Genomic DNA, 72089 nt, shown 5'->3' with positions numbered 1-72089 from the left:
GGGGGGTGCAAATAAACTTTCCTAGCACCGTTCTGTAAATCTGTAAATCTGACCGCTCCAGAGAGGCTGGCCAACTTCTGCAGACCCGCCGGGTATCCCATAGTGAGAAACCCGAGCCTTTAGAAAATAATGGGTTGGCCCCACGAATCCTAATCAAGATCCACCCATGCTGGTCATTTATTCTTTGCACACCTACGATGAAAGCTCCAGTGATTAACTCGCGCCCGTCTTGGAGGTGCAGCTGGAGAAGCTGGGGACCCCTCCCCCGCCAGGTTGCAGAGAGTGGGGGTACTCCTCAGGCTCCCCATCCTCTCCAGCCACAGGCCGATAAGGAATAAACCGAACAAGAGCAACAGTCTACTGAAGCCTCCTCCGAAAGGTAATCTTGAAAGTGAGAAGCCAATCGGATTGTGTTACAGGAGATTCCCCCAAGGCCAAATATTTGTGTGCCTTCACCTAAAGGCCCCTCTGGGATCTGTGGCATCCCGGCCTGGGCTCCTAAAGAGATGTGATTTTTCTTTTGAATATTCAAAGGTATAATCTGCTGCCTTAAGCTAGTAGGAGGTGTATTTTGAAAGATCAATTTAAGAAACCACTAGTCATTTTGGAGGCTTCCTATTTCTCAAAAAAAGAAGAAGCAGCTTAATAACTTGAAGCAGAGCATCAGAGAGAGCGAGAGAGGGAGGGAACCCTACGTTTCCCTTTTGTTCAACAGGGAAGTTTCAATAACCGTTTTAAGTAATCTACCCTTTGGGGACGAGGTAAAAATTCTGTCAAGCTTCCAAACATGATTTAACCAGGAATGCCCCAAACCAGGAAGTCCTTTGTGCCTGGGGCCTCCTCCTTCTTAGAAGTTTAAAGGGCTTTCTCCTTATTATAAAGCTGATTCCTTGGGGGGCGGGGAGGGGGGGGGGGTGTTTGTTTTTGCACATTAATTTTATTTGCATGGTTTTGGTTTTTTTTTCTTTTTAGATTACACAAGCAGTGTCAGAATGCTGCAATATATACGATTGAAAATAGAAAGTTGCCCAGCTCTGACACGTGTACCTTCCTCCGCCCCAGCCTGCTTCTCCTCTACTTCCTGTGTTAATGGTGAGTGTATTTTTCCTATTCTTTTTCTCTTTTTTTGACACAAATACAAATTTCTATATTTTGGGCACGCACCCACACAGATACGTGCCTCTTTTTTTTTTTTTTTTTTTTTTTAAGAAAACCATATGGTCTTCACCTGTCTACAACTGTGTTTTAATCAACATCAGCCTTTGTGAACCTACAGGGCCCATCTCACACCTCCCAGCCTTTCTTAAAGACACTCTCGCTCGCTTAGAACCACGTTAATGTTTCCACTGCCTTCTAGAGGCAACTTCACATCTTCTCAAGGAACCTTTCAAGCACGCGAGAGGAGGCTCACTTCCTCTCTTGACTGAAGGAAATAATGCTTTCACGCTTTGGAAACAGCATTACTGTACCCCATTGCCCTATTCCAGTCTGAGTACCCAACAGACAAATTATACTTTTCCTGTTCACCATGGCTTTCAGTTCTCAGGACTAGAGCAGCCCCCTGAGCCAGAGAGAGAAAACAGTCATAATTTTTACAAGGTGCTGTGCCCTGATGGAGGCAGAGGTTTAACCCAATGACAAACGGCTCAGCTCAACCCTGCCTGGCTGGAAAAGCATCTGTTTTCTTTCCCCTGCCTGGTTACTAGTGGGTTTTGTCACCCGATTCAGAAAGATGAGATTGCTGAGAACAACAGGCGGCCACAAGGCTCCAGGAAATATAATAGTTAGTGTACAGCTCCTTTCTGTGTTCTGTGTGTGTGTGTGTGTGTGTGTGTGTGTGCATGCATGCATGTTTTGCACGCACATTTACAGCAGCAATGCTTGGCCTACCCAGGAGAGGCAGGAATCTCCCTGGCAGCAGGTAAACCAGCCCAGGGGTTGGAACCAGGCCCGGTCGCCTTCATTGACTCCTGGATTCATCCAGCCAACAAGCACCAGCCCCCTCCTTTAAAATAGGCTCTGAGCACCCCAGGGCTCCCCAGGGCTCCCCAGGGCTCCGATTCCTGGATTCAAAACCTAGCCCTGCCATGCACTAGCCTTGCTACCCAGTCTCTGTCTTCTGCTGTAAAATAAGAACAAGTACACATCCAAATCTCTCCTCTGAATCTTTAGAGCCGAATAGGTTTTGGAATTCAGAATTTTCAGATTTTAAAAATGTGATGCGGTGCTTATGCCGTGTGACACAGAATCTCCAGCGGGGCCCAGGGCAGCGCCCCCATAATCGGCCTCATCAGTGTGTCTGCAGAGAAGCACACGAAGGTTGAATTAGTGAGCTAAATATAGCCAATCAATAGCCTCTTGCCATTCAAATCACATTTTGTAGCCAAATGAGTCAGGTCAGATCATTTTGCTGCCAAATTTATTTTTTAAAAGTATGGCTTTTGGAATCTCAGGCTTGTAGAGCCTTCATAGTATCTACCTTATGGAGAGGTAAGGACAATTACATGGGACACTACGTGTAAAACATACTTAATAAAAAAAACAAAAAAACAAAAAAATATACTTAATAACTGCTCAGTAAGCATCTGCTGGGTGCCCGCGACGGCCAGACTCTGCACTGGCGCAGCGGACCCATAACCACAAGGTTAGCACATGTGTTCTGAAAAGGGTAAATATCTTCATTTTGTGGACTATCCAATCTCTATCATCACTAAACTCTGCTGTTGTAGAGCAGAAGCAGCCATGGACGGTACCTTAAAGAATGAACGTGTCTGTGTTCCAATAAAACTTTATTTACAAAAAGAGACATGAGGGGCCAAATTTGGCCCACACGCTATAGTTTATGAGCCTCAGGTCAGGACAGACAGGACTCTAGCTCTTCCCGGTGTTTGCATTTGAGTGCAGAAGACGGTCAACGAAGCCAATAATAAAATACATGTCCAATCTGATCATGACAGATATGAAAAGGAAATAAAAGGAAATAGAATGTGCGCTGAGCGAGATCTGCTGCCAATCCATGTGGACCTTAAGGTCTGAGAGGTGTTGGTCTGGTCCACCCCTTTCTTCCACAGGACAGGGCTTGCCACAGCTCACCGTCAGTGAGGACTACTTTAGTCTTTATAACCCTTCCAAGGGGTGGGTCTTATGGTCCCCATTTCACAGATAAGGAGACTGAGGCTCCAAGGTCACTGATTTCATATCACCAATTTTGCACATTCTGGAATAAAGCTTTAGACTTGAGCTTTCAGAATCCCAAGCCTGCACTCTTAACCACAAATTTTTTCTTGCTTTGCAAGAAAAAACAGCAATTAGTCTCCCTCCAGTAAGATCTCCAGGAAAGGAGGCATGACATTGCTTGAAGCCAAAAGTTCCTAAAAATTTTGATCTCAGGACCCTTGAACACACTTCAGAATTACTGATGAGGGGGCACCTGGGTGGCTCAGTTGGTTGGGCATGGGCTCAGGTCTTGATCCCCAGCATCCTGGGATCAAGCCCGCATTGGGCTCCCTGTTCAGCAGGGAATCTGCTTCTCCTTCTGTGCCTCCTCCTCCTCCTGCTCATGCCTTCTCTCTCAAATAGATATATAAAATCTTTTTTTAAAAATTACTTTACAAAAAACAACAACAAAAAACAAAATCACTGATGAGAAGTGCCTGCCTGGTTCAGTCAATGGAGCATTCCACTCTTGATCTCGGGGTCATGAGTTTTAGCCCCACACTGGGTGCGGAGCCTACTTAAAAAAAAAAAAAGAAGTTAAAGAACATTTTTTTTACTGATGACCCCAAAGAGCTTTTATTCATAAGAATTCGACCTATCGGGGCACCTGGGTGGCTCAGGGGTTGAATGTCTGCCTTTGGCCCAGAGTGTGATCCCGGGGTCCTGGGATCAAATCACACATTGGACTCCCTGTGGGGAGCCTGCTTCTCCCTCTGCCTATGTCTCTGCCTTTCTCTGTGTGTCTCTTATGAATAACTAAATAAAATCTTTAAATAAATAAATAAATAAATAAATAAATAAATATTAGGCCTATCGATATTGGCCTGCTCAAAATGAAATCTGAGAAATGTTTGAAATATTAATTTTTAATTAGTTTAAACATAACAGTAACAAACCTCTTACATATTAACATCAATAACATTTTTGTGAAAAATAACTATCCCCCTCAATTTAGTGAGTAGATTGGCTTTGGTTTTACATTTTTACAATTGCCATTAGCATTCAGCTTCTTGCAAGACAGTTTTTGGGTAGTTGAACTTCATACATCCTACAGTGCCTGGAAAACACACTTTAACTTGTGAAGAATGAGGTGAAAAGAGCAAAGAGCATTTTGCCTCTTGGGCCAGGCGTGATGCAGGGTGGGTTCCTCCTGTGGGTTCTGTCTCTCCTGAGGGAGAGACTGTCCCCCACCTGTCTCAGCTGGTGGCTCCCGGCAATCCTTGGCTTGTGGCTTCATCACTTCGATCTGTCTCTGTCTTCACACAGCCCTTCCCCCCTTGTTTCTTTGCACTCGAATTTCCTTCTTCCCATGAGGATAACGGTCATTGAGGTAGAACCAACACCACCACCCACCCCTCGAGTCCGGTATCATCTCATCTTAACTTGATTACAACTGCAAAAAAACCTTTCTCTGGGGCAGCCAGGAATGACATCCAGAGTCACACTGAGATAGTCTTGTGAAAAACAGCACCAATGCCACCTCAGGGACTCTAGACCAGAGACCAGCAAAATGTGGCCATGGACAAACCCTGCTGCCCCACCTGTTAGTCTAAGGGGCCATGAGCTTTGAATGGTTTTACATTTTGAAATGGTTATATAAGTATCTGCATCATCGGCTTGATATTGCCTCTGGCCTGGCAAAGCCTAAAATATCTATCTGGCCCTTGAAAAAAAAAAGGAGGGGGTGCCAGACCATGGTGTAAACCCTGCTGTCTACACTGGACCCAGCACCAGCACTGGTTGTAGATGTTGGGTTCTGCTATTAGAACCACAATCAAGGCCACCAATGATAACAGAATACCAGCATCACAAGTCACAAAAGTGGACTCCACGTAGCCCATCCTTCTGTGCATCAGTGAGGTTCCAAGCAAAAGTCTGGGGCAGCTGCCTCTGATGGGCTAGTCTGAGGCCATGTGTCCACACTTTATCTACAAGGGGCACTGGAATCAATTTTCTGCATTTTCCACCTCTGCAGTGAAAGGCTATTTACCAAAATATCAAAGAAGAGTAAGTCCCCAGATTTAGGGAGGTTCAGATGGTGGATGAATTATAAAAAGGATAAACACACTATACCTGATGAGGACACATCATCTCAGAACTTTCTCTCCTGGACAGAAAATCAAGACATCTGATCACTAGCTTGTGCTTCAACTCAGTCTACACTAGCCAAAGACCACGGTTAAAGAGTTTTCCAATGTTCTCATCTAAATGTAAAACTTGAACCTCTGATGGATGTTCTTAACTTCCTAGAGAAACCTGAGATCAAAGATTCACCCAAACTTCTGGAATATTACATGAGTGTGGGTGACACGTCCTGTGGCTACTGTTCTCACAGGCTCCGCCTCTGTGTTTGGGAAAAGTACTTCAGCTCTGGATCTTATCTGAAAAATCAGAATTAGGATCACAGCCGATAATTCACTGAGAGCTCACTACGCATGGATGCAAGGCTGTTTCACACGCCTGGCTTCCTGATCTGCCACAATCACCATTACTCCCATTTTATAGATGAGGTGACTTCTTTACCTCCAGAGAGTGTAATCAGCAGCACCAGAGTCTACCCAAGGGCACACCTGCAGAGCATCAGGTGCACACAGATGAGATTTGCATCCAGGTTCCCTGACAGCTGAGCCTGGGATGGGTTTCCAACTCCATCTGGGCTCCATTGTCCTTATCTGGTCCTCTTCCTTGTTGAGCTAGAAACTCACAGAAGCACGGGAAGCCATAGGGCTGACAGCTCACAAAACCAAAAGATTTTAAATATATCAACTCTGTCTGCCATAAGCCTTGTAGCCGACACAGGTGGTTACCTCTCATTACACAGACTCTACTTGAAAATTTTTCAATATAATCAGTGTGAGAAGCTGTCTGCGTCGTCAGGTTGGTGAAAACTCAGCAGGAGTGAGGTTAGCTCACTGGCAATCAAGAATGCATCGCTTGGGGATAGCTAGCAAACACCAGGGCCGAAAGGACCACACTCCGGCAATGGCTGTGATGGATACTTCTTGCAATTCAGAAATGGGGGTTTTATTGGTGAAACCAGTGACTGATGGTAATTAGCATGGTGATGTTAGAGATGGGTTCGCAGTGGTGAGATAAAAGGTATTCAAGACGTGGGAGTTGACTAGAATGCATTATAGGATACAACAATCCATCCTTGACCTATACCCTTCCCCACTTCCTCCCTGACTGGTCCTGTGTCCAGCCACTCATGAGGAGGATTTTTGACCACATTATGCCAACCAGACAGCACAGAATCCAGAATCCTGCTTTTGGAAAATTGTTATACTTGCTGTGAGTGAACTTTTCATCCAGGGTGTGACCCTGAAAGAATGGAATGCTAAGTAAGACTTTATCAAGCTTCGAGCATAGGTTGTATAAACGTTTTTGTGCCTGCTTTGCTAATGAATGTTTGGTGGTTAAGAGTAGCAAAATTTGGACAGACTAGATTTTATGATAACTTGTAGCTTAGGCTGTGGGGAAATGTTCACATCTGCCAGAAGGAACCTAAGAATTGTTCCATGTCAAATTGGTTTAGATCACAACAGTTTACCCGGTACCCAATAGCCATGCCATTGTCTGCCTTCCTGCGAGAATCCGTACTGGTTCAGCTTTTAGTCAGCAACATATCCAGAGAAGATGGGCCCAGGACCAGGAGATGAACCATGAGTAGTCTGAACCAGGTGTCAGAAAACTATGGCCCACAAGTTAAATCTGGTCCACCACTCAGTTTCATAAATAGTTTTATTGGGACACAGCCCCACCCACTTATTTTTGTGTTTTCTGTGGCTTCTTTCAAGTCACTGCAATAGCAGAATTGAGTAGTTGCCACAGAAACTGCATGGCCCACAAAACCTAAAATATTTACTCTCTGGTCCTTTATAGAAAATGTCGGTCAATCTCTGGTATAGAATGATGCTAGTCCAAGTATGTCTATGGAACAGAAGCACCAGCATCACCCGAGAGCTCATTGGAAATGCAGAGTCTCACGCACCACCCAGGCCCAGCCTGGAATCAGATTATTTAGGGAGTAAAACTTCCCATCAAGGAGGAAAGTCATGACTGGCTTAGACCAACTATCCTCCATCCCTTGGAGCTGGGTGCTCTGCTGACCAAACTAAACGCAGGTTCTGTTAGTAGGGAAGAAGAAAATATAACCCATTTGCCCACTAGGGTTCATTCTTCTTTGGTTACAGAATTTTGACATAGATAAACCGATCCCCAAACGCCAAAAGTTTGTGTTATACTATCAAGGGTCATGGAACCGGGGACGTCACTGGAGGTAGGCAAACTTAATTTGATGCACACGCCTTAGGCAAATCCTTTGACCTCCCTGAACGTTGGATTTCTTAAATGTCAAATACGGACAGTGGTTTCAGACACAAGGGTTGTATCATGCGGGATCAATGCGGCCGCAAGTAATGGCATCGCCTGCAAAAAGAGACAAACTATAGTCCAACAAACACGAAATCTGGAGGGAAGGAGTTACAACACTGCATGGGGGGCTCCAACGGTGTCATCAACGATTTAGCCTCTTTCCCAGTTTCTTCTCTGCCATCTTCCATTGACTTACACTCCTTCCCTTGGTGGTTTCAAGATGCCACCTCAGCGCCAATCATCCTATTCTGATTCAGAGATGGCAAGAAAGGAAGTGGCTGCCTTCCTGCACACCTCTTTTGATGGGGGGAAGGATGGGGGAAGGATGTCTTTCTCCGAGGTACGTACCACCCTCCTCCAGCAGAATGCTGCTTATATCCCATTGGCCAAAACTGGTTTGTATAGTCACCTGTAGACGATCACAGATAAAGATAGGATTACCGTGATTGGCTTAGACCAGCAGGGGTCGGCAAACTTTATCAGTAAAGAGCCAGACAGTAAATATTTTAGACTTTGCACACCATATAATGTCTCTCACTAACTACTCAACTCTACTATAATGGTGTGGAAGCAGCCACAGACAATGCATGGACTAACCGGGTCTGGCCGTGTTCCAATAAGGCCTTATTTACAACAATAGGCAACGGGTGGGATTTGGCCTGCAAGCCATAGTTTGCCAATCCCTGTTCTATAGTTTTAGAACTATAGTTCTATAGTTTTAATGACTATAGTCATTAAAAGTGCAGCAGCTAGAGTCACGCCGATTCAAGCCCTGGCTTGGCCACTTTCCAGCCCTGTAACTGCAAACAGGTAGCTTAACCTGTGTTCCAGTTTGTTTATCTTGTAAAATTGAAAATGCCTAGACCGACAGGAAACAGAGAATCCATCCTAAGATATCGTAGGCATTCTTCCTGATAGGGCAGCTCCAGAATTGGTTAATTCAATTGCTGTAGTCCCAAATCCTTTGTATCTTCTTGTTCTGCCCACCTCAGTGTATGACTTTGAACTTCAGACTTGCCTCTCATCGCCACAAAACGTCTGCCACGGCACCAGGAGGCATATATTCATCTAAAGAAAATCTAAAAATTGAACATTCCTTCCCTTGTTTACCTTTTCAAGAGCAAGGATAACCTTCCCAGAGACATGCCCTGGGCTGGCTTACTTCACCTCTCATTGGTTAGCATCAGGTGACGTGCCAATTCCTTAACCTGTTATTAGCAACAGAAATAAAATTTCTTAACTGCCTAGACTACCTTAACCACAACAGCTGGGGGTGAAGTCCGGGCGATGACAATTTTTAAAAGCTCCAAAGATAATCTGACCTTATGGCCAGGGTTAAGAACCACTCATAACGACCAATCAAAACTCCATCCCTCCGGACCGTTGAGGTTCCAACTTTCCCTGAAGCACACAGCAGTCAAAAATAAATAAATAAATAAATAAATAAATAAATAAATAAATACGCATGTTTGTACATGTAAGTTGAGTTTTATCTGCAAAGAAAATAAGTAGCGATTACTCTTAGGTAGGCAACAGCCAGGATCTACTAAACTAATGATCTCACTTTTTTTCTTACATAATTTTGAGGAAAAAATATATAGCGTTTTGCATATATATTTTTTTTAATTAACCTCTACCCACAAGGAAGGGCTCAAACTCACGACTCTGAGAATGAGAGTTGCACTCCCTGTGGACTGAGCCAATCAGGCACCCCTCTTGCATCTTTTTAAGTGGGTATCTTAAATTTTTATTACAATTCAAGTGAATTCATTTTCTCTTAGTAGGAAAATAATAAACATTGTGTAGGGGAAAAAAATGTAGAGTGACTGTAATTGGAATCCCTAACTCATTATATGATTTGATAAAAATAACTTTTAACTGATGTATTGAGTAGCACACACTTAATATGAAAGGAAACTATAGAATATTTTTACCCTGAGGTATTCAGGTGTATTTATCCCCGGTGTCTGCTGAAATAATTGATGCTTCTAGAAAACATTCCAGTTACATTTCTAAGAATCAACAATGGTATTACACATCTGTGGTTGTTCCGAATGCTCCTTAGAAAGAAACACATGTCAGATAAAGTAATACAGGATGCCCCACAATGAGGCGCCTTGACTAATCATTAAAGGATAGTTTCTTTAATCTCTTTGTTACCTTGTTCCACCCTCTACCCACCAGCTCCCATGCTACAGAAAGTTGCTCGTGGAGCTCAGACTTCTCTGTAATGTAGGAAGAGGGTGCATATGAACTTAGGCAGCAGTATTCCCAGCAGCTTTGGGAATAAGTAAATGTAAGTATAAATATGTAAATTCTAGAAATCAATTCTGTTAAAACCATCCGTGCAGCATCCTCCAGTTTTAAGACCATTCTGCAATATTTCATTGGTTGTTTTGTGGATTAAATGAGATAACACAGTGCCATATACCATGTGCTCAGGAATCGGTAACCATTATTATTATTATTTGCAGTCTTACTGCAAATAACGAAGGAGCACCCCCCTTCCCTGTCTGAGGAGGGGAAGGAGATAAGGGTGTTAGACTTAGAACTGAGGGTAAATTCTCGGCTCACCTGTACCTTGAAAGCATTTAAGAAAATAAAAAAGAAAGAAAGAGAAGAAAGAAAGAAAGAAAGAAAGAAAGAAAGAAAGAAAGAAAGAAAGAAGAAAGAAAGAAAGAAAGAAAGAAAGAAAGAAAGAAAGAAAGAAAGAAAGAAAGAAAAAAGAAAGAAAAAGAAAGAAAGAAAGAAAGAAAGAAAGAAAGAAAGAAAGAAAGAAAGAAAGAAAGAAAGAAAGAAAGAAAGAAAGAAAGAAAAGCATTTAAGACCTTCCAGCTTAGACAGGTCGTAATAACTGCTCAATCAGTGAGAATCGGAAAGAATCAATGTAAACTTCTCAATATACAAAATTTCTTCCCATCTCAAGGAACATGCCTCTGCTCTTTCTCTGCCTGGAACTTTCTTCCTGAGTCTAGATCTTCACCTTATGGCATTTACCCATCATTCATATTGCTACGCCCAACTTGAACACTTCCCATTCCGTCTGTCCTGTTTCATTCTCTACCTAGCACTCCTCATCCTCTGAAAATATCCTGGACTGGACTTAGATATCTGACTTGTTCCCTGCCGAATTCTCAGAAGCGAGTACAGGGCCTGACATGTGGTAGACCCCAAAGTAGGTTAAGAATTAGTTGAGGGGCGCCTGGGTGGCTCAGGAGGTTAAGCATCTGCCTTTGACTCGGGGCACGTGATCTCAGGGCCCTGGGATCCAGCCCCCTATCAGGTTCCCTGCTCAGCGGGGAGCCTGCTTCTCCCTCTCTCTGCTCCTCCCCCCACCCCCCTGGTGAGCATGCACTCTCACTCTCTCTCAAATAAATAAAATCCTTTAAAAAAAAATTAGTTGAATGCAAAGATGAACAATCAATGACAGACCTCCTCTTCAAGGGGAAAGAGGATGGAATCCGGGGTCAGGACTTTGAGGTCATTTGCATCTCATATCAGCTGGGATACCTTATGCCCCACGACTTCATTGTTCCCCTGGAGAAAATAATAATAACGCCTTCCTTGCAGAGTTATCAGGAGGACTTGGTCCCATGTCGTCAGAACTCTAGGTCCACATAGTGCCTGGCGTGTGGGAGACACAGAAGACACTATCATTTATTTTGTTCACTAACTTCTTTTAAAATCTGGGTTTGTAGCTACACTAACCAACCCTAGAGACCTTTCAAAAGGTCCAAGGCTCCAAAATCTTAGCTTACATGGCACCGTGGATCTATTTCCCAGATCTCTACCTAATTGTTAGTAGGAAAGAAGAGACAATAACTCTTCCTGTTTGTAATGTTCATTCTCCTTTGGTTACAGAATTTTTACATTTATGACCAGAGCTCCACATGCCAAGAGCATGAATATTATTGTCGAATCTGGTAGCCTCCTACTTTAACAACTTACTCTATTTGCGACTTTGAAAATAAGATCTACGGGGGGCAGGGGAGAAATACATGTCTCCTGAAATACTGTCGTCCATTCCCTCATCATTTTGGAAATTACCCTAGAAATTTAGGTTTTTAGATAAGTGTTTATTTACATTTTGTTAAAGCTGATAAGGCAATGAAGGGTTTTTCTGGTCCCTTTTAAATTTAGAATACAGACACTTTCACATTTTGAGATCAGAAAAAAAGAGGGGGGATAAAGGAAGAAAAGTTTGTTTTTAATACTCTGAGGTTCAGTTTTCCAATAACTTACTGCTTCCGCTATTTAGATTCTTTTTCCTGTTCAGCATCACATTAAAAAAAAACTAATAATAAAAGAGTCATTTGGGGAGCAGAAGGAAACATATGGGGTTAAGTGCATAGACTCAGGTAATCTAGAGCAAGGATCTGCGCGTTTCTAGTGTAAAGGAATGGCTAGTAAATATTTTTCGGCTTTGCAGGGCATAGTGTCCCTACCATTGTCGCTCAAGAGCAATCACAGGTGATATATAATCAAATGAGCGTGGCTGTGTTCCAATAAAAGTTTATTTATTTTTTTTTTAAGATTTTATTTATTTATGAGAGACACAGAGAGAGAGAGAGAGGCAGAGACACAGGCAGAGGGAGAAGCAGGCTCGTGGGACTCAATCCTGAGTCTCCAGAATCAGGCCCTGGGCGCTAATCCGCTGAGCCACCCGGGCTGCCCCCAATAAAACTTTATTCACCAAAATAGGCATTGAACCAGATTAAGCCATTGGCCTGTAATTGCCGAGCCTCGAATCTAGAATTATATTCCATCTCTAGCATTTCCTAGTTGGTGATTTGGCCCGTTCTCCATTCATTTGCAAAATGGACATAATAGCTACACCACCCCATTTGGCTTCAAGGATAAAATGGACCAGTGTATAGATGATTCCATGGAAGTATCCCGTAAATGTTCCCTCTTATTCGTGGTAGTATTCTCCTCTTACAGCAAAGAAAGTCACGCAATTTAGAAAGGGCCAGATCCTAACTGCACCCGCAGCCTCTGAAAGAGGTGCCCACTGTCCGGGGAGTTTAACTTTGTCCCCCTTACTAGCTTTTGGCTAAAACTGCCTTTTCCCTCTTTCCTAAGCAAGTCCGTTCAAGGGGAGGGGGGGTCCTGGGAGGAAAAAAAAAAAAGAGGAACAGGAGGACGGAGGTGACCCAAATAGATCGGACTCGTGGGGAAAAAGATAATAAAGATAATTCTGCCCCAAGCTTGTCTCCTTTTTGGTGGATGACTCTCCTCCCCGGCTTACCACCCCATCTCCCCCTCCCCCTCCCCCCGTCTTGTCCTAAGGCTCAGGCTGTCCCGGGGAGCTCCAATCCTGAAGCTGGCTCCTTTGCACACGAGCGGGGCAAAACCAATGCTTATTTACTCCATTAGACCCCATCGTCACAGAGGAAAAGATGTTCTAGGATTTTGTCCCCCCCCCCCTTTTTTTTCCGTGGGACATTCTTCCTACATCTGAGTTACCCACTTAAGTTTTTAGGATTTCTGGCAGCAGGCATTTGGCTTTGTCTCTCATTTCTTTGTGCTGATTGTCAAATGCCCACATATTATTTACACCTCCCTTTCTCTCTGGGGTTTCTAATCCCTCCCTTTCTTATTACTAGCATTTCTTCCTGGACCTCGCCTCCTTTTTTCTAACCAGCAGGAGAGCTCCCCGAGCCTCAAGATAAACAGCAAACAAGATTTTGAATTTCAATGACAAATCGAGCAAGCCCCGCAAATCCCCGGCCCCGCAAAAATTTTAACTCGGGGATGGCAACTTCTTCGGTTTTCCTGCTCTGAACATGGGCAGGCCCGGTTCCTCTTTCATTTTGGTCTTGTTGCATCTCTTCCTGAATTAAATTTTTCAATTAGCTTGCTTGTTACAAGGCATAAGGAGCTGCCCTCCTCTTTACCTCAAATTCCCCTTCTTCCCAGGCGTAACAGAAATTTGCTTTGCAAGACAAAGAACAAAAAGACCTCACGGGCTGAGCAAAAAGATTCGGTTGTATACACGATTTCACCAGGTTTCCAAATGCATAATGAAATCAGACTCCTCCCCCGGGAGGGGAGTTCCCTCTCCAACCTACTGCGCTCACAAAATCCCAACCACTTCTTTCCAAGGACACACTTTGTTCTAAATCCCCAAGGCTTCACCCTAGCGCGCGCACACACACACACACACACACACACTCACACAGAGAACAGGAAGCTGCACCTAAATTGTAAGAGTGAGCCGTGAGCCTTCTCTGAGCCCACGATGAACAGAGGATATGGAGCAGAATTACACAATATATAGCAGGCATTTGTAACCCAGGCATGGGACTCTAACGCAATAATCCTGGCAAGGCTGTCTGGCCCCTGGGTGGGGCTGGGGTTGGGGTGAAGGGGTGCGGGGGGCGGGGGGGTGGGTAGGAAACATGACTTTTTCTTTCTTTCTCACGAGCTTCTCACTCTCAAGCTGGAGGGAAGATTAAAAACTACAGGAGAGGGCACGTGTTCATAATAGATTTTTAATGGGTTATTAATTCTCTGTTTTAAACCCTCATTTAAAAAAAGAAAACAACCCTAATTCAATCACTTCTCCTACGGATGAAGGCAATTTAAGGACAGGTGTGGAGGTAAGCTGCTGCTTTCAGAAAGCAGTGAGTGTGTTTGAGCAAAGAATCACAGGGTGTGCATTAGACTGGAGTATTTATTACATCCCTGTTTGCAGAGGCAAAGACTGAAATCCACCCGAAGTCCATCAGGAGGGGCAAGTAAAAGGCATCGGGGAGCACCATTCGAAGAAATACTATGCCACCATTTAAAAAGCCCATTATTTCTAACAGGAAATGCTCTCCAAAAGATCTAAGAGAAAAATGCAAGGTAAAGACAAAGAAAGGTATATTTGATATACATATATGCTGATCTATGCATAGACTATTTCTGGAATGATACACAGAAAAATTGCTGCTAATGACTGTCTGGGGGGGTGGGAGGAGGAAGATTTACCTTCCCCATAAACCCTCTGATTTGAATCTACCCCCAACCAGAAGCATGTATTATATTTTCCCCAAAATTTATAGCTAATTTTTTAAAAAACTTCAGGTCCCCATAGAAAATTGCCCAATAGATATTTTAAGTGGGAAAAAAAAAGTTGTACAAGTGTCTATAAATAGGGCTCTGGTGGTATATTTAAAACAGAGTTTAGGACACCTGGGTGGGTCACTGGTTGAGCATCTGCCTTTGGCTCGGGGCGTGATCCCAGGGTCCTGGGATTGAGTCCCACATCGGGCTCCCTAGAGGGAGCCTCCTTCTCCCCCTGCCTGTGTCTCTGCCTCTCTCTGTGTGTCTTCATGAATAAATAAAATAAATAAAAATAAAAATAAATAAAAATAAATTCAACATAAATAAAAATAAAACAAAGAGTTTATGTATACATACACACACAACATATATATACTTGCAAATTTATGGAACATGTCTGGAAGGATATGTGTCATACTGTTTGAAGTAGTTATTAGCTCTCTCTAGTAAACTCCTGAGCTAGTGAAGGTGAATAAAAGGAATAAAGGTGAATAAAACTTTTGCCTCTTTTACCTGGATTTTATATTGTTAGCACCTTTTAGAGAGAGATTATGTATTGCTTCTATGTTAAAGCTTTAAAAACTCAAATGAGGGGATCCCTGGGTGGCTCAGCAGTTTAGCGCCTGCCTTTGACCCAGGGCGTGATCCTGGAGTCCCGGGATCGAGTCCCACATTGGGCTCCCGGCATGGAGCCTGCCTCTCCCTCCTCCTGTGTCTCTGCCTCTCTCTCTCTCTATGTCTATCATAAATAAATAAATCTTTAAAAAAAAAAAAACTCAAATGAGGGTTGTCTGGCTGGCTCAGTCAGTAGGGCCTGTGACTCTTGATCTCAGGGTCATGAGTTCAAGTCCCACGTTGGGTGTAGAGCTTACTTTATTTTTTTTTTAAGATTTTATTTATTTATTCATGAGAGACACAGAGTGTGAGAGGCAGAGGGAGAAGCAGGCTCCCTGCAGGGAAGCCTGATGCGGGCAGAACTCGATCCCAGGACCCGGGGAACACGACCTGAATCAAAGGCAGATGCTCAACCGTTGAGCCACCCAGGTGCCCTGCAGACAGAGCTTACTATTAAAAAAAAAAAAAAAAAAAAAAAAAGCTACAATGAGAAAATAAGAGAAGGACATGGGCAAATACTGACCCACATGCAGGAGAAATGTGGGCCACATGTTTCCAGGGAAATGAAACTCCCAAGAAAATGTTCAAGGTAAATTTCTGCCTTTTGCCTCCTTAACAAATAGGATGGTCTAGTTTATTAGATATGCCAGAGGTTCTCCTTCCCCTGCCTGCTCTTGGCTGGGAGTGCTCCAAAGTGCTGGGCGAGGGGGCCCGGGTGGTACCTGTGTTCCAGCGAGCCCACCGGGCCCACCGAGCCCACGGAACCCACCGGGCCCACCGAGCCCACCAGGCCCACCAGGCCCACTGAGCCCCCCCGGGAGACGCAGGAGCCTCTGCCTCCCAGGCCGCGGAAATGCAGCGTCAAGCAAAGCGCCCGGCTCAGAATGAGCAGGACTCCGGCTTGCATTTGCCTTCCTGCCCTGCGCTTCGGAGCCGCACTTGAACGACTGCATTAACCAGAATGAAGTTCCTTGATGACAAAATCCTGACTTCCGCCGCCTGATGTTTTCTGTTCCACGGTCGGGTCAACAGGCTCCTGTGTGAGTCACCTTTGAGAGGCTGCCTCCAATGTGATCCCGGGGAAATGCGCTCTCCCTCCCCAATTAGCTCTCCAAGACCTCTGCACAGCTGCTTCTGCCCTAGGCATGCGCAAGAATGATGCAGGAAGAGACACATCTGAAAGAAGATTGTTTGGAAAGTCTTGATGTGATCCCGGTCCCCAGGCATTTACGCCGCAGTTTACCTCCTGAGAGAAACCTACTCTGCAAGGGAGCATGATCTATTTTCTGGGATTGAGAACACGCACATAGGATCAAACAGCAGCCCTAAGCATTCCTGCAAGGGCACTTGTGGGGGCAAGGAAATGCCAGGCTCCAAGTTTACAAGGCATCCAGTTTCCAGTGTTTCTGGGGCAGCTTTTTCTTGCTTCCACGAAGTTGTGTTTGAAGGGCCCCTGTCCCTCTCCCACAGTCATTTGGAAATTGTCAGCATTTAATCCGGGACCTTATGAGTTCTCTGATTCAGGAGAGAGGGGTGAAGTGTGGAAGCCGAATTGTTGCAAATGAGGAGGGTGACAGGACAAGGTCGGATTGGAAACTGGAGTTGGGGGGGGGCGGGGGGGGGGGTGCCAGACTTCCACATCAGCAGACAGAGTTTCTTCTTATTTCGGATCCCTCGAAATTACAGCAGCTGCGTCTACAGGTATATCCGAGGCATCGTTTAGACTCCTTTCAATTCAGGTGGAATGTGAAAATAAAGGGAGACTTGACTGTCTCTCAAGATTTAAAAAGGATCCACCGGCTATTGTCTGACCTCCTCAGTGTCTGATTGACTAGTAGAAAACGCATCTCCATGGGAACAGATAAATGTCTGCTTTTCATGCCGTGAAATAACCAACTCAGCCCGCGGAGCCTCACCAACCTAGCACTTTATTTGGGCGGCTGTAAGCAGCCTCTCTCTTTTCATGTTCAGCCAAATTATCTGCCAGAATTTCTTTTCAAGTCTAGGGAAAGGAAAAAAAAAGAGAGAGAGAGAGAGAGAGAGCTTCCTCCCCCCTCCCCCTTCTGCATGGAGTTAATTACTGTATTTTCAGCTGGGAGGGTGGGAAAAAAATACACACTGAGCTGAAATCGCACACAAAACAAGACCAGCATGTTGTATCTGCCTGTTGTCTATTTGTTGTTGGAATTTTTTTTTTTTTTTTTTTTTTTTTTTTTAAGGTACGGCTGTCTGCTGCTGTACTTGGGCCATGTCAGGGAGGGCAAGCCTCCGTCCTGGGAGGGAGGCAGAGCTGGGGCTGGCGGTTGTGAACTGTTTGCTTCCGTTTGTGCCAGTCTTGGGCTGTGTGACCTGAGGCAAGTGGGTAGCAGCTCTGATTTCATACTGCGATCTGAGATAGGGAGGTAGGGGGAAGGATAGAGACGCTCAGGTATCTGCCTTCCCTCCCCCCTAGGCCCCCAACATCTGCCGTTTTAACTCCCTGATCACTGCTCCAGCGCTCTGTGCCAGCAAAATTCGAGAACAGCTCTCAGGAGAGCTGGGGCTTTCTCGGGTGATTCCAGACACTTCTGCTTCTGTTCCTGGTTAAAAATACCACCGGAAGCAGCATTTTCTGATGAGATTGCAGCACTTCCAATCGAGTTTCTGAAGCAGAGGGGGAAAAAATAAATGAAAAGGGGAAGAGAAATAGAGATGAAATTACATACACACAGGCACACGTAGAGGTGTTTTTTCAACACACAAGGTCGAAATCCTAGGGTTGGGGCAGTATCTTAGCCTGTTTGATTCTAAAACTGGGCACAAGAATATGTGCGGGTTCCTTATTCTGCTGGAATCCATTCACCGTGCCTATTATTCTCTCCTTCCTCGTTTAAGCCGTTCGTGCCTTTGTCTCTCTCCTCTTCCTCGGCACCTCCACCCACCCACCCAACAAGTCTGAGCAGGAAATGTTTAAAGACCAGTGAACTGCAAACCCACTAGGCATTTTTCAAAAGAATCCAGGTTAAAGATACCTCCAGTCAAGATGTAGCAATCAAGTTTCAATTCCAGCTCTTCCGTGGACGTGATTCCTAAATATCGAAACCCCAGTGGTCTTTATCTGGACCAGCTGCTTCTGATGTCTAGAAGGAATGTGGCACATCAAGTGTGTGAACACTGCCTCTATTGTATCCAAACAGGCTGATTGAAGCCTGGATAATTGGCATGTAACCTTCTCTATTAATAGTGCAGACAGATATGTGAATTAGCTGAATCCCTCCGACATATGCCATGCATTAGCTAAAGGGGCTTACAATTCTCCAAACATCTCGGCTAACTATTACACCAATAATTAGGCTTTAGAACTTGATAACTTTGGGGGGAAATCAATAAATAATGGTGAAGCTCCCTACTGCCTCTGAATGAGAAGTGCCTCTGCAATGTTATTTAATTTGGGGTTCGAGGGTTGAGGGGTGTGGGGTGTGTGTTTGTGTGTGTTACTGATGCTGAGTTTCTGGAGGAGACTGGTAAATTTGGGGAATCTTTGTTTGGCTTCTGTACTCATCGAAGTACTGAATAGCAGCGTACACTTGTCAACGTCCTGTTTAAACATCTTGTAGAGGAATATACCCTGAATGAGGCTATTTAGAACTGCACATTTCTGAATAGATGGTTGGTCTCACATCAGTTCCTGAGACTACGTGGGCTGATCTTTAAGAGCCCCAACTGCAGTCAGATCACCCAGGTTTGAAGCACAGCTCCCCGACATACAAGCCCGTGGCCCCGAGCACTTGCTTATCTTCTCAGTGCCTCAGTTTTCAGATCTGGAAAACGGGGAGCACAAATACTCCTATCCCACTGGGGGCTTTGTAAGGGTTAAATAAGTTGTTGACTCATAAAATATTCAGGGGCGCCTGAGTGGCTCAGTGGTTGAGCGTCTGCCTTCTGCTCAGAGCATGATCCCAGGATCCAGGATCAAATCCCACATCAGGCTCCTTGCAGGGAGCCTGCTTCTCCCTCTGCCTATGTCTCTGCCTCTCTCTCCTTGTGTCTTTCATGAATAAATAAATAAAATCTTTAAAAAAATAAATAATAAAATATTCAAACAATAGAGTATAAGTATTTACTTAACAAAGTATTAATAATGAATAATTATTACATATTGATAAATTAATTATTTATTTATAAATATTCACTAGAAGTGTTTTTCAAACTGTGGGTTGTAACCTATCAGTAGCTGGTAAGAGCAATTCAGTGAATCCCAACTATCACTTTTAGGATAGGATAGGAATAGGATAGGGTAGGATAGGGTAGGATAGGATAGGATAGGATAGGATAGGATAGGATAGGGTATTACATAGAAAGGGTAAGCACCATTTTATCAAACTCTTTGTGGTGTGTAAATAAGTGTGTGTGTGTTTGTGTTGTGTGTAGGTATAGTGGGTCCTAACATAAAAATGTACATACTTCTTCTAGTGGGTCAAGTTTTTTAAAAATGTGAAAAACCTGCAATCAAATAATTCAAAACCTGGAGACAAATGCATCAATAGGAGATTGGTTTAATAAATTAAGTTACATCCATTCAATGGATTATCAAACAGTTGCTCATATGAAACAAAGGTCAGTTTCCATGTGCTGAATTGCACTAGACCCCCAGAAGGAGTATTTTGTAGAAGGCAAAAACATTAAAGAATGTACTAATTTCAACCCTTTCTATATAAATATAAAGGGCTTTGCTGGGTGTGTGTTTGACTACCTGGAACCTCAGCCTGCTGACCGTTCGGCTCCTGTACTGAGTGGGAGCTGGTCTTCCTGGAGGGTGGCCTGCCTGGTGATAGGTGATAGGACTACCATCCGTCCAGGTGAGCGAGCCAGAAGCCTTAGGACCACCGCTGACATGTCTCTCTCACTCACATTAAAGGATTCACAATCCATTCGTGTGGCTTCATCTTTAACCCTCAACCCCTTTCCAAGCTACTGTCATCTCTCCCCCGGGGAAACCACATCAAACTCCTCCTAACTAGTCTCCCTGTTGCCTCCCTATCCCTCTCAACTACCTAACTAGTCTCACTGCCACCTCTTAACTAGTAGCCTTCAGTCACCTAACTAGTCTTCCTGCATGCATTCTTGCCTCTGTTCCCCCCATCTTCCCAGTGGGGCCAGATAAACATGACCAGCCCCCATGCCTCCCAGTAGCCCTTGGGACAAAGACCAAAATCCTACAATAGCTTTTCCATTGGTTTCCTACGGATGCTATAGCAAAGCACGAAAACTTGGGTGGCTCCAGGGCACCTGGGTGGCTCTGTCGGTTTAGAGGCCGACTCTTGCTTTCAGCTCAGGTCGTGATCTCAGGGTCATGAGATTGGGCCCCTGGCCCTGCTGACTGAGCCAGCTTTGCACCTTTTAGAGAGAGATTATGTATTGCTTCTATGTTAAAGCTTTAAAAACTCAAATGTTTTTTTAACATAAAAATGACATACTTCTTCTAGTGGGTCCGAAAAGCCACTTTATATTTATATAGAAAAGGTTGGGGATCCCTGGGTGGCGCAGCGGTTTGGCGCCTGCCTTTGGCCCAGGGCACGATCCTGGAGACCCCGGATCGAATCCCACATCAGGCTCCCGGTGCATGGAGCCTGCTTCTCCCTCTGCCTATGTCTCTGCCTCTCTCTCTCTCTGTGACTATCATAAATAAATAAAAATTAAAAAAAAAAAAAAAAAAAAAAAAGAAAAGGTTGAAAGTCTCTCCCTCTACCCCTCCCTCCACTCCCACACACTCTTTCTCAGATAAACAATAAATACATTTTAAAGAAAAACTTAGTTGATTCAGACACAAAGAGATAAGAAAAGTTGAGGCCCAGTGCCTCACTCAAGGTGACCCAGACAACCAGACAACCCAGAAGATGGGAGGGGGTCCCGGCTTGATCTTGGGGTCATGAGTTCAAGCACCACATTGGGCATAGAGATTGCTTAAAACTTAAAAAAAAAAAAAAAACATGATAAATAAATAAACCCAAGAAGGGGTAGATGCATGAGTCTCAGATGAGGCTCTGGGGCTCAGAGTCTCACTGTGGCTTCTTATCTGGGTGTGGCCTTCATGGACTCATTTAACCTCTTTGAAAGTGTCCTTGGCTCCCTCAGGAGAATAGCAGAACCTCCCTTAAGCTGGCGTTGCTGAAAGCATGAAAGGAAATACCGCAGGCCAAGTCTGCACAGGCCAGCAAGCATCCATAGGCCCCGGTGATGGGCTTACGGTAGTGGCAGCCACAGGTCATTTGCAAATGCTTTCTTTGGCCTGGAGTGTTTTTATAAACGAGGGAAATTTCTTCTTTTAAACTGTGTATTTTAGCCTCCACCAATCCATGAGAAGGTCTGGCCACCCTAGGGTCATCTCTGCAAGTGGCGCAAGCCGACAAGAGCCGAGGAGCACCTGTCACTCTAGCGCTCTCTCTTGGGCACCGCGGGCACCTCCCCTCTCCCCTGCCCAGGACTGGGTCCCATTTCACTCAGACCGTGCCCTTGTTGGCAACGGAGTTTGCAGGTCAGGATCGGAGCAAACATCAGAGACTTTCCTGAAATAGGGCAGGTATCTAAGGGAGGACTTCGAAGGCGTGAATGTGGTTCAGAGAAAGAAAGAAGAAACAGAATACTTGGGAGCTAGCAAAATCATTAGGGTCCTGTAGCGGGCCCCCCAGCCTGGGAGACTGTGGACCTGAAGAAAGGAGCTGTGGGAGAAAGCCCCCTGATTAGGGCTGTGACCTTCGGGTGGAAGGAGCAGACCCCCTAGGGCGGCTGGGAGTTAGGGAAATAAATACCCCCACCCGTGTCCTCCTGCCAGTCTCCCACAGGTGCCTCCCACTGGCCAAACCCAAGTGGAAACCAGAGCAAGGGAGTCTAGGTAGAGTCTAGAAAGGGCAGCCATAGAGCGGGGAGGACAAGGTTGAAGAGGAGATCGAAAGGGGAAAAATGACCAATATTTAATATACCACTGATTTTAAAATTCTTCCTCTTACCATTTTTCGCTATGAATAACAGATTGTATTAAAAACCACCCTCTTCATTACTCATATTTTCAATCCCAGTTCCTCTATATTTTTAGAGCCTTTCCACCCAGCCATGTAGAACCGGACCCCTTGTTTCTCCCAACCATGTCCCATTCACATGTCTAGCATCCACCTAAAGCTTTTTTTTTTTTTTTAATATTTGTTTTGCAGGTTGCTGTTGCTCACTGAAGACAGGAACTGTCTTATTCATCTTGGAACTCCCAGAACCTAGCACTCTTGTCAGACATATAATAACTACTAAAAACCCGGAGATGGTGGGTGGATTTCCATGTATTGTTCTCGTAATGGAGGGGAGGCCCGAAAAGTGAGTGGTAGAGAATAAATGTCATCACTCACTGTTCCCAACTACATCCTCTTTCAAAGAAGCCAGTGGTCATTCCCCAGATCAACAAATTAATAACAGTAGCGGTAACAATAATATTAGACCAGTATTTGGGGGGCACTTATTACACGCCACTCTATACGTGCATGTGTATGCATTCATCTATTGTCTTTCAGTAATACTCTAAGTCATATAGTATTACGCCTATCTTGCAGAAAAGGAAACTGAGGGATAGAGAGAGTAATTATCCAAGGTCTGTACTGGAGTCAGGATTGGCCACCAGAAAAAAAAAAAAGGATTGGCCACCAGATCTGATGGATTCAGAGTCTTCAGCCATAAACCCTGCCTCTTCTTGGTTAACATAGCCTTAACTTACTATTACTTCTAATATTTCTAGGCTGAACTATATGTTATCCTTTTTTTTAAGATTTTATTTATTTATTCATGAGATACACACAGAGAGAGGCAGAGACATAGGCAGAGGGAGAAGCAGGCTCCCTGCAGGGACCCCAATGCAAGGCTCCATCCCAGGACCCTGGGATCATGACCTGAGCCAAAGGCAGATGCTCAACAACTGAGCCACCCAGGTGCCCCTAAAGATTTTGTTTAAAGGTTTATTTATTTTTATTAGAGAGAAAGAGAAAGACTGAGCAGAGGGAGAGGCAGATGGAGAGAGAGAGAGAGAATTTCAAGCAGACTTCCTGCTGAGCATGGACCCAGATGCAGGGCTGGATCTCACAATCCCGAGATCATGACCTGAGCTGAAACCAAGAGTCAGATGCATAACAGATGAAGCCACCCAGAAGCCCCTATATACCTGTTATCCTTATCAACATGTATCAGATGTTTGGTTATGCAGCAAGTAGAGACCTGACTTATCCAGTGGCTTAAGCTTATAAGGGTTGTTTCCTCTATAAAACCAGAAGTCCAGAGGTCATTTACTTCTGGCTTTGGTTCACTGGCTCAAGGATATAAAGGGATGAGGTTTCTGGGGTGCCTGGCTGGCTCAGTAGATACAGCATGCAGCTCTTGATCTCCAGGCCATAAGTTCGAGCCCCACATGAGGTATAGAGATTGCTTAAACTTTAAAAAAAAAAAAAGATGAGGCTTCTGACATGTTCTTGGACTTGCCCTCTTAGTCACAAAGTGACCACTTGAGTTCCAGCAATCGTTCCCATATTCCACGCAGGCAAAAAGAGAAAAACAGAAGGCAAAATATCACCTGCCCACTAGAAGAGGCCTCTTGACAGAGCACTCCCAGACATCTCATCTATGTTTTCTGCTTTCACTTCAAGAATCACCTTTATTGGAGGCACCTGGGAGGCTTAGCCAGTTAAGCTAAGTGTCTGACTTTAGCTCAGACTATGATCCCAGGATCTTGGGATTGAGCCCCACATGGACGGGCTCCGTGCTCAGCAGAATCTTCTCCCTCTCCCCCTTCCTCTCCCCCTGCTTGTGCTCTCTCTCTCAAATAAATAAAATACATATTTTTTAATTACCTTTATTGGCAAGAGTGATGAGGATATATAGATACATCATCGGAGCATTGCTGGGTCCTACAGTATGGAGGCTCTGCCCTTAAGAAAGGGAAATGGGGGTGGGACACCTGGGTGGCTCAGCGGTTGAGCCTCTGCCTTTGGCTCGAGGTGTGATCCCGGGGTCCTGGGATCGAGTCCTATATCGGTCTCCCCACTGGGAGCCTACTTCTACCTTTGCCTATGTCTCTGCCCCTCTCTCAGTGTCTCTCATGAATAAATAAAACCTAAAAAAAAAAAAAAAGGGGGGGGGGCAGCCCGGGTGGCTCAGCAGTTTAGTGTGGCCTTCAGCCCAGGGCATGATCCTGGAGACCCAGGATCGAGTCCCACATCAGGCTCCCTGCATGGAGCCTGCTTCTCCCTCTGCCTCTCTCTCTCTCTCTCTCTCTCTCTCTCTGTCTCTCATGAATAAATAAATAAAATCTTTAAAAAAATAAAAATAAAAATAAATTTAAAAAATAAAATTAAAAAAAAGGAAGGGGAAATGAGTGCTAACGAGACAATTGATATTCTCTGCCACCATCCAAGTCTTTCTGTATATCTATCCACATTTATATCTTCATATATTTATGCTTTACTCCGGGGTGTGATAAACAAGGCCCACTGCCTGCTTTGTAAATAAAGCTTTATTGGAAAACAGCCGTGCTCATTTATTTATCTATTGTTGATGGCTTCTCTCCCCACCCCCCACAAAGGCAGGAATTGCTAATTCCAACACAGGCCATCCAACCCCCAGAGCCTAAAAATAGCTAATATCTGACCCTTCACCGAAAGAGTTTGCCGACCCCTGTTTTACTCTCTCCCTTTCTATCTTTGGAAAAACGCATTGTACCTCACTGGGACCCATTCACTGAAATGAGAACCGAATATAAGAGGTGAGCCAGTGAGCCATCCTGCACCATGACCGCAGCATCTCTTCTCCATCCCCGCTGCAGCTCGCATTAACAAAGAGCATTCAAGGAACATCTGAGATTGAAGAGGCATTTCCACTGACATCTGAGCCGTTCCATCCTGTCTTCCAGCAACGCTCACGACAATGGCAATCATTTTCACTAAAGAATAAACATACTTTTTGCCTCCAGATGCCCACAGACGTTCCGGGAAACTCACACACGGGAACAATCTAAAATTATCCAGCTTTGTATGCTATGGAAATAGTCTCATTCAAAGACAACTTCGTATTTGTTGAGATAATTACAAGTTTGATAAGTGCATATTATCTGAGGAATAATTTGTGAAGAATTATGCACGAGCCTAGGGTATCGGTTCAAGGATAGTTTATAGCAAATCTATATAGATTGAGATAAATCCAAAATATTTATGTGCCTATTGGCACATAAAAATCCGCCTGCCATTCTCCCATTCAGTTCTCCGTACAGGGCAGGTGTGGTTTTTTTGCCAGGGATTTGCAGCTGAATAAATCTCATAATTCAAAACGCTTCTCTTTGCCAGCCTACCAGCATTGCCACGTGGCTATACCATAAACACTTTGTAGTCCACTCAACTTGCTAGCTCCAAAATTGGGTCTCTTGACAAATTTGAGAGGAAACTCCCAGTACATCACATTTTGAGGTCAGTTAGACATTTCTAATATTTTATATAACATTATTTTAAATGCATATTATTTAAAATTTCAAAAAAGAGAATAAATAGAACTCAAATTCTCATAATGTTGATCACACTGTATTTAACTTGAATATATGGATTCCAGAAAAAAAACAGAGGATATAAAAATCGATCTGAAATGCCTTGGGAAAAAAAAAAATGAAATGCCTTGGATGGGAATACCTGTCCGTATATCACAAGGTTTCTCAAACGTGGCATTTTTGACATCTGGGGCCGGAAAACCCTTTGGTCTGCGATGCTGTCCTGTGCACTGCAGGATGTTGAGCAGCATCCCTGGCCTCTCCCCACTAGATGCTAACAGCACTCCCCACTCTGTTGTGACAACCAAAAACGTCTCCAGACATTGTCAAATGTTTCCTGGGAGGCAAAATCACCCCCTGGTTGAAAATCACTGCTGTAGTATGTTCCAGAGTATTTGTTTTGGACAGAAATCCAGATTCTCTGCTATTTACTAGCTGCAGAAATGTAGGCATAATTTAACCTCTGCAGACCTGTTTTCTTTCTAGTACAGGTCCATAATAACAGTGTTATCTCACCAGGTTGTTGTACCATTAAAGGTAACAATACAGTAAACCAATAAATTCTCAAACCAGGGTAGGTATTATCATCGGATTATCCTTCTTAATTATCAGTGTATCTTTTGGTGCAGAGTCCTCATTCTGGGTTTTGCAGAATGATATGCCAGAGACAATTGCCCCCAGCTGGGTCTGATATGAAAAACTCGGGGCGCCTGGGTGGCTCAGCGGCTGAGCTCCTGCCTTCAGCTCAGGGCATGATCCCAGGGTCCTGGGATCGAGTCCCACATCGGGCTCCCTGCATGGAGCCTGCTTCTGCCTCTGCCTGTGTCTCTGCCTCTGTGTGTATGTGTGTCCCTCATGAATAAATAGATAAAATCTTTTTTAAAAATAAATATATGGGGATCCCTGAGTGGCTCAGCAGTTTGGTGCCTGCCTTTGACCCAGGGCTTGATCCTGGAGTCCTGGGATCAAGTCCCACATCAGGGGATGCTTCTCCCTCTGCCTGTGTCTCTGCCTCTGTGTGTGTGTGTCTCTCATGAATAAATAAATAAAATCTTTAAAAAAAAAAAAAAAAAGGAAACTCATGAGCTGATGAAATAAAAAATAATAAAAAATTTCCAAGTGAAATGAAAAATTAGATTTCACAAGCCATGAGAAAGATTTTTTTTTTAACTAACAAGCAAAATGAGCCCTCTCCTCCCCTTGGCAGGCAGAGGAAAAGCTTCGGGAAGCATCCTGCTCCCAGGCCAGCGCAGAGGGCTTTAAGGGAAACACACAACCTCCTAGAATGACCGCAGAGGGTGCTGATTGTTGCCGATGCCAACGTGGGGCTCTCCTGGTGCCTGGGTGGAATAAACGTGTTGGCTCTTGAAAGAAAGAACCAGGCAGATGGCTACCAGCCCCAATTATTTTCAAGTCATTTCTCAAGTGTGTAAACTATTGGTACTATTGTCTGCCTCTCTGCTTTCGGGAGGTTATTATCAGCAGATTAGCTGTTTGAAGCATGCTCTCTTGCCTCTGTTGTGCTGAAGAATGAAGCCTTCCCTTGAACACGGCACTTCCAAAACAAAATGCTGGCTCTTGAGAATACGTTTTCTCACCCCTCAAGTCCTGAATGGGAAAAATTTGGCTGAGATTGGCTTCTCCCGTTCTCTGAAATATATGCATAGCCCCTAGGAATTTATTCTTCAGATGGACTCCCACGCAGGTGAAAATAGGGTCCGGGGCTATTTACCGCAGCGCTGTTTATAAGAGCAAAAGGAGCAGAAAATTATTTAAGTGTCCGTCCAGGGGAGACCAACTGCATAGATTAATTAAATGGAATACTATGTAGCAATAAAAAAAAAAGAATGAGGAAGTGCTTCGCCGATATGAAGCAATCTCCAAAATACACCGCGAAATAAAAACAAACAAGACGTACACAGCACACATCACAGAGGTTGCTTGTATGTTCAGAGAATAAATCTGGAAAGATACATGAGAAACTTGTAAGAGAACTTTTCTCCGAGGAAGAGAACCGGGTCACTTGAGATTCAACAACCTTTTGTACCGGATGAACTTGGTACCATGGCAAGTGATGACTGTTTTTCTTTTTTTTTTTTTTTAATAAATAGGGGACTTAAAAGTTTAGATAATACTCTTCCTCAAAATGAAATGTATGACTCTAGTATTAATGTACCTTTTTAAAGATTTTATTATGTATTTAAGAGAGAGAAAACACAAACAGGAGGGAGGGGCAGAGGCAGAGGGAGAAGCAGGCTCCCCGCTGAGCAGGGAGCCCGAGGCAGGACTCGATCCCAGGACCCTGGGATCATGCCCTGAGCCGAAGGCCGACACTCAACCCAGGAGCCACCCAGGTGCCCCATTATTAATATAACTTGCTGGAAAACGAGAAACAGTTTAAATTGAACACTCTTCGGGAAGCCCGTGGGGGGGGCGGGGGTGGGCGCTCAGCAGTTGAGCACCTGCTTTCGGCCCAGGGCGTGACCCCAGGGTCCCGGGATCGAGTCCCACGTCGGGCTCCCTGCAGGGAGCCTGCTGCTCCCTCTGCCTGTGTCTCTCCTTCTCTCTCTGTGTCTCTCATGAATAAATAAAATCTTACAAATAAAAATTGGACTATTTTCTCCCCTTCTCCCCCCGAAGTTTCCTATAGAAATAAGATTTCCGAAGGAGGGCAGCCCCGGTGGCTCAGCGGTTTAGTGCTGCCTGCGGCCCGGGGTGTGATCTTGGAGACCCGGGATCGAGTCCTGCATCAGGCTCCCTGCATGGAGCCTGCTTCTCCCTCTGCTTGTGTCTCTGCTTCTCTCTCTCCTCTCTGTGTATTCTCATGAATAAATAAAAATAAAATCTTAAAAAAAAAAAAAAAAAAAGATTCCCAAAGGAGCTGAACTGATAGCACAGAGTCTCTGGGTCCCCTTTACCCAACTTCCACTATTATTAACATGTTACAGAACCACAGTTCATTGATGAAAACGAAGAACTCTGACACTGCGCCGCCGCCGTACGCGTCTCTAACCTCCAGGCTTGGCCCTGATCCACCTGCGTCTCTACCGCGGTCCGCGCGGCCCAGGAGAGCGACCCAGGGCAGGGCGGCTCTTCGCGGCTCCTCCGCCTCCTCCAATCGGGGGTGGCCACGCCCCCTGCCTCCTAATTGGCTCCACTCTCGGCCAATAGGAAGCGTCGGAGGGAAAGGCACGAGGCTCCGGAGGCGGCCTGGCGGCTCCTCCGCGCCTGCGCACAACATCTCCCGAAGGCCGCGCATCTTCTCCAGGCAGAGGCCGAGCCTGGGAGATGCTCCAGGGTTTGTGCTGATGGCATCTACCTCTCGCTGGGCGCCTTGTATCTGCAAAGCTTCCTGCTAAGCATTATTGGGACACCCCGGCGGCCCCGAGTGGCCGGAGCTTACGTTAACCCCATTTTATGGATGAAAGTACTGAGGATTCCAGAAGCTAAGTGGCTCACCCAAAGTCACAACTGTTTGGTGGCAGGACAGAAGCAGGCCAGATCCACTTTTTTTTTTTTTTTTTTTTTTTTTTTAGTTTCACCTCTGTAGTCTGTTTCCTTCAGTCCTGGAAAGTCCTGCGGTATGTGTGAAAACCAAGGCCAGGGGAGGGACCATGCTACATCCAGTGCACACTTCACAAGAACTTGTGTTGAAGCGCAGGCTCCTGGCTCCCTCTTCCCTCTCTACCCCCAAGAGTATATTTTGTAAAGAAGGCAAGTGACGGATCCCTGGGTGGCGCAGCAGTTTGGCACCTGCCTTTGGCCCAGGGCGCAATCCTAGAGACCCCAGATCAAATCCCACGTCGGGCTCCCGGTGCACGGAACCTGCTTCTCCCTCTGCCTATGTCTCTGCCTCTCTGTGTGTGTGTGTGACTATCATAAAAATAAATAAAAATTAAAAAAAAAAAAAAAGAAGGCAAGTGACTTGATCTCTCTCAGGCTCAGTTTCCCCATTAGGTGGGAATAGCATTACCCAGCTCAAGCTTTGAAACTCACTTGAGGTCATGGAGCCTAGCAGGGGCTCAATCTACCAAAGATTTTGTTTTGTTTGCTTGCTTCTGTGTGTTTGCTTTTTTGCTTACTGGCTAGATACCTCTGCTTCCCTGAGGTTAGAAGTGAAGAAGTCCCCAGTAGGAAGTCAGGAGCATGATGCAGGGAAAGATCCATCGGGCCTAGCTCAGCTGCAGGACCAGTTTCTTTTTATTTTCCAATCAGGGGCAGGCACTTGGTAAAATATGATAGACACTAAATGCTAGAAAAATGCAACAGAAAAGCAAAGACATACACAGTGCAAGTCCAACTTTTTCTTGGATTCTGTAGACATTAAGCTGATCTATCAAATTCAGCAGACCAGCCCTGTCTGTGCAGACCACACAGAAGGCAGCTCTGGTTCTAAGGAAACGTTTAGAGCTCTGTGCATGGGCCATTTTGCACACTGGTCTGTCCTGTAAAGTGGCTCATGTGAGCATTGCACAGAGTAGATCTGGGGACACAGACTCCAGAGCTCACAGCGCAGCCAGCACAGGAAAGACCAAAAGATGGCAGGAAGTACACAGAGAAAGGTGATATTCAGCTCCAGGTACATTTTTGCCGATGGAGAAAAACCAGCCCAGCATCGTCAGACCCGCAGATCTCTTCAGAGGAGCTACAAATTTTCACATGAAAAATCTCCCAATTTTTAAATGCGCTTTGATACTTAAGAAGACTAATTAACTGTGCCCTCCAACTGGTGAACAGCTTCATAACTTGTAGGGCTCTATATGAATTGAGAATGCAGAGTTCAAGATCATAAAGAATTTTAAGGGGGACGCTTGGGTGGCTCAGTTGGTTAAGCATCTGCCTTCAGCTGGGGTCATGATCTCAGGGCCCTGGGATAGAGCCCTGTGTCCAGCTCCCTGCTAAGCAAGAAGCCTGCTTCTCCCTCTCTCTCTGCTACCTCCCTCCCCCACCCACTCATGCTCGCTCTCATTTGTCTCAAATAAATAAATAAAATCTTTTTTTAAAAAGGGGTTTTAAAATATTGACAGCCAAGCGAGCATTCAACTAAGTGTGGGGCCTGCCCAGTGCATGAACCCATGAAGGCCAAACAAAATGTCTTTGGGTCAGTCTTCATGACTTTTGTTTTGTTCCTTGAGAGAAGGGGCTGTGTTTTCTGCAAAGCTTCCATGTACAGGGCCTCCCTTGCATAGCAAGGGCTCAAGGATCAGATGAGATGAAGCTCTGTGTGGATGAATGAGGAGCAGCAGACATAGGTAGAGCATCTTGGGAACTCTAAGCAAATACAGCAATCAACATTTTATGGGATAGGAAACAAAAAGGTTCTTAATCTTGAGGGATAGCCCCAAAAAAGGGTAAAGACTTGCTATCAGTATCAAGCGCTTAGGTGCCAGACGCTATTCTGAGCATCTTATATATATTTGCTCATCTAACCTTCACAAAATCCTAAGCGGCAGGGAGAAACCAGCCCAGCATTGTCAGACCTGCAGATCTCTGCAGACCGTGAGATTAAGTAGTGTGTCCAGGGTCACACGGCTGCGAAATGGTGGAGTCGGCATAAGCATTTAGACTGTCCGGTTCCAGAGCCTGCGCCCGCCGGTAACACCAGGCTGCCTTGGGATGAACGATGGCTAGGCTTCCTGGAGTTCCATGGAATCCTCAGGCTGCTCGGGGGAGAGCAGTTTGGCCAAGGAAGTTTTTGCCAGACTCAGATGGGATGAGGGGAATGGCGAGGAGAGAACCAACAGGAAGCATAGTTGGTGGGGGAGGGGAGGTCTGAAGAGTGAGGGGTACACATGGCTCCAAGTGGCCCCCGAGGAAATGGGCCTCCTCTTGCAGCTCAAGGACATTCAACTTCTCCTCTGGAGACAGAGACCAGGGTGGGGAGCTGGGAGTGGGGGGAAAGTAAAGTGAGTCAGGGTGACCTTATAGACGTGGGACAAGGGAAGGAGAGTGAGGAGAAAAATGCAGAGCCAGAAGTATCTGAGCAAACTAGAATGTGTAAGGCACATTCAAGAGCACCAGGGTTTAGCCCCCCCCCCCCCCCCCCGCCAGGTGGCTCAGCAGAACATCTGTCTTTGGCCCAGGGCATGACCCCGGGGTCCAGGGATCCAGTCCCATTGGGCTTCTTGCTCCGTGGGGAGCCTGCTTCTCCCTCTCCCTCTGCCTGCTGCTCCCCATGCTGTTCTCTCTGTGTGTGTCAAATAAATAAATAGAATCTTTTTAAAATAAATAAATAAAAATAAATTTACATTTGGGGGATATATGGAGGCCCAGTGCATCTCCCCCTGTTGTGTTCACTTACAGCAGGATCAAGTGCAGAGGGGGTGCTCAGTAATGTTTGTTGAGTGAATGAATGAAGTTGAGAAATTACAGCTGAACCCAATGGACGGATCCATGTGGGTTGACCAACAAGCACCTGGGTGGCAGGGCCTATGGGTACAGAGGGAATCTCAGTTGAGAGAAGAGTCAATGTAGAAATCCAGGCCCCGGATCTGGCTCCTAAGTCGAAATGAAGGAGTGGGTTTGCCAGAGTTTGAACATTTACAGACGGCTCATGCCAGACCCACCAGCGGGCACTGTTTCTCAACCTCTGCGCTACTGGCATTCGAGGCTGGACAGTCCTTTGTTGCGGGGCTGCCTTGTGCACTGTGGGAGGGTTAACACCGTCCCTGGCCCCTACCCGGTAGATGCCAGGAGCACCCTTCCCTGGAGTTGGGACAACCAAACTATCTCCAGAAGGCTCCACAAGCCCGTGAGGGCAAAATCCCCACTGAGAGCCCCTGCCTTGAGATAAACTACCTTGTATTTCCACCAAGAAGGCCCTGGTTTCCAGGATTTCTGCAGATGGATCTGGGAGCTCTTGACACATCCAAGCTGAGAACGTCAGAGCAAGGCTGCAACTCCAGGGCTTTTCTGCAAAGACCCTTTCCAGAAGGGGTTCTGTGGAACTCCAGCTCATCGGTGTCATATCCATGTTCATGGCATTCCTGTTGTTTGTTGTTGATCCAACTGCTTTATTCCTTTTTTTTTTTTTTCAAATATTTTATTTATTTATTTGACACAGACAGAGAGCAAGAGAGCACAAGCAGGAGGAGCAGCAGAGGGAAAAGGAGAAGCAGGCTCCCCGCTGAGCAGGGAGCCCAAAGTGGGCCTCGATCCCAGGACCCTGAGATCATGACCTGAGCCGAAGGCAGACACTTAACCAACTAAGCCACCCCGGCGCCCCTCAACTGCTTTATTCTAGAAATGAGGACACTTAAGGCCCAGAGAAGCTCAGGAACTTGTCCAAGTTTACACAGCTAGTTGGGGAGCAAGTAGATAGCTTATTTCTAACAGGCACAAACTCATAGCAAACCAAATAACAGGTTCATGAGTTGGCAAAGGACATTCATTTTGTCCCCTTTGACCTCAGACAAAGTGAGTGGCTGAGTGTAGAGCCCGAGGTGGGAGCCCATTCCCGGTTCCAGCCTGCTCCCTGGGGCTTTCTGCTCTGCTCCATGTGAAGGAGGCAGGGTTGCCTCCTGGTCTGGACATAATCAAGTGATGATCTTTGGAGAAACCCCAAAACAGGAAAGAGAAAGAGAGAGAAGGAAAAGCTCTCCAGACGAACACGTCGGGAAGGAAGCGGCAGTCAGCCGAGTCGGTGGACACCACGAGACAATGTTTTTGCATAAAACAATCTGAAGCAAGCAGAGGAGGTGAGTTTGTTTTGGAACGAGATTGTCGCGTGTCATGCACCGTCCTCACGGAAGCCTGACTCACCTTTGTTAGCAGGTGTGAGTCAGAGCTGCGCCGGACCGTGGGCATCAGGGCCGTGTGTCAGACCAAGTCCTGGGAAGGGCAAGGTGAAGAGTCAGCGATTCTCCCCCTGGATGGTTCGAAATGTCCAACAACTCCAAAGCCGGGCTCCTGCCTCTGGCTGCAGATGCACCTACGCTGGGGTTTGCCCAGACAACCTTGGGACAGGGCTGCCTCCTTTTCCTACCTGCCTCCCATGCTTCTCAAACTAGGTTGGGGCCCCTGCTGGGGTCCAGGTGGCGTGGGTGGTAGACAGGCAGAGGCAAGGCAGCCAGCAGTCAACTTAGTCATTCAACACGTTTTTATTTTTATTTTTTTTATTTTTTTATTTTTTTAAATATTTTATTTATTTATTCATGAAGGACACACAGAGAGAGAGAGGCAGAGACACAGGCAGAGGGAGAAGCAGGCTCCATGCAGGGAGCTCGATGTGGGACTCGATTCCGGGACTCCAGGATCACGTCCTGGGTCAAAGGCAGGCGCCAAACCGCTGAGCCACCCAGGGATTCCCCATATTTTTATTTTTTTAAAGATTTTATCTATTTATTCATGAGAGGCACAGAGAAGCAGAGACACAGGCAGAGGGAGAAGCAGGCCCCAACCACTGAGCCACCCCTAATATGTTTTTATGTATTGAGCACCTACTGTTCTAAGACACTATTCTAAGAGCTGAAATACAGCCATGGCCAATCCCTGCAGTCCCAGAATTTACCTAGTAGTCCCTGGAGACAGTTAATAAACAGATCAATGTCTTAGGGTATCAGATGACAAGAACTCTTATGAGAAATATAAAGGCAAGGGGAGGGCTGGAGCGTGATAGCAGGGATGAGGGGCTCTTTTGGAAGGGGGCACTGGGGAAGACCTCCAGGAGGAAGCAGGAGGTGTGAAGTTATGTTAGAACCTTTACCAACAATATTTGGGGTGAGAATAGAGCCCACTTTCGAAGGGGGAGGTTGCTCAAACAGGTACGCGCACACCCATGTCCACCGCAGCACTGCTCACAACAGCCCAAGGGCGGGAGCACCCAGGTGTCCGTCAACAGATGAATGGATGAACAAAATGGGTGGACCCACACAATGGGATACTATGTGTCCTTAACAAGAAATGAAATTCAGACTTAGGGACGCCTGGGTGGCTCAGTGGTTGAGCATCTGCCTTCGGCTCAGGTGGTGATCCTAGGGTCCTGGGATCGAGTCCCGCATCCGGCTCCCCGCAGGGAGCCTGCTTCTCCCTCTGCCTAAGTCTCTGCCTCTCTCTCTGTGTCTCTCATGAATAAACAAATAAAATATTTTTTTAAAACATTCAGACATAGGCTACAATATGGATGAACCTTGAAGACATTATGTTAAGGGAAATAAGCCAGATACAAAAGGACAAATCGTGTATGATCCCCCTTATCGAGGTACCCGGAATAGTCAAATTCATAGACGCAGAGCAGAATGGTGATGGCCAAGGGCTGGACAGAGGGGCGTCGGGGGCTGGGGAGAGCGAGGACTTGGTGTTTAATAGGGACAGTCTCAGTTGGAGATGATGACAAAGCTTTGGAGATGGTCAATGGTGATGGTTGCACAACAACGGGAATGTATTAGTGTCACTGAAGGATGCACTTAAAATGGCTAAAATGGGGAGCTTTAGGTTATGTATATGTTGCCATAATTTTTTTAATTTAGCTGGGGAAAAAAAGAAGAGGAAAGAAGGCAGAGACCAGAACAACATTTAGTGAGTGAAGCTTACTTTGAACCAGTCAGCTGTGAAGCCTTTTACATACATGATCTCATCTAATCTTTACAACATCCTTAACATTAGGTATGATCCCAGTTTACAGATGAACAAACCAATGCTCACAGCCATCAAGGGCCTTTCTTTTTTTTTTTTTTTCTTTCTTTTTTAAGATTTTATTTATTTGTTCATGAGAGACACAGAGAGAGGCAGAGACACAGGCAGAGGGAAAAGCAGGCTCCATGCAGGGAAGCCCAAGGCAGGACTTGATCTCAGGACCCCAGGATCAGGCCTTGAGCAGAAGGCAGATGCTCAACTGCTGAGCCACCCAAGCGTCCCATCAAGGGCCTTTCTCAGGGGTGAGTGACAAGGCTGTGATTCACCCCACACACACTGCTTGCTCTGTCCACACTACTAGCATCCCACCTTAACCCACACCAGTGCCCTGTGTTTGCTGAAGCCGTTTGTAAAACCCTCCACCTCTGTGCAACCTGCAACGGCCTCCATTGCTAAATAAAGCCATGAGGGCAGTGGGCTTAGGGGGGCTCAGTTGGGCAGGATGGATTCATGAAGAAGAGGAGCCCATCCGAATCTTGAAAGCCCACTTGAAAGGTGTCTTTGAGTTGTTTTGTTTTTTTTTTTTTTTTAAGATTTTATTTATTTATTCGAGAGAGGCAGAGACACAAGCAGGTAGAAGGAGAATCAGGCTCCATGCAGGAAACCCGACGTGGGACTCGATCCTGGGACCCAGAATCACACCCTGGGCCCCGGGATCGAGTCCCGCCACCCAGGATCATGCCCTGGGCCAAAGGCAGGCACTAAACCGCTGAGCCACCCAGGGATCCCCACTCCCCACCTCCACCCCCCAGCTTTGAGTTTTAAAAGGCATTCGTGTTACTCATTGCACAAACAAATCCAGGTGTTTCTCTGGGCCACTGGTGAGTGGTAAGGAGATCAAGCAGCCAGCTCTTTGATAAAGAGCCTGATCTAATGGAATAAGGAGAGATATCAGTAGCACCAAACTGGGTGGAAAACAGTACAGAAATGTCACACAGAGATTTGCATAAGATGCTAAGGAGACTCAGAGGATCCCAGAGAAAGGATATTTTTTTTCTTTTTGCCCTAAGAAATCAGAAAGCTTTTCCTCCCTAGAAAATTTAGTCACCCTAGAACCTAATCTAAGAGAGTTAACCAGAAACTTAACTTGCAGTTTCTGACATACTTTTGCTTTCCACCCACCTTCCTTCCCACTGGTCAGTTTCCTGGGAAACATCCACATTTTGAGAACAAAAATACCAATAACATGTCATTAGAATGACATCAACATGACAAGAACATTTTGTTAAAATAACTCTAAGGCCTAAAGTACATGTGAAAATTATTTTTAAATGGCATTAGCTCCACAAAAGGGAGGCACTAATGAGATGCTTAACCAAAAAAAAAAAAAAAAATTAGATTTCTCAGAATGCTTATCCTCTGGATCAGAACAGTGGCTGAGGTTTAATAGTAACTTTGGAACAATCTAAGTAAATTCTGTTACTCGGAAGGGGTTAGCAGAGCCTCTGGGATTTTGTATGGAAGCATAATATGGAGAATATGGATGTAGCAAACCTCATTTTTAACTTTCTCCAGGAAAGAAGAAGGGGATGTTGCCTTCAGGAGATTTGAGGTCCCTATGTCTTTTTTTTTTTTTTTTTTTTTTAAGGGCTTTATGTCTTGAGTCAAAGGAGACTTGGAGAGCCTGGTGTTGTGGCTCTCAGAGCCCCCCTGATGCCCACATGTCCTCCCGCCTCTGCCTTCCAGGGACATCAGGTGGAAGTCTGACCTCAGGAATGGTGGGTGCATTTCCACCATGGAAACCAAATGAGGCTCCCTCCTCCCCACCCCCAGAGCTCTTCTCCCAGCGGCTGTTCTGAGAGCTCTGCAGTTGTATTAGAAAGTTTCCGCCATCCCTGAGACTCTGAAATAGAATGTTTCTGCTCACAGGAACTGCACCTCTGTGGTTAGAAATGATGTTACTGTAATTTATGATACAAGGTGGAGCCCTTCTCCCTTGTTTAAAAATACACTGATAGGGTGTTCTCGGCCCCACACGAGTGTTACCATAGCTTGCTTAGGAAGGGGAATTTGTAAAAGAGGCAATTTCTAGTTCTGGCAAGAAACCCTATCTGGGCTCCCGGTAAGGGATTAAATATCACGCAAGCACATTCTTGCAGCAGACTGATTCAACTAGTAGGAAAGTCTGGCCATGACTGAAAGGTTTAGAGAAAAATAACAAATTGCTTCTCAGAACTCGTAGAAGGGAGCTTTCAATCTAAGCACTTACACGCAGCAGAAGGCACCAAGTGTAGAGGCCGGGTGGATCTTTTTCTTCTTCTTTAGAGTTGTGTTTACCACATGCTCTGGTTCCATGGATTGAGAGCATATTTCACCCTATCTGCAAATAGAATATTTAAGATTCTTGAAATATTTTGACTCTCCTAAAGAATTTTATCCTCCATTGATTATACCTTGGTGACTGAGTTTCAATCTTAGCAAAGTCACATAGGCAGTGAAATCAAATGTTGCCTATTTAAGATAATTAGCACCTTGCCTACTTAAAAAGTGAGGTCTCACCAGGACAATTGACTTACTAATTGTGATCTGGCCAGGAAGTTGGAAAATTCAAGGAAACACACCTTTGGGAAAAAGAAACAGTATTCCTACAGTTTGCCTCGCATTTGTGTGCAGTTACTGATGTGTATCCTCCAACAGTAAAACCAAGGTATGCTCAGAAAAAAGAGACTTATTTTGGCTTGAGGACCAAGCATGGTTTTCAAATACAGTTTCAAGTTCTAGAGAAGTTTTATTTTATCAGGACTTCCGAAGAAAAGGCTGGCTTGCCTTGAAGAAAACCCCACACTGTATTTTTCTAAGTCTCTCTTTCTGAATGTGAACTAGCAGAATTACAGATGGAATGCTTGATAGGAAGGGGAAAAACACAATCAGTGCAAAACACCTCTTCTGAGCTGGGCTCTGAGGCTTAGGTGTGCTGTTGGTTTTTTTTTTTTTTTTTTTTTTTTTTTCTTTGTCTAACATCTCCTTTTTGGAAACATTCTGTTCAAAAATTTAATCGGGGGGTTCCTCAAAAAGTTAAACACAGAATTACAATATGACCAGCAATTCTATTCCTAGCTGGAACCCAAAAGGATTGAAAACAAGCACTCAAACAGAAACTTGGACACCTTTGGTGTTATAGCACTATTCACAGTATAGGAAAGTAAAGGGGCGCCTGGGTGGCTCAGTCCAGTAAGCGTCCTACTGTTAATCTCAGCTCAGGCCTTGATCTCAGGGTCATGAGTTCAAGCCCTGTGTTGGACTCTGTGCTGGGAATGGAGCTTACTTAGAAGAAGAAGGAGAAAAGAAGAAGAAGAAGAAGAAGAGAAGAAGAAGAAGAAGAAAGAAGAAGAGAAGAAGAAGAAGAAGAAGAAGAAGAAGAAGAAGAAGAAGAAGAAGAAGAGGAGGAGGAAGAGGAGGTAAAAACAACCTTAGTGTCCATCTACCGAGGAGTGTACAAACCAAATGTGGTGCATGCATACAATGGAACACTAGTCAGCCTTAAAAAGGAATGAGCTTCTCACATGGATGAACAGTAAGCTTAGTAAAAGACACCAGACACGAAAAGGACAAATTTGGTATGATTCCACTTACAGGAAATATCTAGAATAGTTAAATTCATAGAAACAGAAAGTAGCTGTGGGAATGGGGAATTATTGCTTAACGGGGACAGTTTCCGTTTAGGGTAATGAAAAATTCTGGAAATAGGGGTGATGGTTGCCCAACATCGTTAATGTAACTAATGTAACTGAATTGTATGCAAAGATGGTTAAAATGGCTAGCTTTATGCTATGTATATTTAACCATCATAAAAAACATTTTTAAAGACTATCAAAAATAAATAAGAAAAAATAGAGTATAAAAAATTGAGTCTACTATAATTCTATGTAAAAAAACAAGTGCTACCCCTAAGATTGACTTATTTTATGTTGCTTTCACTCACCTTTGGTTCTGTGAATGTCAAATTTCAACTAAAATCTTCCTATTTACTGTCTATCCACAGACATAATCTTCAGTCAAGAAAGCAAGCCCAAGAGGGCGCCTAGGGGGCTCAGTCAGAAGAGCGTGGGACTCTTGATGTCGGGGTAGTGGGTGTAGAGATTACTTACTAAATAAAAGATAAATGGTGCCTGGGTGGCTCAGTTGGCTAAGCGTCTGCCTTAGCACAGGTCGTGATCTCAGGGTCCTGGGACTGAGTCCCACATCGGGTTCCCTGTTCAGTGGGGAGTTTGCTTCTCCCTCTCCCTCTGCCCCTACTCTCTCTTCTTCTCTCTTTCTATCTCAAATAGATAAATAAAATCTTTAAAAAATAAAGAAAAGGAAAGAAAGCCAAAGGAATTTGACTCCTACAGCTTGGATTGAATCTGCTTGGCAAGCCATGGCACCAATGATCTCCCAGGAAAGCAGGTCCCTCCAGGTGTGCCCAGGAGACATGTGGATGAGGTAGCAGGTGTAGAGCAGTGTAGGCAGGTAGGGGTAATGGTTGAAAGCCTGGGCTCTGAGCCAGATTGCCTGACTTTGTGACTTAAAGAGTCTTAACCTCTCTAGGCCTCACTTTTCTTATCTATAAAAGGAAGATAAGCAATAGCCACCAGCTCACAGAGCTGTTTTGAGTCAGTAAATGAACACTGCCTGGCACACAATCATGGGTAGCTTTTTGGTAAAATATCCTCTTCATAACTTCACTTTTAGGTTAGAATGATTTTGTGGTGACTCACATAATACAATGGTACTAATATAACGGGATATTTATAATATTATATATTATATACAATAATAAGTTAACAATCACTCAGCACTGAAAAAGAATAAACTACTGGTACACACAACAACTTGGGTAAATCTCAAGAGCATTATCTTGTGTAAAAAAGGCCAGCCTCAAAAGGTCACAGTCTATACTTCCATCTATATGACATCCTCAAAATGACAAAATTATAAAGACAGAGAAGAGGTCAGTCATTGCCAGGGGTTGGGGTGGTGATTCGTAGGCATAATGAAAGCATGAGATCTTCATGGTGATGGAACAGTGCCCTACATTGACAATGGTGGTGGTCACCAGTTGACAGAGTAGCACAGAACTCTACACACACATATGGTGTCATGGTCAATTGCCTGGTTTTGAGTTTGTCCTATGGTTAAGGAAGATGTCACCAAAGGGAAACTGGAGGAAGGGTACATGGAGCTCACTCTGCTATCTTTGCAACTTCCTGTGATACTATAATTACTTCAAAATAAAAAATTTGGGGGATCCCTGGATGGCTCAGAGGTTTAGCGCCTGCCTTTGGCCCAGGGCGCGATCCTGGAGACCCGGGATCGAGTCCCACGTCAGGCTCCCAGCATGGAGCCTGCTTCTCCCTCCTCCTGTGTCTCTGCCTCTCTCTCTCTCTCCCTCTATGTCTATCATAAGTAAATAAATCTTTAAAAAAAAAAACAAAAACAAAATAAAAAAGTTTTAAAAATTTTATAATATGTAATTATATGTAATATGCATAATAATATGTAATAATATGCATGCAGTAATAACAATTCAGTAGATACTGAGTCCCATCAACGGAGGAGAGACTACTTAAAGTGCTTTTTTCTTTTTTTCTTAAGATTTTATTTATTTATTTGAGAGAGAGAGAGCATGCGCTTGAAAGAGAGCACATGAGCAGGGGTAGGGGCAGAGGGAGAAACAGACTCCCCTCAAGGTGGGGCTCGATCCCAGGATCTTAGGGTCATGACCTGAGCCAAAGGCAGATCTTAACAGACTGAGCCACCGAGGCACCCCAGAGTGACTTTTTTTTTTTAAGATTTTCATCTTAAGTAATCTCTACACTCAATGTAGGACTCAAACTCACGACCCCGAGATCAAGAGTCCCATGCTCTACTGACTGAGCCAGCCAGGGCTCCAAGGGTTGATTTTAAATATAAAAATGATTTACATTTTCAGCGTTTGGCTTTGAGATTTCTAAGAGTCAAGCCATAAAGAGGAGGAATCTGGAAAGAAACAACAAATTCAGGGATTGGGGGTGAGGGAGGAGGAAGAAAGACTTTTTTCTCAGATGCTAAATTCTGAAAGATTCTTCATAGAAGATTTTTTTAAATTGGGGTCATAATGGGAACATATTCTGAAAAGTAGTTTCTACATGAACAGAAATGCTTCCTCTGCTCATTTCTTTTGCTAATTCCCAATCACAGTTGTAAAAGAGGGAACTGAAATTTATCGTGCAGTTACCAGGGGGCTGCACATAGTATATCCTTTAATTATCCCCATTTTATACATAAGAAAACTGAGGCATGGGGCGCTCATTTTATTGCACAGGGACAAATGGGAAACCAAGTACCTGCTCAAATCTGAAGCCCAGTTTCTCACTATGCACTTCTTTTCACCCACCTCCCTGCCCACAGTGGCTGCTATCATAATCTTCATCATGGGCCTGGAATTCTATTTACGAAGCTTGGTCTTCCAAATTTAAGTGTGCATAAAACCTCCTGGGGAACTGCACAGTCTCGGGCCACATCCCAGTAAGTCCTCCATTATTCAATCTGACGGGGAGCAGAAGGTACTTTGGGTATACAGATGTTCATTCTTAGTCTGTCCTTGAAGACCCCTGACCCAGACTCTTGGGACTCTACCATCAGAATATTCTGGAATTCCCAAGCATCGGGGGCAATCTGCAAAGGTGACCAACCATTCCAGTTTGCTCAGGACTGAGGGGTTTTCCGGGACGTGGAAATTTTAGTGCTAAAACTGGGAAAGTCCTGGACCAGTTGGAACCAGTTGGTCACCCTATGAGTTCAGGATGTGGTGACAGTCCAGGGTCCCTCCTTTATATGCAGAAACGTCAGTGGTCCTTGAGGTTGTCAAACAGAGTGAGGCTGGCCAAACAGAGTGAATTTCCTACTCTAGGACCCCCACCTTAGCTCTCATTTCACATGTAATAGTGTTGGCGGAAGGGACGGCCATCTAGGGCCATGTAGTGTGGATTTTCTGTCAGACTCTAACAAAGAAGAATGGCCAGCATCTGAGAGCCCTTATAGGGCAAACCCTCTGTAGTTAAGAAATCAAGCTTTGGTGACAAGACATGAGAGACACTTAACTCTGGGAAATGAACAGGGGGTAGTGGAAGGGGAGGTAGGCAGGGGGGTTGGGGTGATTGGGTGATGGGCACTGAGGGGGGCACTTGGCGGGATGAGCACTGGGTGTTATGCTATATGTTGGTAAATTGAACTCCAATCAAAAAAAAAAAAAGAAGATACACGCAAGTTTGGTATTTTTATAAAGAAAAAAAAGAAAGAAATCAAGCTTTGAGGATGCCTTGCTGGCTCAGTCAGTGGAACATAAGACTCTTGATTTTGGGATTGTGGGTTCAAGCTCCATGTTGGGTGTAGAGGTTACTTGAAAATAAATAAAAATCAAAATAAAGAAAGAGAAAGAAGGAAAGAAAAGAAAAGAAGAAAAAAGGAAAAGAAAAGAAAAAAGAAAAGAAAGAAAAGAAAAGAAAAGAAAAGAAAAGAAAAGAAAAGAAAAGAAAAGAAAAGAAAAGAAAAAAGAAAAAGAAATCAGGCTCTGGAATATAAAGAGATCCATGGGCAGCTAGGGTGGCTCAGGGGTTTAGCACCTGCCTTTAGCCCGGGGCATGATCCTGGAGACCCAGGAATAAATAAATAAAAAGACCCCAATAAATAAAATATTTTAAAAAATAAATAAATAGGGCAGCCCCGGTTGTGCAGCGGTTTAGCGCCGCCTGCAGCCTGGGGTGTGATCCTGGAGACCCGGGATCGAGTCCCACATCAGGCTTCCTGCATGGAGCCTGTTTCTCCCTCTGCCTGTGTCTCTGCCTCTCTCTTTGCTCTCTATGAATGAATGAATAAATAAATAAATCTTTAAAAAATAATTAATAAATAAATAAATAAATAAATAAATAAATAGATCCATGTCCAAGTCTCAGTCCTTCTGCGCATTGCTAACTGTCAGGTTTGGACAAATTATTTAAACTTTTTTGAGCTTCAGCTTCTCATCTGTGAAATGATCAAATCCCACCCCCTCCACTGGCCCACTCCACTACTTTTGGTTTCTATTTTATCAATTTCTACATTTGATTTTATCCATTCCTATCTTTTATTCTTTTTAAAATTACTTTATTATTCTAAGTTTCTTGAGTTAAAACGTTTATTACTGATCTTTTAAGTGTTATTTTTCTAGTAAATGCATCTTAGAGCTATACATTTCCCTCTGCATGCTGCTTTGTCCTCATCCCACAGGTTTGCATGCAGAGCGTTTGGTTCCCATTGTTTAGTTCTAATTGGACTGTAATTTCCATTTTGACTTTTTCTTTAAGAGGAGAATTCATGGGGCAGCTCTGGTGGCTCAGCGGTTTAGCACCGCCTTCAGCCCAGGGTGTGGTCCTGGAGACCTGGGATCAAGTCCCACATCGGGCTCCCTGCATGGGGCCTGCTTCTCCCTCTGCCTGTGCCTCTGCCTTTCTCTCTGTGTCTCTCATGAATAAATAAATAAAATCTTTAAAAAAAAAAAAAAAGAGGAGAATTCATCTGAAACACGGGTAGTAATTGTACCTGCCTCACAGAAGTGTTGCGAGGCTCAATCGAGATGGTAAAAGTAAAATTTTTAGTACACAGCCCAGCAGATAATAAGCGCTCCAAACATTTCAGTACAACCAGCTGCCCCTGATGAGATGCACCATTGTATCGGGAGCTTTTTTGTTTTGTTTTAAGATTTATTTATTTATTCATGAGAGACAGAGAGAGAGGCAGAGACACAGAGGGAGAAGCAGGCTCCTTGCAGGGAGCCGGATGCGGAACTGGATCCTGGATCCCGGGATCACACTCTCAGCTGAAGATAGACACTCAACTGCTGAGCCACCCAGGCGTCCCTGTATAGTGCGTTTGCATCTTCCCAGTCTTCCTCCCCCGGGGTGCCTTCCCTCCCATTTCCTGTAAACATCTCTGTCAGAGTCACTCTTCTGATTTGGAGGCCTAATCAAATAATTTTCCTGCTGAAAAACCTAAGGTAATTCCCAAGGCCCAAGCATGTGCGTGCATGATCTTCAAAAGTCTTCCCACCCCGGAAACAAGCTGCCTGCGAATGGAGACCTTCCTATCACATTCGCCCCTATGTTGCTGGGGTCAGGAAGGGTCCCAGGACACGGGGGTGCGCGCTATATTCTAGCTGGGATGAATCAATGAAAGAATGAACAATCTACCCTTGAGGATACTCATCCCAGTCCTGAGAGCTCTTCCTGCAGATCTTGAGTTCCCCTCCCCCTTTTGCTCCCACATACTTTGCATTTCTTTTTAAAACTTGTTTTCAGGGGCACTGAGCTGGCTCCAGTGGTTGGTTAAGCATGGGGCTCTTGGTGTCAGCTCAGGTCTTGATCTCAGGGTGGTGAGTTCAAGCCCCATGCTGGGCTCCATGCTGGGCATGGAGCTTACTTAAAAATAAATTAATTGGGCACCTGGGTGGCTCAGTCTGGTGAAGCATCTGCCTTTGGCTCAGGTCATGATCCCAGAGTCCTGGGATTGAGCCCCACGTGGGGCTCCCTATTCAGCAGAGAGTCTGCTTCTCCCTCTTCCTCTGCCCTTCCCTTCTGCTCTGGCACTTTCTCTCTCTCTCTCAAATAAATAAATAAAATATTTAAAAAAAGAATCTTTGGGACGCCTGGGTGGCTCAGTGGTTGAGTGTCTGCCTTTGGCCCAGGGCGTGATCCCAGGGTCCTGGGATCGAGTCCCACATCAGGCTCCTTGCAGGGAGCCTGCTTCTCCCTCTGCCTGTGTCTCTGCCTCTATCTGTGTCTCTCATTAATAAATAAAATCTTTAATAGAAAATAAATAATAAATAAATAATAAATTTTCATTTTTAATTAATTAATTAATGAAAAATTATTGTGTTTAATAAAAGGCAGAAACCCATTCTAGCTAGCCTACGTTAAAAGGGACATTTATCACAGAAAACAGGGGATCGATCCCCAACAAAGAGCCAGAGTGCGGCCTAATGTGGCATCCAGGGAGACCTCACCTCTCCACTCTGCCTCTCCCCACATCTTCCTTCTTCTCTTTCTAGACTGGCTACAGTCTGCAGAAAATATAGGTGCCAAGGCTCCCCATCTGACATCTTGCAGGGCCACTATGGAGACCACATCCCTTGGGAGACTAACTCCAAATTCTCAGGGGAGAGTTGGATTTGCCCTGCCTGAATCACGTCTTGCTGCTATTTCGCAGACACTAGCTGGAAGGGCATGACCTTGCGGTCCAAGCTCGTGGCTGGGACCCACTCCCTGGAAGGAGGCGAGAGAAAGCAGGTCAAGAGTCACTATCAGCTGGTGGCATTCCAAAATGTATTACTAGCCTTTGGCTTTCCAAACTTCTGTCATTCTTATGCCACCTTCATAACAGGGGGGTTAGTACCGACTGCCTGAGTACATCTCACAGCCCTGCCACTTCCCAGCTGTGTGACCCTCAGCAAGTGGCTTAGCCTCTCTGTGCGCAGTTTCCTCAAAACTGTGACTGTCGGGGATCCCTGGGTGGCGCAGCGGTTTGGCGCCTGCCTTTGGCCCAGGGCGCGATCCTAGAGACCCGGGATCGAATCCCACATCGGGCTCCCGGTGCATGGAGCCTGCTCCTCCCTCTGCCTGTGTCTCTGCCTCTCTCTCTCTCTCTCTCTGTGACTATCATGAATAAATAAATAAAATCTTAAAAAAAAAAAAAACTGTGACTGTCACACAATAAAGAAGTTTAAAAAAAAAAAAACACTTAGCTATTACTCTTCTAAGAGCCTTTACTGTTTTTAAATTCCCTCATGGATCACCTGAAATTACCATCACTTTTTAAAAATATTTTATTTATTTGAGAGAGAGAGAGAGAGAGCACAAGCAGGGGGAGCAGCAGAAGCAGAGGGAGAAGCAGGCAACCTGCTGAGCAGGGAGCCTGACATGGGGCTCCATCCCAGGACCCTGAGATCATGACCTGAGGTGAAAGTAGATGCTTAACTGCTGAGCCACCCAGGGGCCCCAACCATTGCTTATTTTTAAAACTACTTCTCCATTTAAAATAAATTTTTAAAAGGAAATCCTGCATTACTGCTATCAATGAAAATTAATATCATATTCCATAAATATATCTATATGGTTAAGCATATATACATACATATGGTTACCTATATATGAATATATATACACATACACATGTAGAGATAGGCTAAATTCTAGGCATATAGCATTGTCTGCTGAAGGCTTTGATGGGCCAGTGACCTGCACTCATTTCCAAAGGGAGATTTGCAAGTGTTAGAGAGGTGTTAAAGACATATTAGCGTCACACTGAGACTTTCTTCTTTGAGTAATCATAAGGAGGGACCAGACAATGAAAAGGGTATTATGTTCTCACTTTGGGACTCTGTGTGATTAATGCCTTGTCCCTTACTACTAAAGTCCTCTCCCAGACCACAAACAGGGAAACACTTTGTTATATCATCAAATCTCCATTCCCATCACCACAATCGGGTTTTTGTCTAGCGGGGATCCCCACTTCCTTGACCAGCCCTCCCCTCCTCGCCAGCATGCCGCATCAGCCTGGTGTCTGGCTCTTGGAAGCCCTGTGTCGCTGGCGGAGCTGACCGTCCCTCCAGAGCTCAGGCACCATCAGAGAGCAGCACAGTCACTTTGGAAAACAGTCTGGCAGTTCCCCCAAAGGATATGCATAGAGTTACCATATGACCCAGCAATTTCATTCTGGGGTATATACCCTAGATAATTGAAAGCATAAATTCAGAATAGCCAAAAAGCTGGAAATAAGCCTCACATCCATCAGCAGATAAATGAGTGGACAAATAAAATAGAATATTTGGCAACAGAAAAGGATCAAGAATGGATACACACTACAAAATGGGTGGACCTGGAAAACATTATGCTAAGTAAGAGAAGCCAGTCACAGGGGTCACATGTTGTACAATTTTATCTATATAAAATGTGCAGAATTGGCCAATCCATAGAGACAGAAGGTAGATTAGTGATTCTATAGGATTAGATGGAGGTGGGATCTAGGAGAAATGGGAAGTGAGTGCTAATGGGTAAGAGGTTGCTTTCTGGGATGATGAAAATGCTCTGGAACTAGACAGCAATGATGGTTGCACAATTCTGTGAATACAGTAAAAGCCATTAAACTGTATATGTATTTTAAGTAGATGAGTTGTATGGTATGCGGATTATATCTCAATAAAACTATTTTTGAAATAGCTAACTTACACCTTGGGAGGAGTTGGATGACCAATACTGTACTTCACTAGAGTGTGTAACTAATTGCCTCCCTGCCAGGCCCATTGACTCATGGGCTAGGTTGGCAGTCACCATGGGGTTCTGCTTGAATGGTGGGGATTGTGCCTATAGCTATGAATTTGAGTATATTAAAAGCTTTACCTAGAAGAATGGTCACCGTGATGCACCCAAAACTAGCCTTTAAGCATTCAGAGTGGCCTAGGCTAATCCATTCAATGAATCTATTCAAAAAAAAATTTTTGACACCTACTAAGTGCCTAGTGTCATAAGAATCTGGAGCTATAGGGACACCTGGGTGACTCAGTGGTTGAGCATCTGCCTTTGGCTCAGGGCATGATCCCGGGGTCCTGGGATGGCGTCCCGCATTGGGGCTCCCTGTGGGGAGCCTGCTTCCCCTCTGCCTATGTCTCTGCCCCTCTCTCTCTGTGTCTCTCATGAATAAATAAATAAAATCTTAAAAAAAAAAAAAGAATCTGGAGATACATCAATGAACGGCACTGAAAAGGATACTGCCCTCATGGAGGTGGCACCTAACTGAGAGAGACAGCCAAAAACCGTTAATACATAAATAATATAATTAATAATTAAGATTACATTATACATAAGATAATTTCAGAAACTCATAAAAGTGCTCCTATGGTAAGTCAGCATAACGGAAGACAGGGCCAGAGGAGGAGGGGAAAGCCTTCAACTGAGGTACCATTTGGATCTAGACTTGAATGAGGAAAAGAAGCCAGACACAAGAAACTCCGGGGAAAGTATGTTCCTGGCAGAGGGAATAGCAATTGCAAAGGCCCTGTGGCAGAGCCAGGTTTGATGTGGTACAGGTTTAGAAATAAAGCTGGTGGGCAGTCCCGGTGGCTCAGCGGTTTAGGGCTGCCTTCAGCCCAGGGTGTGATCCTGGAGACCCAGGATCGAGTCCCACATCGGGCTCCCTGCATGGAGCCTGCTTCTCCCTCTGCCTGTGTCTCTGCCTCTCTGTCTCTGTATCTGTATCTGTCTCTGTCTCTCATGAATAAATAAACAAAATCTTAAAAAAAAAAAAAAAAGAAAGCTGGTGTGGTTTGATCATGAGCAAGGGATGAGCAAGGCAATGAGATGGAAAGAGAGAGGCAGTCAGAGGTCCTGTTCACCTAGGTTCCAAGGCTGTTGTAAGGATTTCCTTTCAAGTCAGATGGGAAGCAACTGTAGAAGCTTTGAAGACAGAGTGACCAGATGTGATTTACTTTCTGAAAAGCACACCCAGACCACCCTGTTGAGAACGGATCGTGGGAGGAAGAGTGAAGCAGAGAGGTCATTTGGGAGACGGTTGCCCTTGCCGTCCTGCTCTGTACTCTTTCCCACCCCAAACACGGGATGACAGGCCTTTATTTGTTGTTAAAGTCGCCCAACTATTTACGAGCCTAATCAGTTTGAACAACAATGTAGAGGGGAGAGTTGAAATGCAGACCTCTTTGCCTAAATTTATCTGTGCAAAAATGTTAAGTTTTTAATCTTGACCAAATCGAAGGTTTTTGTGGATGGATGACATTATTCTCCAGGCCTCAGTGTCTGACAGCGTGACACCTGATACCATGGCGCAGTGTATGACACTAACCCACTCGCAGATGTCAAATAGGTTGAATGATTACTAAAGATTCACTAAAGATTTGAAGACTATAAATAATATAAATAATATATGTAATATATATTACATATACTACATATATAATTACAATATAATTATATTCTATTGTATATGTATATATGTAATTATATGTATTATTATATTTACAATAATATATTATTGTACATATATATTACATGTATATATGTAATAATATATATTACAATATTACATATATAATTACAATATAATTATACCCTACATGGATAAATACATCAAAATATAAATGAAAATAATTTGTTGATAAATAAATAATTGCTTTATAATTACTTTATTATTTATCAATAAATTATTTATTTACTTCTTATTTTAAATACATTTTAAATAATAAGCCAAATTATAAGTTAATATAATTTATTTAAAATATTACTTACATCTGCCATTTATTTATATATAATATTATAGTAATGACATGTTATATAAAATATTGATATATTATATACTAAATACATGTATGTGCATATGTATGTTTATATGTATGTATTCTTTGATCTTCTATACATGGAACCGTATCTAGTTTGCAATTGCCACAAATGAGTCCCCCCCAAATCAAAATCATTCCATCCAAATATATTGGGACTAATGGTTCTATACTTTAGAATCAGCACAACCCTGTCCAAATAGGAACATGGTTTCCTACCATCTAGTGCATCCAGGTCAGTTTCTATGGCTGCAGTAAATCCCAAAGCGTGTCTAATGGATCCATTAAAATAGAATTTTTTTTCCTTTGGCTTAAATAATCATACTTTGTTGAAACTGAAAAACTTTATGATTCTCTTTTCGTGCTGCTTCCTCTAACCATTCACTCTAAGCATTCAGACCTGCTCCCTTCTGTATAAAATGGACAGATTTGAGGGTATTTCATGTAATACATATTCATCATCACACTCTGCATATTCAAGACAGAGACAACAGAAACAGGTGGGGCTGATGGCCTTCTAGAGTCTTTCTTCTCCCAGGAGGCCTTTGCCCCACAGCCAATCAGCTATGAAAGCCTATTGATTTTTTTTTTCTACAATGCCCTGGGGATCTTTCTGCTTGTCCTACTGTCAATGCCTTGGCATCTTCATGACCTCTTACCTAAATAATTGAACATTTCCCCTTCTTCCTGCTTCTCCTGAGTTAAAAACATTATGAGTCAGTCTTGACGACTACCTCCTCACCCTCCCTTGTCCAAACCATCAAGTCCTACCAATTTTACTGCCTAGAAATTTCTCAAGGGATCCCTGGGTGGCGCAGCGGTTTGGCGCCTGCCTTTGGCCCAGGGCACGATCCTGGAGACTCGGGATCGAATCCCACGTCGGGCTCCCGGTGCATGGAGCCCGCTTCTCCCTCTGCCTGTGTCTCTGCCTCTCTCTCTCTCTCTCTGTGACTATCATGAATAAATAAATAAAATCTTAAAAAAAAAAAAAAAAAAAGACTGTCCACTAGTCTTCTTCTTCTCCCACCTGGGTGGCTTAGTGATTGAGTGTCTACCTTCAGCTCAGGTCGTGATCCCAGGATCCTGGGATCAAGTCCCACATTGGGATCCCTGCATGGAGCCTGCTTCTCCCTCTGCCTATCTCTCTGCCTGTCTCTGTGTGTCTCTCATGAATAAATAAATAAAATCTTAATCTAATCTAATCAAACCAAATTGAACATCTGAGCATGCTGCTTCCCTGCTAGAACCCTTCTCCTTGGGCTGAAAATAAGGACCAAACTCCTTTACTTGACCTATGAGATGCTTTGGGATCTAGCCCCTACCATCAACTCCAAATGCTTCAGGACGGTAGCCTCAGGTATCTATTCAGCTCTCCACATACTTCAGGCTTCCTCCTTTCATGAGGCATATGCATGTACTTGTTCCTGCTGCCAAAACTGCTCTTCCCATCCCAGACTGCCCAGTTGACGCAGTATACTCTTCAAATCCCATTCTCACTATTGTTTACCAGAAGAGGCCTCACTGGCCCCTCAGACACAACATTAGGCTGCTTCATGGTGTAGCCTTGCAAGTCCATGCAGCTCTCCCCCACTGCACCTGGCACAGCTGCAATGTCACACCAGTTGATATCATATTTAGTGGACATCTTTTTTCCCCACTAGGCTGTAATTTCCATGAGGACAGTGACTGTATTAGTCATCCATTACTGAACAACACATTATCCCCAAACACAGCCACTTCAAAAATGGTTATTATTGCAGTCGGTATTGCAGTGAGTTAGGAATCTAGATGTAGTTTAAGTGGATGCATCTTGCTCAAGGCGCAAAGTGTTGGCTGGAGATGCAACCTCATATGAAGGTTCAAATGGAGAAGGACACACTTCCAGCCCATTCACATGGTTGTTCACAGTATTCATTCCTCATAGGCTGTTGGAGTAAGGGACACAGTTTTTCTCTGGCTGTTGGCTAGAGACCTTGCTCAGTTCCTGCCAAGTGGGCGTCTCCAAAGGGCAGCTCACAATATGGCAGCTGGATTCCCTAAGAGCAAGCACACACGTGAGAAAGACCAAGAGACAGCAAGCAAGAAGGGAAGACAGACTTTGTGTAACTTAACCTCTGGGATGACATCCCCTCACCTTTGTCATATTCTATTTATTAAAACTGAGTCACTGGGTTCTGCCCACACCTCAAGGTGCAAATACCAGGAAGTGGGCGAGGGGATGGTCACTAGAGCCATCTTAGAGGCTGCTTACCAAAGACATCATGTCTATTTTGACTCATCACTATTTTCCCAAATTACTTTACTATGTGGCTGGCATAGTAAATAGTCAATGCAAATATGTAAACAGTTAATAGTAAATCCCTAAGTGATTCTACCTAAAATAAATTGAATCATGCTACATCTGTGTTTAAAAACCTTCATTGGCTGCTTCTCAAATCTTGTTTTTATTTAAGATCTTTGGGTTTTGTTTTTGTTTTTTTTAAGATTTTTATTTATTTATTTATTTATTTATTCATGAGAGACAGACAGAGAGAGAGAGAGAGAGAGAAGGAGGCAGAGACACAGACAGAGGAAGAAGCAGGCTCCATGCAGGGAGCCTGACGTGGGACTCGATCCAGGGTCTCCAGGATCACACCCTGGGCCAAAGGCAGGGGCTAAACCACGGAGCCACCCAGGGATCCCATTTAAGACCTTTTGTAACCTGTTTATAAACTATGTCTTAATTTCAGAAACTACCTGCCATTAACTAGACATCTACACAAGCTCACCTCCATGACTTTCCTCACATACTTTTTTCTTCCTTATCTCTTCATTCTGAATTTCATCTTCCATTTCCCTCTTGAAAGTTCATTTCTTTTCTCAATGTCAACAAGTATAAAATTTTTTGGAGCCAGAAATCTAGGACTTTTAAAAAATCTTTTATTAAAAAAAAAACAAAAACAGATGTGGTATAAAGGAAGACGAGGCAGGACGCAGAGGATTTCTAGGGCTGTGAAAATGCCCTGCACAATATCAGAGTGAAGGATGCACATCAGTACACATCTGTCCAAACCCACGGGATGTACCGCACCACAAGTGAGCCCTAATGTAAAGTATGGACACTATGGACAATGATATGTCCACATAGGTTTGTCATTTGTGGCAAATGTACCAATCTGGTGTGGGATATTGATGGTGGGCAAGACTGCACAGTCCAGAGATAGATGGGACATCTCTGAACCTTCTACTCAATTTTGCTGTGAATCTAAAACTACTTTTAGGGCACCTGGGAGGCTCAATCGGTTAAGCATCTGCCTTTGGCTCAGTTCATGATCCCAGGGTCCTGGGATGGAATCCCATGTCAGCTTCCCTGCTCAGCGGGGAGTCTGTTTCCCCCTCTCCCTGCCCTCTGGCTCACACCGTCTCTCTCACTCACTCCCTCTCCCTCTCAAAGTCTTTAAAAAAATAATAAATGAAGTCTTTTTTTTTAAAGATTTTATTTATTTATTCATGAGAGGCACACAGAGAGAGAGGCAGAGACACAGGCAGAGGGAGAAGCATGAGCCCGACATAGGACTCGATCCCAGGACTCCAGAATCACGCCCCAGGCTGAAGGCAGCACTAAACCACTGAGCCACCCGGGCTGCCAAAAATAAAGTCTTTTTAAAAATAAAAATGAAAACTAAAATTGATTTTCTATTTATTAAATTTGTCAATTTTTAAAAAGAATTTTAATCATCAAGTAGAGCACATGAGCTTCGTAAGTCATTGATCTAGTTTTACATCCAGCACCATCATTTAATAGCTGTGTGACCTTGGATAATGTATTTAACTTCTCTGGGTTTTTCTCATGGATAATCCAAGGATGATAATATCATCTCTTTGCATGGCTGTGAGGATTAAATAAAATAATCCATTTAAACTTCTTAGCACAGGGGGCGCCTGGCTGGGTCAATCCCTACCGCATTCCACTCTTGATCTCAGGATCCTGAGTTGAAGCCTCACATTGGGCATAGAGTTTACTTTAAAAAAAAATTTTTTTTAATAATAAAGTTCTTAGCACAGGACCTCAATAAATGTTAAGAACGAATGAATCATTTTTCAACCTGAGTTTTCATTGGCTCAGCGTTCACAGTGCCAGTCACAGAGTTATTCATGAGAGGAAGTCAGCTCATGCCCAAAATAATGGAGTAATCACATAACATACAAAAATGAGAAGCTAATTGGATTTATTTTAAAAGAGAGAAAGAAGGAGGGAGGGAGGAAAGAAAGAAGAGAAAGAAGGGCAGGCCACAGGGTTTTCCCACAGAAAGGGAAAAAAAAAACTCATAAACTGGTATAATGAGAAAGGTCAAAATGCCATAGGCAATAGCATGGCGTGACAAGTTTAATTTTAATTCTAATATTATAATAATATAGTTTCAAAACACTTCTTTCCTTCCTAATCAGATAGTTATGGGAACAGTTATACCATCTGGCACAGAGAAAGGTGAGAAGTATTTTATTAGAGAAGACTAATTAGGAAATGTAGTATTTTAGCATTTAACGGCACCAGATTTTTTTTTTTTTCAGTACAAAAATAGAAAACTTTCAGTTCTCTTTTGAGTTAGCAATCCATTTTGTTTTTCAATAATCACAATTCAGCAGCGCACAGATATCCTGGCCGTGAACTGGCTTGGGTCGAATAGCTTTGAAGGTGAAATCTGAATGTCTGACTTGTGGCCTGATTTGCCAGCTTCCTCACAGAACTTGCCATGAATTAGAGGCCCTCTGAGCGCTGCCCCTGGGATGACAGCGTCCTCACCCACAGGCCACCTGCTTCCAGGTGTGAGAAACCACAGGCCGCCCTCTCCTCCCTGCCCCCACCGGACACATCACAGCCATCCTGTGTAGGCTGGAGAGCTCTCTGCAGACACAGTCTAGCTCAACTGGGGGAATTCGAGTCACCTCCATTATCACTGGGAGCTGGGTGCTGGCATGATTGGTAGCTGAACCAAGATCAAAATGCCTCCTGAATTAGCTCTAGGACATGCAAGACAATAACTCAATGTTTTCAGAAAGAAAATATCTGTACAGCTGGGCAAGGTCCCCAGAGATTCAACTTTTCATGTTTAAAATAGATGGGGAATTTATACAAATAGGCCAAATTCTAGACTCATTACTCACTAACGAGGCTCACTAATCACTACACACTAACTATTTCAAGGACTGGGTGCCTTTGCAAAATGCTTCCCTCACCTGCAAAATGGGGGTAAAACTAGAACCCATCACACTGGGCCGCTGTGACAGTGAAATGAATTAGTAGCTGCCCCAGGAATTATTTATTTTCAAGTATTTGGGCCTCTGGGGAGGGGAGGGTCTCTCGTGGGTGCCACAACATCTAATAAGGACCAGCTGCATAATTTGCAGGGACCGATGTGAAATGAAAATGTGAGGCCCCTTGTTCCAAAATTATTAAGAATCTCAAGATGGCAATAGCAGAGCCTCAAACGTGGGGCCCTTCTGAGGGCAAAGGCATGTGCACCTGCCCAGGACACACGCCCCTGACGCCAGCCCTGTGTCAAAAGCTCCATGGAGCTTTTAGAGATAGAATGTGGAGCCCAAATGTTCATTCGAATAGTATAAAACACTAAACCATGCCTCAGCTAAGTCTCATGCATGAGTCACATCACCCCGTGAGCCCTCCGGGGCAAAACTTGGGCATTATTTCACAAGATCAAGTGTCCCTAGACTGGGAGGCGAGGAAACTCATAAGCAAACGTTTGGGATGTCTGTGAACCCCCTGAAGTTGTGCCCCAAATGTGCTGTCTGTGTGTCTTTCCATGGGGAAACAGTCGGTAGGAAAATCCATGACCACAAGAACAGGGAGTCGGGACTCTGCCGGGTTTTATATCCCTGAGATCCCTCTGCTCCTCCACGGTCAGCACCGTGTCCAGCATCTAATGAACAAGCAGTAAATGCCACCTAGAAAAGGTAGGTAGGAGAATGGGTAGTGGGTAGGGGAACGTGTAGCTTGATTACGAAGGTTGCTCTGTTCAAATTCCAATTCCACTGTCTCTAGATGTGTGACCTTATATGAGTCACTTGCCCTGCGAAGCCTCCCACACTGAGCTGCTGTGGCAGTTAAATGGGGCCCATCGCTGAGCACAGGTATGGGGTGAGCCCCAGTCTACACCGGCGTTCATTTTACCTTTCCTCAGGCCTTCACATGTTCACATAATTTATTATGACTTCAAGCCAGTCTAGAGAAGAAAAATAAAACCTCACAGCTCTTAAACTGTATTATGGCCTTTATCACATCGGTTTGTAAAGACACAAATGATTAGTTTTAAAATTAACTTCTTTCTTTAATTATTCTTGAAGGGTAGAAATTAACTACTGACTGTAGTAATAACTTACTAGGAAAACTATAGAGGGTCACTTTTTACTCTATACCTTCCCACAGTGTATGCATTTTATTTTAAAATAAGGAAAAAAAATTTTAAGATTTTATTTATTCATGAGAGACACAGAGAAGCAGAGACACAGGCAGAGGGAGAAGCAGGCTCCATGCACAGAGCTCGATGCGGGACTCCATCCCAGGACCCCAGGATCACACCCTGAGCCAAAGGCAGATCTCAACCCCTGAGCCACTCAGGCGCCCTAAATTAAGTAAATAATATTGTTGCAATTAAAGCAATGTAAAGATATGCACTTCACAGGTCTCTGGATCTCCAAGTGTAGATCCCAGGCCAGCGGCATCAGCATCACTCTAGAACTTGAGAGAAACGCAAAATCTCAGCCCCACCCCAGATTTACTGAATCTGAAACTCTGGGGGTGGGGTCCAGCGACCTGCACTTTAACGAGCCCTCCAGGGGATTCTGATACATAACTGGAGTTTGAAAAAATCTGCTCCCTGTCCTGCAGGATGCTGAAGAAGACCCCTCAGTGCCCCACTAAAATGTGTTCCTAGTAATGCCAGAAATTCTACATTGGTATCCAAAAAAATTGTTTTTTTTTTTAATTCTATTTACTTAACATACAGAGTAATAGCAGTTTCAGGTGATCAATATAGTGATTCAACACTTCCATCCATCACCCGGTGCTCATGACAAGTGCCCTCCTTCATCCCCATCACCTGTTTCCCCTCCACCCACCCACCTCCCCTCTGGGGACCTGCAGTGGGTTCTCTATAGTTGAGGGTCTGGTTCCTGGTTTGTCTCTTCCTCCCTTTCCCCCCCACCTTTGCTCATTTGTTTTGTTTCTTAAATTCCACCTATGAGGAAAATCATCTGGTATTTCTCTTTTCGCCTGACTTATTTTGCTCAGCATGATACTAGCACTATCTGTGTCGTTGCAAGTGGCAAGATTGCATTCTTTTTTTTTTTTTTTTTATGGCTGGGTAATACAGTATCATCTAGTGTTCACATCAATCCCCTTCAATGCAAGGATTATAGAAAGAAGTTAATTCAAGAGCTAAAAGGAATCGAGGAGGGCAGCCCCGGTGGCGCAGCAGTTTAGGGCCACCTTCAGCCAGGGGTGTGATCCTGGGGTCTTAGGATCGAGTCCCATATCAGGCTCCCTGCATGGAGCCTGCTTCTCCCTCCGCCTGTGTCTCTGCCTCTCTCTCTCTCTCTGTCTCTCATGAATAAATAAAATCTTAAAAAAAAAAAAAAAAAAAGGAATCAGGGAAGATCCTGAAGGAGAATGGATCCTAGCAAAGTTCATGCCGATCAAAGTCAAGTCTGTTCCTTGGCTATTGTTGCCTGTGGAGGAATGTGAACCGAGAGGTGCCTGATTTTCCTATTTTTCCAGGGAATGTCTGAATGGGTATGTGAGCCCGCCTCATTCCAAAAATGTTTAGATACTCAGTGCAGCAAACACGTATCTGCAAATGCAGTAGGGCCTCCTGGGTCAGCAGCTTGCAGCCTTCAATCTACCCCGGGGAACGGTGACATCCTGGCTCCCCTCTCCATGCATTCTCCAAAGCTGTTAAACAACCTGTAATAATAGATAGTGGCGGTCCTTTCTCCAGGGTGTCCTACATGCATTTTCCCATTTAATCCTTCTGTCACCGCTTAGGCAGATGCCATCATCGCCCCATTCTGCAGATCAGAAAACTAAGGCTCTCAAACCCTAACCAGCCGGCTCAAGGTCACAGGGCTTGTAAACGATGGTCATCAGGACTCTTGCATAGGGCGGTGAATCTAAAGTTCACGCTCCTCACAGAGCCACTGCTGATAATATCATTGGTTAGTTCTCCTGACACTTCTGACCTTTTCAGCCTTTTGCAATCAGCCCTGTGCCTGCGGAACAGCCCCCCCCCCCCCCCCCCCAGGCCTTATCTGTCCCTCTCAGAGCATGCCTTTCCATATCATCTGATACTCCAATTGCTTCAAGTACAGTTGACGGCTTCTGCAGAGATGCGCACGGTGCAGAAAGGGACATGGTGACACTCCTGTCCTCAAATGACACTGGAGTGCATTGGCAAGTAGATAAGTAGATGTTCAGCAAATGTGTCTGCTGCTTACGACAAACAACCGAAAACACTGACACTTCTGGGCAGAGGGTTGTGGAGACCTGTCCCTGTTCTACCTTACACTGGTGGTCATGGGCCCTTTCTTGTTCTCTCCTCTGGTCAAAAGGAAGAAAGCAAAAAAAAATAAATAAGTGAATAAAAGAAAAAGAAATAGAAAGCGAGCAAGCAAAGCAAAAAAGTAATGGCTAAAATTATATTTGTGATGCTCTTTTCTCCTTCTCATCATCCCCAAAATCTAGATTGTGAAAAAGTAGTTGAAGCTGTGAAAGTCACAGAACCTGCGGAACTCACCCCTCCTGAAGCATTAGAGCAGAAGGGCCAGGAAGCCAGGCTCCGCTCGGCCCACAAGGGCTGCTGTTGCTGCATTACTATGAAGTGTGTGTTTGTGGACATATGCCTCCTCCACTGTTCCTTTTTTTTTTTTTTCCCCACTGTTTCTTATAAGTAAGCTCTGCACCCAAGGTGGGGCTTGAACTCACGACCCCAAGATCAAGAGTCAGGAGCTCTTCCCACCGAGCCAGCCAGGAGCCCCCCCTCCCTATTACTAGCATAGCTTATTCCTCCAAGCCCAAGTTAATTATGCTTTTCATAAAATATTTTTCCACAAGGAAAGAATATAACCTCCATGTAATTGCAAAGGTGCTTATCTTGGTAAGAATTAACACACACAGTGTGTTTTCTAAAGCACACGAACATTTTCCAGGCACATGCATTTACAGGCAAGCCATTCTATTTTTAAGTTATTGCCAAACACACAAAAGCCAACTCAGCAAAACAGCAGCTATAGAAATAATTTTAAGCATAATCGTGACCATCTACCAGATAACTTCTGATACCTGCCTTGAGCTGGGTGCTAGCTGAATGCTCTGTGTACATTTCTCCTTGAATCCTTGCAACAACTACAGTTGACCCTTGAATAACACAGGTTTGAACTGTGCGGGTCCACTTACATATGGATTTTATATATATATATATATGGTATAATAAATATATATATATTTACAGTACAATGCTATAAATATATTTTCACTTAAGATTTTCATAATGACATTAACATTTATAACATTTTTCTCTAGCTTACTTTACTGTTAAAATACAGTAAAATACTGTTAAAATACTGTTACATATATATACATATATATATAAAATACTGTTATATATATAAATAAATATATGTTTATATATATGTTTATATATAAATATATATGTAAATATATATATGTTTATATATATAAATATATATATAACATACATTGTTATAGGTAAAATACTGTTATATATATATTATATATATATAATCCATATAACATACAAAACGTGTGTTATCAGTTAAACTTCTGGTCAACAGTAGCCCAATTGTAGTTATGTTCTGTGGGAGTCAAAAGTTATTCATGGGGAGCCTGGCTGGCTCAGTCAGGAGAGCACATGATGACTCTTGATCTTGGAGTTGTGAGTTCGAGCCCCACATTGGGCAGTGCAGAGCTTGCTTAAGAAAAAAAAAAAAAGGTAGTCATGGACTTTTGGCTGCGTGGAGCATGGGCACGCCACACTGTGCTGTTCAAGGGTCGGCTGTAGATGGAATGAGTTATTATTAAACCAGCCTTACAGCTGAGGGAATGGAAGTGAAAGGCAAGTGCTTAATTAATATGCCCAGGAACTTAAACGATAGACCAGGTCAGCCCAACTATTGAAGAGTTCACTTTTTCTTCCAAAATTATTATCTTGTCTGAAATCACAGGAGCGCCAAGTCACGGACAATTCCTGGCAATGCGGTGGCAAGCAAAAGTTAGCTCTCTTTCCACATTCCGAATTTTGTTATCCCCTTTTTAGTGTATATTTTTGTTTGTTTAAAAATAGTATTCTCAAAAAAATAAAATAAAAATAGTATCCTCGGGGCACCTGGGTGGCTCAGTGGTTGAGTGTCTACCCTTGGCTCAGGGCATGATCCCAGGGTCCTGGGATCGAGTCCTGCATCAGGCTCCCCATGGAAAGTCTGCTTCTCCCTCTGCCTGTGTCTCTGCTTCTCTCTGTGTCTCTCATGAATAAATAAATAAAATCTTTTTAAAAAATAGCATTCTCTTACATAATCAGAGGACAATCATCTAAATCATGAAATCAGCATTGATACAGTACCCTTATTTTATTTAAAAGTCTTTTACAAATGCTGCTAATTGTCCATTTAATGTCTCTTAACAGAAACGTCCTTGGCATGGTGATTCTCATGCCTTTTCTTTCCTTCCTCAAGAAGGTGCTGTTTTCGTCTATTCACCTCATCTAGTTGCCCAGACCCTGAGTGATAGGTGATTTATGTAGAAAAACTCTACACACATTCCCTAAATAATCTGTGCCTTGCATTCAGCATTTTATCACTTTGGAGTCAGCACGGCAATAGTTATTTCTTTTTACGATTAAATCCTTTACGATTATGATTAAATAGATCCTCCATCTATTTTTCTGTTTTCTGCATTATCACCTGCTAAATATATTCCAGCGCGTTATTTGTTTTGGTTTCTGGTGCCAAGAGCTTCATCTATCACTTTGCTCCCACCTCAGGAATTTCCCAAATAAATCACAAAATGAAGGACACAACTAGAGCCAAGAACCAAGCCCTAGCATCCAGAAAGAAGTGAAGTAGCCTCAGTAAACCTTCTGTTTCTACATCCTCTCATTTCCCTTCCCATCCTAACCCCATAATTTTTCCTTATAAAACACACACACACACACACACACACACACACACACACAGGACGCTTAGCAGAAGCACTTAAGGAAGCCCGGATTATTTTGGTCTCTGAAGGAGTTAGTTATCAGATGGTCTCTGGATTGCTCTGTCTCTGGCCTGCTAGCACCAGCTCAACCTGTCCTTCCCCCAGAGATCCTTCCCTTCAGCTCTCTGCGACTCTAATTTTATTTTGGGAAGCCTTCAGCCCAAAGGGGCCCTCGATGGCCAGGGAGGTCCCCCTTGCTCCTTCCCCTCCTGAGAGCATCTGAAAAATAGCAGCATGCACACTGGTGTGAGATCACAACTCTGCCTAAAACTCTGCATAAGCCAGGGCCCCCCTGCCCCCCAGGATTACTACCCAGCCCTTACCCAGGCCGCGTGTTTGGAAGCACGGCTGGTGTTTAAGAATCTCAAGGTAAACAATTCTCTGAAAACCCGTCTTTAAATTGGCCTTCCGGCAGCAAGTTAGAGTGACTACACATTTTTGAGCCTGGCAGAGGATTTTCCCCTTCTTCAGAAGGAAAATTGAAATCTGCCATTGTAGTGTAAGCACCGTAATTAGCATTATTTGAACAATCTAGCCATAACCAACCTAGATTATCTATCTGGACTTAATCTGGTCCGAACAAAGAAATCCATTCAGTTCGCCCTGAAATCCGATTGAATGCATAAACATGAATGGGCAAAGTCAACAGCCTGCGTAACTTTAACGCAGGCCATCATATGATTTTTTAGCAAGGCAAATGTCTAAGAAAAGAGAAAGGCCACCAACTCCTACCTGGCATTACTATTTCTCCCTGAAGGGCCTTCCTAATTCAGGAGGAAACCACTGGAGCCCTCTGGAGCTGCTGCGATGAAAGGTATTTAGCGGAAATTGCTTTGTGTATCACAGCTGTCTTTATAGTCTGTCCCCCCCCACCCCCCATCCCAGAAGCCACACTCTCTAAACTGGTTTCTCTAATCGAGATCTAAACATAAACCGGTGTTCAAGTAAAAAAAACAAAAACAAAAAACAAAAACAAAAACAAACAAACAAAAAAAACAGGCTGGCACTCAAAATGCCCAACTTCTAATAGCAGATAATGTTAGAAGCAAAATCAGAGCACATGGTTGGGACCTGAGTGTTCCCAGCTCTTAAGGCTACGAGCAAGACGACTCACAAATACGAGCCTGTGAAAGACACTCGTACTTCTGTCTTTTCTCTCCCCTTTATGTCATTTTACTTTGACAAGACCGGGCTTGTATCATTCTTTCTGTTCTGTTCTGTTTTTTAACATTGCAATCCAAGTTTTGGATTTATTGTTGTTGTTGTTGTTGTTTTTAAATATCCAATATGTTTGAGCTTTCTTATGCAATCTTTGCTTGCTGCTTGATGCTATTAATTATATTCTTGTTCAGTAGGCTATAAGCTGCCCCTATCGGCAGAGATTCAAGGGAGATTTGAAAGAGCGAGCGTATTTATCAAAGGAGAAAAAATGAAGAAAATAAAGACAGCAGTAGAGCATATTGGATATATAAACTGTTCCTTCTGAAAAGATAAATGATTTGGTAATGAATAGATCCTTTAGGCCATAAAAAATCCATTTATTTTCTTTTGAATTTGAATAGAAGAGATTTGCATTTTTCCTGAGCAGTTACACTTAAATTAAAATGCAGAGCATGAGGCCAGCATACAATCAAACTAAATAATAACCGGGGCATACTGTATTATTCATAAAAACAAAATTAATAGTTTGGGGACAGGAGGCATTTTGGTAGAAAAAATGTACACTGACACCAAAAACACCTATTGTTGGAGGAAAAAATAATCGATTTAGGCGATCCACAGATTGGTAATAGAAGTTTGGCATTTTATTCTTACGTTATTAAGGGAGGAGGGGGATGGGCACTTGTGTGTGTTTATCTTGTATGTGATCTGCAATGTCTAAAATGTCTGCTTTTCTAATAGCAAAGTATTAAGAATGTTTCTCTGTATTTTGATGTCTAATTATATCATAAAGGGTCAACAGCCTTTTTTTTTCTCAAAGCAGAGTAGAATCAAGATTCCCCCCTCCCCCACCTCAAAATAAATATTTCAAGTAAATGTCTTGCTGGGGTTTGTCTGACAACCAGGATTGGCCAAGAACAGGAAGGTAGAGCCATAACCCTCCATAATCTTGTGTCTTTTCCTTTCTTGGAATCTCCCCCTCCCCCACCCCATGTGCCCGGGAGAAAGTATTCCAATGTCTTTGATTGTCACCAACCTACAGTAGAGAGTTTGCTGAGAGACAGTCTCTCTAGAGAGTTGTCCCTGCTAGTCTGGTGAAGACAAAGAACCAAATACAAGCTACAGAGGAAGGAAAGCTCAGAAATAGCATGGTCTTAAAAATAAGAGAGAGGGAGAGCAAGCAAATTTCTTTGAATTGGGGTAACGATCTAAGATAAGAAGATCTCCAAGGAACACATTCTGAACTTAAAGGGAAAAAAAAGGGGGGTGTGGCAAAATCAAGATGCACCCAGAGACCAGGCAGGTAGAGAGGGAGGTGAGCCAGGCAGCCAGGTGGGGCTGTGGCAGTCTGGAAGAAGGGGTCGCCCTTCCTCAGCCCTGGCCCTCTATGGCCATGGTGCTATGCGTTCAGACTTGGTGTGGCCGGAGCTCCCATTTGGTTGAGAAAAGCCAGAAATCCAGATTTTTATGTAAAGGTTACTTGAAAAATGTTGGCAACTATTTCAAAATGTTTAAATACTCCCTGGGGAAAAAAAATAAAAATAAAAATAAAAATAAAAATAAAATAAAATGTGTGTGGGCTCTTGGCCACCAGTTTGCTGTCACCACTTCTGGAAAACATGAGAATTCATGAAGGATTGCTCAGAGCATATACTTACACCCTTTGGTTACCTATTAATAGCTCCTGAATAACTCTGGCTGATTAGATAGATGCTGACTGATAAGATGATATTTCCTAACTTTGCCATATGCCTTGTATCCATTCAACTAGGTTTTACTGAATAGTTACAAGATGCCAGGAATGAGGCATTGTATAGAGTGCTCTTGTCTAAAGGGAAACCCAGCATTAGAAATCCTTTTTTTTTAACATACCCAGTCAATAATTCCAAGAAGGTTATATAAAAGCAGGCTTAGAAGATGGCATTCTCTCTTATATTAGCAAGTTGCTCATTGTACATGAAATAATTAAATCTTTGATGTAATAGATTCATATCTATTTAAAGACATTCACTTAGGATTTCCCAAGCCTTGGAACTCTTGGATAAGAGGGAACTGTGTGTCGTTTGTGTTTGTGTTACAGTACTGGGCTCAGATTGATCTCTGTGCTGCTTGAGACACTTAATTCCCTGAAAGGGATGTTCACGCTTATCTTTTGGCATTATGTGGACAAAATGGAAAATTAACTGGTTTCTGTATTATAGGCATTTTTCCCCCTTGGAAGGGATCCACTTTACAACAGAACTAACCTTTTTCCCTAGGGATAGTAATACATTAAAGTGAAGATTGAGAGTGGTCTTATAAATGGTTTAAAAATTGCAGGTATCAAAAGAAGCAATTTCTTGAACATTTGGAGTGGGGGTCATTTGGTGTAACCTCTCTGGAAGGCAATTTGGCAATATGGAGGCAAATCTAAGATATAGGTACTCTTTGATACAGATATTTTAGCCTTTAGAGATTCACCGTAAGGAAAACATCTCTCAAGTGTGAAAAGCTACTTACACAAGGGTGTTTAAAAAAAAAAAAAAAAAAACAACCAAGGGTGTTTGAACAAACCCCAATTTGGAATGATTACAAGTTGCAAACAACCGGAAGGTCCCTCAAAAGCAGACAAAGGGCCACATAAACTACGACAAAGCCACACAGTAGAATATTGGGGGCCATCAACAAAAATAATGTCTACCTATGTTTATTACTGCAAAAAAAGGGTCTAGGACGCACAGCACAGAATTCACATAAAATTACTGTCAGGTGTCAGAAAAGTCAAGAATGACGCTCCCGAGATATCGAGAGGGCCCTTTTCTACACGGTAGAAGGTTCACGATTGTTATTCTCTGTGTACTTTTCTTTCAAGCGGAACACAGGTGGTTTTAAGCAATAAAAATCTCTTTCCCAAAGAATTAGGAATGCATCAGGCAGAGAGACAACTTAGTGCAGAGTGGGAATGAGAAAAGCAAAGAGCTATCCATATAAAAGCTGAATAAGTAACTTTCTCAATTGAGTAATAAATAGCAGGGACCCCAGATTGAGGGATCACCCGGGTTGCGATTCCCTGAGGTCAGAACAGTTCACACTTACTATATAAACAGGCCCCACGCGGCCCCACAGAGGCTCACCTCTGCACCTCCCCCTGGGGCAGCACAGCATCACCTCGTGGAGGGCCTGCTACAAAGACCCAGAGCTTGTAAACACCACTTTTTTTTTTCCCTCCTAGCACTCGTTGCTATTCACCAGGTCTCCTGCCATTGTGATTCAGCTTTTAAAGCTACCTCTGCAGCCAACCCCAAGAATCAGTTGAAAAATTACTGACATGGTCATTAGCCTGCCTTGCCTCCTGGATTGTCGACCCCCAGCTCACAGGAAGGTACCCTCGGCTTCAGATGCACGCCCTCAATGTTTGCTTGAGTTCCTGCAGACCTAGCGAAATGCTGGAAGCTTCCAGACCGTGTTCCCCAATGGTGGTGATGACAGAATCGACTACGACGACAATTTCTGTGGCCAGACCAGCCTAGGCCATGTGCCGTGGATTTTCAGAGGGAGGAGACTCTGTTTCCGGAATGTATCAACCATGGAAATAGTCCCTCCCCAAAGAACAACTGAGTGCTTCAAAAGGATAATAATGTGTGAGTCATCCTTGCTTTATAAAGAAGGGAAAAAAAAATCCTTACTTTTTATAGTCTACTACCGTTTGCTACTGATCCACAACTAGTTTACTTCTTCCTCCCACTACACCCTTGACCGGGGGCGTACAAAGATTTTTGCACCATGGATGAATCTAAAAAAATGGAAATATTTGTAGAAGTGTGTATACACACACACACACACACACACACACACCTACGTCACACCAAGTGGAGTAGCTTTATTGCATTGGGTGGGATCTATTTTTTTATGACCTAATTTACCTACCTCGATGGATTTCTGGGGGCGATGGTGAGGGATGAGAGCATGCCTGACACTTAATAACTACCAGTAAATATTACGCAAACATGACCATTCTTAGAATTACAGTAACTCAGTGAGATGGGCCCTGTTGGCTCCCTCCGGTTACAGATGAGAAAACGGAGGCCCAGAACAGTTCAACCGAGTCACACAAATTCGTGCAGGAGTAAAGAGGGAGATGAAACATTAAAATCCAGCTCAGCTGACCCAAGAGTTCTCAAGCTTTAAACTGGAATAACTTTTAAAGAACAGGGCCCTGGGCCTGACAAAATGCAAAAGCTCCCTGGCTAGCTATTATTATGCGTATGTTGTGCTAAATGCTTTAAGGGCGTGGTTCTCCCGGGTGAGGTTGGACTTCAGTCCCACAGATGAAGGACGCTGGAGAATCAGCTCTGAGTGGAATAACGACCTGCAATAGTGAAATAAGCCCCGTAAACATGGACAAGATCTTCTGCTACATAAAGCAGCCATGAATTCATTCACTCACCAGGTCATTCGTTTTATCCTTTGATCAACAATTTTATCTTTTTTTTTTTTTTTAAGTGCTCTCTACCCAACGTGGGGCTCGAACTCACAAGCCATGATCAAGAGTTGCACACTCCACTGACTGAGTCACCCAGGCACCCCCTAATATTCCTTTTTAAGAAAACTATGCAGTTCTAACAGTTTTTCTTGTAGTAGAATTTGACCAACTATTATTGCCAATAACAAGGAGATTGATAATAATAATAATAATAATAATAATAATAAATAGCATATAATCATATGTGTGACACTCTAAGCATCTCACATATACTATACATATGATCCTCACGTGGCTTTATAAGGCAGGTACTACTAGTAGTTCTATTTCACAGATGAGGAAAGTGAGAAACAGAAGATTTTTGTTTTCTTTTGTTTTAAAGATTTTATTTATTCATGAGACACGCAGAGAGAGGCAGAGACACAGGCAGAGGGAGAAGCAGGCTCCCTGCAAGGAGCCCAATGTGGGACTCGATCCCAGGACCTCCGGGATCAGGACCTGAGCCGAAGGCAGATGTTCAACCACTGAGCCCCCCAGGCGTCCCAGAAACAGAAGATTTAAACACTTACTCACGGTCATATAGTCTATTAGAAGCTCATAATTAGCTCTGAAGACACAAAACCCAGTAAGAGGTGGTCTTGGGATCCCTGGGGGGCTCAGCGGTTTGGCGCCTGCCTTCTACCCGGGGCGTGATCTTGGGGTTCAGGGATCGAGTCTGCATCGGGCTCCCTGCATGGAGCCTGCTTCTCCCTCTGCCTGTGTCTCTGCCTCTCTCTCTCTGTCTCTCTCTGTCTCTCATGAATAAATAAATTTTTAAAATCTTAAAAAAAAAAAAAAAGAGAGAGAGAGAGAAAGAGGTGATCTTTCCCTAAAAGTTCAGTGTATAGTGTGTCTCCAAAGTGGAGAGGATGGTTGACAACACGGTTGTTGGTCCCAGGTGAGCCACTGGGTGGCAAAGGAAAATCCTAGAGCTTTCATTTCTATTTCTTACAGGAAAATAGTAAGAAAGGCTTTAGGCTCTCATTTAAATTTGACTTGCAGATAAAAAACAAATCATGTTTTAGTGTGAAGTATGGCCCAACTATTGTGTGCTAATAGTGCTTTGCTAGATCTCGTGATCCTCCCCTCTCTCCTGTGTTTACCCTCTGTGGTTGATGTCTGCCAGATTTAGTTGATTTACTGATTATATTATTTAGTTTTGCCCAAACCAGTTTTTCCCAATGGTAATACTTTGTTAGCATTATCTTCAAGCCCTGGTGATACGCCACAGGCCCTGAGCCCAGGCCTCAGGGCACTGTGTATATTGCACTCTTACTGCCCTTTGGGATTTTGAGATCATCAGGTGAAGAACTTTGGGCTACTGTCGTGGAAGACGAAGGACCACAGGGACCGGAGATAGGCTGTCCCAGCTGAGGACTCCTAGACTATCCAGCTGGACAGCCAGCAGCCACGGGAGGAAGGCCGTCCTTGAGCACCCAGCAGCTGGCCACAGATCCACGAGAGAGTCCAGCAGTGAGCAGCCTGTCTGGCTTAATCTGAAAGAATACAACCTAGAAAATAAATGGTTGGGGAGAGGCTGAGTATAGGTTCCGGGGAGCATGTGCACTGTGGATATACAGACTATCTCTAGACCTTCGTTCAGTTTTGCTCTAATCCAAAAATGCTCTCAAAAAAATTTTTTTAATTATTAAAACTTAAAATAATGTTTTTAAACAATTGGTTGCTTGAGGTTGCCACATTTTGGCAAAGTTTATTGTGCAGAAAAAGCTGACATACTGAGTATAGATATTTAGTATAGATATTTAGATGGCCAGACCTTGCCTTGCACTGGCCTATGAGTCTTAATTTTTTTCTTTTTTCTTTTCTTTTTTTTTATGATTTTATTTATTTATTCATGAGAGACATACAGAAAGGCACAGACACAGGCAGAGGGAGAAGTAGGCTCCCTGCAGTTTGCTGGATGCGGGACTGGATCCTGGATCCAAGATCATGACCTGAGCCAAAGGCAGACACTCAACCACTGAACCACCCAGGTGTCCCTCTTTTTTTCTTTTTTCTTTTTTCTTCTTTCTTTCTTTCTTTCTTTCTTTCTTTCTTTCTTTCTTTCTTTCTTTTTCTTTTTCTTTTTCTTTTTCTTTTTCTTTTTTCTTTTTCTTTTTCTTTTTTTTTTTGGCCAAGGTCAAGATCTTCTTTCAGAGGCTTTGTGCTCTAAGGAAATTAAAAAAAAAAAAATCTAATTGCACTAATTTTTGCATTAATTTTTTTTCTATTGTTTAAAAAAATGCTTTTTTTTCTGTTGTTTTTCACTCCTGGGATTCTTTTTTTTTTTTTTTTTTTAATGCTCACCTCTCTGCCATAGGTATATGTATTTCCTTGCTGTTTTTTCTATTACAGAAAACCCAGTGTATTTTACACACATGGTTAATTATAGGGGCAATATGTACACAAGCAAAACTGTGGTTGGAAACTTTTAATTGGGCATACAAGTGGCCACCTAGATGTTCAAATTAAATGGTTAGCCATTCAACCACTACTTTGTAAAGGCAGGGGAAATTTCTCCCACAGCTGTTCATGATCTCAAATGATGCCTAAAGTTCAACCTATACAACAGTCGCTGAGATAGACTATTCCTTCATTCACTCATTCATTCATTCATTCATTCATCAACACAGTGGTTTCTATTGTTGTTTTTTTAGATTTTATTTTGAAGTAATCTTTATTTACATCCAATGTGGGACTTGAACTCACAACTCCGAGATCAAGAGCCACAGGCTCCACTGACTGAGTCAGCCAGGTGCCCCCATCAACACAGTTCTTGATGGCCTACTGTGTGCCAGCCACTCTGCCAGGGAGTGTGGGAGGCAACACAGAACACAACCAACGTGGTTCCTGGCATTATGGAGCATGTGTTCTACACATTGAAGGCCCTGACTTTTTTAATTTTCTTGGCTAAGGTCAAGTCTAAAAAGTTCTATTAAGTGTCTACACTTTGAAGACTGTGGGACAAAAATGAGAGCAAAAGAAGAATTTTTAAATGTTGTCTTGGTGACTCTCTAGGATACCAAATAGTGCATTTTCCTGATAGGTTTTGTTTTTTTCCATGCAATTACCTGGTTTTGTTTTCTTTTTTATTTTTTTATTTATTTTATTTTTTTAAAGATTACTTATTTATTTATTCATAGAGACACAGAGAGAGAGAGAGAGAGGCAGAAACACAGGCAGAGGGAGAAGCAGGCTCCATGCAGAGAGCCTGACGTGGGACTCGATCTAGGGTCTCCAGGAGCAAGCCCTAGGCTGCAGGCAGCGCTAAACCGCTGCGCCACCGGGGCTGCTCTGTTTTCTTTTTTAAAGAATTTTTTATTTTTAAGTAATCTCTCCACTCAATGTGGGGCTCGAACCCACAACCCCAAGATCAAGAGTCGCATACTCGACTGAGCCAGCCAGGTGCCCCTGATTTTTTTTAATAAACTAAGAATATATTGTTCTGAGCATTGAAGAGGCATCAACCACATGATGAACTAGTTGGGAGCCTGAGGCTAAAATCATATTCTGTGCAACTGGAGACTTGTACCCACCACCCATATAACTGAGACCCCTTGAAAGCTAACTCAAAAGAAAGTCAACTTTTTTTTTAATTGAGATATAATTGACCTATTGCATTATATTAATTTCAGATTACAATATGATTAGCTATCTATCTATCTATATATCTATATATATTGTGAAATGATCACTACAATTAAGTCTAGTTAACATCCATCACCACACACAGTTACAAATTTTTCTTTCTTGTGACGCAAACTTCTTTAAGATCTACTCTCAGCGACTTCCAAATATGCAATATGGTATTATTAACTATAGTCACCACATCCCCAGGACTTATGTAGTAATCTTTGGTTTGAAGTATTTGGATGACGATCTCAATTTCCCCCCCAACAACCTGACTGGAAGTGGGCAAAATGGTGTCTGGATTGCTTCCTTCACTCAACAAATAATTTTGGAGCTACTGCAACATCTTAGGCATTGTTCCAAATGCTGGGGATAGAGCAGTGAAGGAAACAAGGCAAAACTCCTGCCCCCGTGGAGCGGACATTTTAAGCTATAAAAATGGATTAATACAGTAAATAAGAAAAATACACATCATTTGAGGATCATAGTAAGTGCTGTCCAGGAGCATCCGCATATGCCATTTGTATGTCATTTACTGTGTGACTGCCACATATTCCTGATATAATCCTAGTCATTTTTTTTTTAACAGCGAAGTGAATGCTGACCACAATTCTGTCTTTGTTCAGTTCAGATTGACAAATATGTATTGAGTTCCAATAAGCACAGGGAGGAGAGAGACACAGAGGTAGAGAACCTAGGGCGCCTGGGCCTTAATTTCGGCTCAGGTCATGATCTCAGGGTCCTGGGATCGAGCCTCACAACAGGCTCCACACTCAGCATGGGGTCTGCTTCTCCCTCTCCCTCTGCTCCACCACTCCCCCTTGTCTCTCTCTCTCTCTCTCTGAAATAAATAAATAAATAAAATCTTAAAAAAAAAAAAAAAAAGGTGAAGAATATGTTTCCTGCCCCGAAGGAGTAGCAGGTCCACAGTAAGCACATAAATTCAATAAAACATTGTCGGTCCTTGGTAGAGGTAACTACACTACAACACAGATGTTTTCTGGAAACTCCCAGGTTTCCTCTTGAAATATAGGAAGGAGTATCCAGCAGAGACATGGAAAGGACATTCAGGTAGCTAGAGGAGCATGAGCAAAGGCCATAGGCCTGCATCTGCCCGACAGCAAAGCCAAGAGTGCAGATGGATAGCTCCATGACATTCCCAGATCACAAAATGTGAAGTGGATATTTTCCATAATATGTGTACCAGCTAAGATTGCTAAAGCCTTTCTATAGTAAATCCAAAGTTCAGCATGCCACAGGACTTACTCTTATTCTTTTCTTTTTTTTTATTAAAGATTTTAGGGATCCCTGGGTGGCGTAGCGGTTTGGCGCCTGCCTTTGGCCCAGGGCGCGATCCTGGAGACCCGGGATCAAATCCCACATCAGGCTCCTGGTGCATGGAGCCTGCTTCTCCCTCTGCCTGTGTCTCTGCCTCTCTCTCTCTCTCTCTCTCTCTCTGTGACTATCATAAATAAATAAAAAAAAAAAATTAAAAAAAAAAAAAGATTTTATTTATTTACTCATGATACACACACACACACACACACACACACACACAGAGGGAGAGAGAGGCAGAGACACAGGCAGAGAGAGAAGCAGGCTCCATACAGGGAGCCCGACGTGGGACTTGACCCTGGGACTCCAGGATCATGCCCTGGGCCAAAGGCAAGCGCTGAACTGCTGAGCCACCCAGGGATCCTCTCTCTTAAAAAAAAAAAAAAAAAAAAAAAAAAAAAAAAAAAAAAAAAAATTAAGTAATCTATTTAAA

At 43.7% G+C, this 72089-nt stretch overlaps 1 long non-coding RNA gene across 1 annotated transcript; it reads right to left on the bottom strand.

Moving 5' to 3' along the window:
* Positions 1-17443: 17443 nt before the first annotated feature.
* On the bottom strand, positions 17444-61846 carry LOC106557676. The gene is made up of 4 exons (XR_005377408.1): positions 61762-61846; positions 37638-37748; positions 33557-33625; positions 17444-17898 (listed from the first exon to the last, which is right to left on the bottom strand). It is a non-coding gene; the product is annotated as an uncharacterized LOC106557676 (long non-coding RNA).
* Between the last annotated feature and the right edge of the window lie 10243 nt (positions 61847-72089).

The sequence above is a fragment of the Canis lupus genome, chromosome 24 (assembly GCF_011100685.1).
Source record: "Canis lupus familiaris isolate Mischka breed German Shepherd chromosome 24, alternate assembly UU_Cfam_GSD_1.0, whole genome shotgun sequence".
Lineage (NCBI taxonomy): Eukaryota > Metazoa > Chordata > Mammalia > Carnivora > Canidae > Canis > Canis lupus.
This window is presented reverse-complemented; position numbering and strand designations above follow the sequence as displayed.